At 38.6% G+C, this 52378-nt stretch overlaps 3 protein-coding genes across 3 annotated transcripts; 2 read left to right on the top strand and 1 right to left on the bottom strand.

Moving 5' to 3' along the window:
• Positions 1-7107: 7107 nt before the first annotated feature.
• Positions 7108-8451, top strand: LOC108834623 (uncharacterized). The gene has a single exon (XM_018607950.1). The coding sequence runs from the start codon at positions 7108-7110 to the stop codon at positions 8449-8451; it is 1344 nt and encodes a 447-aa protein (XP_018463452.1).
• A 1258-nt stretch (positions 8452-9709) lies between these two features.
• Positions 9710-14744, bottom strand: LOC108834624 (uncharacterized protein At3g43530-like). The gene is made up of 4 exons (XM_018607951.2): positions 12793-14744; positions 11930-12670; positions 11696-11857; positions 9710-11549 (listed from the first exon to the last, which is right to left on the bottom strand). Exons 2-4 carry the CDS (start codon positions 11960-11962, stop codon positions 11130-11132), a joined length of 615 nt encoding a protein of 204 aa, XP_018463453.1. The 5' UTR covers positions 11963-12670; positions 12793-14744; the 3' UTR covers positions 9710-11129.
• A 28785-nt stretch (positions 14745-43529) lies between these two features.
• LOC108828209 (uncharacterized) lies at positions 43530-45866 on the top strand. The gene is made up of 2 exons (XM_018601823.2): positions 43530-43775; positions 44286-45866. The coding sequence occupies exons 1-2, from the start codon at positions 43725-43727 to the stop codon at positions 44949-44951; spliced, it is 717 nt and encodes a 238-aa protein (XP_018457325.2). The 5' UTR covers positions 43530-43724; the 3' UTR covers positions 44952-45866.
• The last annotated feature ends 6512 nt before the right edge of the window (positions 45867-52378 follow it).

Raw genomic sequence — 52378 nt, forward strand, 5'->3', positions numbered from 1 at the left:
TTTAATAATTATGATTCTTATAAATTGACTTTAAAAGTCATATAGATAACTGTTTACAAATATACCAAATGAAACTTTCTAAATTTGAGAACTCAAAAATTATATAATATTACCAAGCTATCGCAAATGTTTAAGGTACTTCTATCTTGTTATATAAAGCTTGGCTCTTCAAAGTTACTAATTAACATGATTGTGACATGTGTCAATAAAAAGTTAAGATTATGACATGTGTCAATACTTTTTTTTTGTTAAGAATTTAAAAGAGATTTAGAAAAAGAAAATTATTATAAAAAAGAAATTATTTTATGGTTTCTTTTTAGGATTTTAGAAAAGAAAAATTACTATTATATAGTATAACAAGATTTTATAAATTTGTTTTTAAAAATTCGTTTTAATATCACATACTATTTTTACAATTTGCATTTGTTAATTAATACTAGATTTTACTATACAAATCTCTTTTATTAGGATTTTACAAAATTAAAATTATTATCACATAACAGCTTAAAAGTTTCTAAAAAATTAAGATTATGACAAGTGTTAATACATTTTTTAATAATTTAAAAGAGATTTAGAAAAAAAAATATTATTACAAAATAAAATTCTTTTATGGTTTCCTTTTAGGATTTTAGAAAAGGAAAATTACTATTACATAGTATAACAAGATTTTATAAAATTGTTTTATTTTTAAATTCGTTTTTAATATCACATACTATTTTTACAATTTGTATTTATTAATTAATACTAGATTTTACTTTACAAATCTCTTTTATTAGACAAAAATTAAAATTATTATCACTTGAATGTGACACTTGACAATATATACTTTAAGATTGTGACATGTTTTTAATTTTTTTATCTTATTATGAATAGTTAGGGATCTTATTCAAAAAAATTTGGTTGTAATTTTCCTTTTTTCAAAACCTAACCAAATTTTGTTTTTGTAAAAGACTCATTTTCCTATAAATAATTAACTTACCCCTATTTTAATAGACAACTATATGTTTTTTTGTCAAATTCCCTGTCAAAACATGTCACAATTAAATCGATGCCATGAATATCAATTTGATAGCAATTTTATTTTTTTAAATCCTAGAAAAAAGACAATTGTAAAAGATTAAGAATATCAATTTGCTTTTTCTAAAGAGCAAAGAAAAAAAACGTAAAAGAATATTTGATAGTAGTTTTTTTTCAAAAACAAATTCTGAACTAAAGATATTTGTACCATATTTTCTAACTCCTAACCAAAAGATAATTATTTTATTAAATTTTAAATAAAAGACAATTATAAAATATAATGTTTCCATTTTTTAGATCCTAACAAAAAATATTTTAAAAAATATTTAATAGTATTTTTAAAAATAATTTGGTGAAAATATGATTCTAAATTATTTAATCAACAAAAATCAGAAAATAAGATGTTGTCATGATTGGTCTTTATATATGTTTGGTCATACGAAAATCAACCGTATGTTTTATATATATTTTCATGTCTGGTCATAAAAATAGATTTTTATCATTATTGTCACCATATGTGATCTTTATATGTGTTAGGTGACAAATAAATCAAGCTTCATATATAGTCATATTATTATATTTTTACTATGTAGTATTTTTCTAATTCATTTTTAAATATACTGTTATTGTGGAAATATATTACTAATAAAGAATGAATTAAGATAATCATTTAAGATTAGATAATTTTAATAAAATGGTATATTGTTACTATAAATTGAGAAGCAAGTAATTTGAAAATAATAATAAAGCACTCATTGGAAAAACTACAGATCCAAAATGAAAAAAAAACAGAGAAATTGACTGAAATACTATAACTAGAATATTACTTTTTAATACTACTTTCGAGCAAAAATACCATAATATTTGAGTTAAATATTTAGTGATTATTATTTAGATTTAGGGGATGAAGTTGAGTTTATAAAGTTATATTCAGTTTTCAAATGATAAATATGATTGTGAACGTTGTTGTATATTTAAAATTAAATTAGAAGAACTTTATAATTATCTCTAAGATTGTGTCTTCTTCAAACTTTTACGATATATAATAAAATAATTTATTTATCTTAAGATTTATCACCACAAAACTATATTTTTCCACAATACTATTACTAAGAAGTTATGTTTTTTTTATAAACGGTTATTCACACAATCAAAATTCAGAAATATAGTCTTCAACATTCACATAATTTTTGTAGTTATAAGATGTATGTAGTGATGGTTTCATTATCATTAATAAAATAATAAAAAAATGATTCAAAATGATTTATATTGGTTGAACAACTAAAATTACACCAGACAAACCACTATGTAGATGGTATCAAATGCACAAAAAACAATTTCAAGAACTCTAGAATGACAATACAAAGTTCACTAAATGACTAAGAAAGCTTTAGAATATATATAAACAAGAAGAACAACAAAAAGTAAGTTAATAGAAACATTACGTCATCGAGTTTATTGGCTTTATTTGACTTTCAAGTATTTTAATTTCACTCTAATTTTTATTTCGGGTTAAGGTTCGGTTTAAATTTTTAGGTATGAATATTTTCTCTAACACTAAGTGTAAAGTTGATAATAATTCAACTATGTGCCATAATTATTAAAATACAAATATTAACCTGAATTTATATGGGAAAATGAGTTCCTAATTATAAAATAAATTTCACAAACATATGCAGACTGAATCCTAAAACTATTTTAAATTAATTTATTGTTTTTATATTCTTTATAAAATTAAAATAGCAAACAAAACCCGTGCAACGCACCGGTCCATATCTAGTCCCTAAATAAAGCAGTGCAATAAGTAATTTTTTTTTGTCAAAACATATTGTATGTCTATATTACATAGTTTCATAACCGCTACTATTAGGAAAAATTTCTTTCTTTTATTTAGAAACCAACTTTCCTTCAAGTTTTTTCCAAAAAAAAAGAAAACTTTCCTTCAAGCTGTAGTTTATAAAAAAAAAAAAAATTTCTTATAATTTTAACTAGCTAGGAAATATTTAGTTATGTATTCAAATTGAAATTCAGAATGATATGTATTAAATGATATAAAATCCAAACATGTTTTCTTTTGTAGAAATCATTTAAATTTAGCGCTGTTGAATTTTTAAGTTTAAAATAAACTTTAAATTTTACTGTAAATTTAACTATGTTAATTAGTGGCGTTTAGAAGATTTGTGGTGGTTTAAAATATCTTAAAGTATTTTGCCGGGATACATTTATTGAAAATATAAAAATATTAATCATATAGTTTTTTTTGTCAACTTTTTATTTCATTGAAATGAAGTCTAGAGACATTACATGAATCATGATTATACATTAAGGCCCAAACAAAGATACAACTAAAATTAGAAAATACAGTCCATCCAAAAAATAGGCAATTGCTCCATCTAATCTATTAATTTAGGGATTATCTACTATTTGAAGTTCTCATTTAAATTTTGGACTCTTTCATAGTTGTTGCTAGAATATATCATGCCTCCTATACAATGCAACCTACCAACTTAAATTAAACCAAATCTTAACCAACATAGATTAGTTAAACGTAACCAGTAACACTTTTATAATATTTTTGGTTAATCTCTTAATATAATTAGATCACTAGATCTTGACCCGCCCAATCGGGCGGGTATTTATTTTATGTTTTTATTTTTTATTTATAAATGATGTGGGCGGGTATTTATTTTATGTTTTTAGTTTTTTATTTATAAATGATATATTTGTAATATTTAAACATAAATTCAGATTGAAAATTAACGGTTGTAGTTATAATAAAAATTAAAAGTTTAAAAAATATTTTGATATAAATTTTAAATTCCTAATTAAAATAATATAGAAATGGGTCATAATTTTTTCCAATTCTAAAATCTTAGCATTCTTAATAACAAATAAAATAATTTATAAATACATAAAAGATATAAACATATTTGAAATTAAAATAAATTTGTTAAAAAAATATCTTACGCCATTGTTATTTATTTCTATAGTTTAACCCGTGGCCGTATAAATATTTGCTTTCACTTCAATTTTTTCTTTGTTCTAATATATATATATATATATATATATATATATATAACATTTTAAAACAAAATTGTTAGCATAACATTTTAAAACAAAAATTTTATTTATTACTTTAAATAATTATATTATGTGAATTTAATCGTCTATTATATCAGAGTGTATCATATAAAAATCTAATATTTATAACTAATTGGACTTATATTATAAAAGTGTTATACTAAAAATTTATAAATAAAATATTTTATATTTTATTTATATGATATATAAATTGATTTTGATGTGCGATTTTATTTAATTATTTTTATTAATAAAAAAATATTAAATGTTAACAAAAAATCTATAAGGAAATTTATTTTGGCTAAGATTCATTCTATTAAACAAATCTATTATTTAAATTAGGAAAAGACATTAAATACTTAAATCTATCATTTAAATAAGGAAAAGACAAAATTCTCTACTATCTTTGTTAACAAACAAATTTTTTTTTTTAAAGATTCCTATCCCTATTACCAAAAGAAGCTTAAAGTACTTCTACTTTAATAAGATAGATATAAAACTGAACCACTCTTAAATCAACGAGTTCCATATCATTCCAAACATAAGAGAAAAAATATCCGACTCATTTACAATGTAAGCATACAAAGACCGTGTATGCTTATGCTCATTGATCTTCCAAAAACCAAATAATTGTGGCATAGACCAACATAGGCTCATGTTCGTAATACTAACTTTACTTCTATATATTTACTCTTCACCTACATCATATCACAACATACACAGTTATGCAAGAACATGATTTTTTTTGTTCAAACAACCAAATAATGGTGGCATATGGTCAGTAGATTTTTAAATATGTTTTTTATATATTAAATTTTACGAGACTATGTGTATAAGTTTTTTTTTGAAAAAATGCATAACTATGTGTATAAGTTAAAAGGTAAAAGGTGTGACAAGGCAAATTATTATACTAAAAATGAAAGAAGATTAAATACAAACTAATAACAAATACAACACAAATTATAACACTATTAAATTCTATATATATTTACTAAAATATTATATATATGTCTAATATGTATATATATATATATATATATAAATGTTACACAAAATATATATAATATTATATACACATATTATATATACCATATATTATTAATTGAAATTTGACAAATCAATTTCCGCCCTTTAGGGCGGGTCCTAATCTAGTTACCCTTAAATGTGAAAGGCAAAATCCCTTATGGGCTCCGTCAATTGCCTATGCCCCTCTGGAGTTAATGAGCGATGAAAAGACAAAAACGCCCTTTGTGGGCGAAATAAAAAAAATTGCAAATCGAAGTGGTTTATTTGTGTGGACTAGTTGAGGTGGTTTGGGTTGAGGTGGGTTTGGGAGAGCTCGGTTTGGTTTGGAAATCGAATTGGATTTCAATTGAATTAATTGGATTGGAGTGGATCAATTAATAAAATTAAATGAAAAAAAAAATAGAAAGCTCCCAGCTCGACGTCGTCCCGATTTCCGATTTCCAATAGATCAAAAGCTCCTCCCGATATCCGATCCTCTTGGCTTGGAAGATGTTGGTAGATTCTCCAGGGATGCATGTTCTCTTCTCTTCTCCTCTCCCTCGATTTGCATTGGATAAAAAGTGTTTGTAGGGTTTGTAATTGGATATATATATATATATATATATATATATATGTATATGATTAATTTGAGATTTGGTATGTGGAGCAATTGCCTCATGTGAAACAATGCAAGCATATGGTTGAATGTATGGGATTGAGATATTGAGCTTATAGTATCCGAAACCTCAATTTCAATTGATTGTAGTTGAAATAGAACTAGGTAAAACTAGTATAACTGATTAAAACTAAGTAGAACAAAGAGCAACTGGTCTAACTATAACTTTATTTTGTTGTTTTTGCAGGATGCAATGTCGAAACACATGTGCTTACATTTCAAATTCAGAGATCGCATCTATTGTATAACCATCAAGACAACAGTGGAGGCTATAACTTTGGCAATGGTAGAAGAAAGGTTGTATAAAAAGCTGAGGTTGGATGAAAGGAATGTAAAATGGGCGTTGAGGTACAAGCCAATGGTGTTTGGATGTGAAGAATCAGAAGAGTGCACAATTTGTGATGATGATGATTTGTTCGGTTACCTTCTTTCCATTGATAAAGACAACCGTAGAAGTCTTTTGTTAGTGGAGGAGACGAGTAACTCGGATCAGTTAGATAAGCTGTCGAGATTTGGCGGAAGTTTGTTTGGTATGAATCACGAAGTGTTGCAGGGAAATGATGATGAAGTCGGACCTAACGCCATAACTCTGTATGTTGAAAAGGGGCAAGCAAATCAATAGAAGGAGGTGATACAGGCAGAGAATGGTGACAATACAACACATGATGATTTTATGGATACAGACAACACTGCGGAGACGGAGACTGCAGCTGAGACGGAGACTGCAGCTGAGACGGAGACTGCAACTGAGACGGAGACTGCAACTGAGATGGATAGCAGTGCTAATATAGAAACCAATATGAGAGTTACGTATATTGAGCAGCCACCTTTACTAAAACGTAGTCAAGTTATAGATGAATGGGGAGACGGTTTGGGTCTGTTCAAGCTGCAGGAATTTCCAAACAAGAGATCACTTCAAGAGGTGGTGGATAGAGCTGCATTTGGTGAAAGCTTTCGTTATGTTATTAAAAAATCTGATCATAAACGGTTGGTGTTAAAATGTTGTGATGAAAGCTGTAAATGAGGATTGCGAGCTGCGAGGATTCCAGAGACGAAAATTTTTTCTGTTAGGAGGTACGGAGGTTTGCATACATGCTCTCGGACTAATCAAAGTAATAGCTGCAACATCAAGAGGAAAGGCTCTCCAGAATTAGTTGCAACTTTTTTGAATGAGGAATATCCTGGAAAACTGAGGACACCTCTTCCGAGAGATATCATGGATTTAATAAAGTTAAAATTGGATGTATCAGTATCTTACTCCATAGCCTTGAGAAGAAAAAATATAGCTATGCGTGAGTTGCGTGGTAATTCAGAAAGACAGCTACAAGATGTTGTATAGCTACTTGTACATGTTAGAGCATGTTAATTCCGGAACAACAACAAGGCTGGAGTTGGATGAGGCAGGAAAGTTCAAGTACCTTTTCATAGCTTTAGGAGCTTGCATTGAAGGGTTTAAGGTCATGAGGAAAGTGATTCTTGTGGATGCTACGTTTTTGAAGAACGGATATGGTGGTGTACTAGTATTTGCTAAAGCTCAAGAACCTAATCGTCACCATTATCTCCTCGCGTTTGGGGTACTCGACGGTGAGAATAATGCTAGTTGGACTTGGTTTTTTGAGATGCTCAAAACTATTATACCGGACTCATCTAAAATATTATTTATGAGCGGTAGGAATCAGAGCCTCATCACCGCTGCAGCAAATGTGTATCCACAATCTCACCATGGCCATTGTATGTGGCATCTAGCTCAGAATGTGAGAAATCATGTTTGTAACACCATCAAAACTGTAGTGGCATGGAGATTTATGGAGTTGGCTAGGTATTACACAGTGCATGAGTTCGAGGCTGCTTATGCATCTTTAAAGGTGAGATATCCTTCAGCCTTCAAGTATGTGGAGGAAAACACTAACAGAGAAACATGGGCTAGGGTCTATTTTCCAGGTTGTAGATACAACTTAGACACTAGCAACAGTGTGGAGTCGATGAATAGCGCGTTTAGGGACGCAAGGAGGTATGCCTTGATACCAATGTTGGATACAATAATCAAAAAGATTTCTGACTGGTTTAATGAACATCTGAAGGACGCCGTGTCTGGATCAATTGATACCAAACTGGTTCCTCTGGTTGAGATCCATTTGCACAACTTATGGGGAAAAGCTGAGAAAACGCCAGTGCGTGAGCTGAATAGTTATGATCTTGAGTACGAGGTAACCGACACTGACGATGGGAATGTTTATTTGGTAAACTTGATAGCGAAGACATGTAGCTGCAAGATATATGATTATGAAAAGTATCCTTGTCTTCACGGACTTACTGCTTACTTATATTTCCTTGAGGTTCCTGCTGCTCATGGTCGTCGACGTGAGGTCAACATAGAGTATCATCAGTTGAGCTCACAGTATTACTGGACAGAACTTTGGGCAATGGCTTATTACAGGACCATTTATTCTGTGCCGGACAAGTCTGAATGGAATGTACCAGATCACATCAAAGAGCTACAGATCATACCTCCGAAAAAGCTAACGAGGAAGGGAAGGAAAAAGGTTAATAGGAATCCATCAGTTGGAGAACAGCGTAAAATGACACAAAATGTAAGGCGACCGAGGACAAATTTCGGGTTCAATTGGCTGTTGTTTGGAATGCGTACTAATAATCCAAGTGAACCAAACTAGAGCTTTTGGTATGTTACTTTTCAGTATGTTGCTTTTGGTATGTTGAACTTGGTATGTTGCTTTTGGTATGTTGAACTTGGAGGTTTGCTTTTGGTATGTTGAACTTGGAGTGTTGCTTTTGTTTTTTAATCGGATTGGTATAACTAAGTATATTTTTTCTGAATATACCCGAATTTCTTCTTTATAAATCTAATAAATGAAATAAATACTGCATCTTCTTCGCATATCTCTCTCTTCTCTCTCGAGAGATTCTTCTACTTCTCGAAGATGCAAGGAGATGTTTCGGGATCATCTACGAGAAGGCAAAATTCTGGAAGGAAATTGTGTTTCTGTCGCTTAGATGCTGAAATAAGACAAGCTTGGACAGACAAGAACCCGGAGCGACGATTTTATGGCTGTCCGCGTTATAAGGTATCCTAGCTGATGATAGAAATTGTGATCTGAGAATGAAAAATAAATTATTTACAATGGAATTTGTGGCAGGAGAAAAATGGATGCAAGTACTTCAAATGGTTTGATGTAGAGGATGGTACAATATGGCAAAAATGGCTTTGATTGAAGCCCTAGATGAGATCAGAGAGCAGAGTAGAGTGATCGAATAGTTAAACGAAACCATTGCAGAACTGACAAAAAATTTGGAGAGGATTCAACAAGAAGAGGAAATTGTTAGAGACTTTCAAAATCTCTATGTTTAATGTTTAAGGGTTTAAGAACCTATGTATTCTCTGCGTTTACTTATGTTTCTCTGTTTTGAAACTCTCAACTATGTATTCTCTGCGTTTACTTATTTTCTCTATTTTGAAACTCTCAACTATGTATTGGAAAACCACGGAAAACTAGTAAAACAAGGTGTTACTAAGTTAGTAAATAACAGATATTAACATGACATAATCCCGTCTAATCCAACACACATAATTGTTAATGCACAAGCACAATCACTTGACTAATTCATCAACATCACATTCATCGACAATACTAGTGCAAAATAATAAATATTAACTAACATGATTCATCGACATCACATTTTCTCTTATGCATTATATAGTTTTTCCAATATCACTTTCTTAATAAAGAGGAGCTTACAAAGTAGTACTCTATAATTCTCGTGATTTTAACAATATTCTTGCACTTATCAGTTATGCTTACATGGTAATGAGGAAAAATGACAAGTAAAACTTTATTCACAAATTTAAATTATATGTAAAACTAAAAAATGTTGAAATCACGAAAAATAGAACTATTAAGAAATTTGGTAACACCTGAAATTTCAGTAAAACTATAAGCAAATTTGTTTGGGGGGGAATAATTTTTTTTTCGCGCCAAAGCGAAAATATTTCAAAATTTTCAATTATTTCGGTCAAAGTTAGATTCCCTCTGCTCTTTTCCTTTCTCGTGACTCTCTCTCTTGTCTCGTCAACTGTGCTCTGTCTACTCACTTTTGTCACTTCCCAAGCACTCTCTCTCTCTACTCTCTTCTCTCATCTCGTCCTCCCACTCCCACACACATCTCATAATCCATTATCTTTCCTTTCTATCCTCATATTCTCTCCACATCCACGATTTTACTCTTTCCCTTCCTCTTTACTGACCATGACTCATCCGTACAAAGAGAAGAAGGAGATGAAGAAGCTGAAGAAACACTACGACATGTTAGGCTACATTTGTGATGCCCAATATGGAATTTTCTACATGTTGCCCATGTGGTGGTGAAATCGAGACGGATGTGTCTTTAAATCCGAAGTATCGCCACGATTTCGATACCTTGCCTGGAAGTAGGTACTTCAGCTGCAAGAATTATGAGTTAATTTCCTTCTTTGAAGAAACTGTATTAATCATACTGGGTGAAACTGTGTTATACTCTGATAGAAAATGTTTTAATCATACTAGGTGAAACTGTGTTATACTCCGGGTGAAACTGTGTTTAGTCATACTGGGTGAAACTATGTTATACTCTGGGTGAAACTGTGTTTAGTCATACTGGGTGAAACTGTGTTTTGTCATACTCGGTGAAACTGAGGTATACAATGGGTGAAACTGTGCAGGACGATGGGATGCACTTTCGTTAGCCATGGACTTTTGGTGTTGAGGATGAAGTGAGGCACCTAAGGATGGAGGTCAATGATATGGATGAAGAGATTGCTAAGCTTAAGAGGCTTATTACCTCCACCTCCCGTCCATGAGATGATGCTCTCAACTCTAAGTACTAAGTTCATGGATGTGCTAAAAAAGTTTGTATTTTCCTATCTATTTCCAATTTCGGTTAATACAAGTCTTTGTTTGTTAAGACTTGTATAAGTGTCTCTGTCAAAACTTATGTTATAATTCAAGCTAGTCTTGAATCTTATCTAATGTTAGAACCCTTATGTTATCTCATGTTCATTTTAAAGTTTGTATTCTGTCCAAGAATTGTAATGACGATTCAGCTAATACCTACAATTTGTAACTCTCACTCTCACTCTCATGGTCAACAATAACAACATAACAAAATAGTCATAACAACATAGTCATAACATAGTTAAAGTTCTAAATCCACATCACAAACTAGATAAACATCCAAAGACTTTGTTTGTCTACAAAATAAAAACGTTAAACATAAAACCCTCCATAAAACCATAGGTTCTTCACTCGACTTCACTTAGCTTTTTGTTTTTGCCTTTCCCCAAAGACTTCTTGCGTTTCTAGCTTTTACCTTTCCCTTGTGATTCTGCTTCATCTACCTTTGCTTTGCCTTGTGCTTCCTTGACAAACTCCTCAAGCGGGGCCAATCTCCCATCCAACTGGTCAACCTTCTTGTCAACTGTCCTCAACAGTTTCATTTTTCTTTTCACCAACTTCATAACATCTCCCAGTTGAACCGACTGCTCACATATCTGTACTTCATCCCCTGCTGCATCTTCAATCGGTTCTGGCTGTTTTGCACGCCCAGATACATCTTCGTTGAACATGTCTTTAAAAAATATCTCTTCGCCTGCATCCAGACACTTCTCCCAACTGTCCACAGCTATATCAGATACATCAATGTCGTCTTCATCTTCCAAAATCTCATCCAACAGCCTTTCTTCTTGTGGAGTTCTGGTGGGGATGATGCTGTCAATAACCTGCCACAAACATAACTAATTTTTAAACTTATACCATAGTTGTACCATAGTTCTACCATAGTTCTACCCTAGTTCTACCCTAGTTCTACCATAGTTCGGTTTCTAGTACTACCTTAGTTCTACCACAGTTTCACAGGAAGACTTACAGTTGTATTACCCAGTTCCTTCTTTATCACAGCAAGTGACACCCTTGTCGATCCATTTCGTTTGAATGAGGTCTTGCACATCCTCGGACAGTTGGGAGAAGCTCCATCAACAGGCTGTCTGAACGCAACTCCTAGCTTAGGAATTGCCTCGAATGCAAGAAGCTGTTACACACAAAAAAATTTGCATCAGTTGACAACAATAGCGACTGACTGGTTTAATGGGATTTTGCATACCCTAGTGGAACACAAAATCATGGAAGCGGCCATAATGTTTTCTCTTTCACCACCCCTCCAAAATGCTCCATTGTGTGAGAGATCTCCTTCAACATGTAATCATATGAAAATGTCCCCCACGGAAAGGACTTGCAGTAGTCAAGATCATCCACTGCTCTCTAGAACACCTCCAACACATCATTAGCCTTGTGTCCAACCTTGGTTTGCGCACAAACAACCGAAGCTAAGAAGAATAGAACCGCCATCTTCAGTCTGTCTTTGTGGGATCCCATGTTCACCAACTTCTTCTTAACATCCTCTAACATTCTAGGTTCTCCTTTCTTGAAATGACGATCAACGAACCTCGTCCCACCAAGCTCTTTGTAGCCGAGAGGATAGTTGTGGCAGAATAGCCCATATATCAAACCATGTTCCCTCAGCCCGTAACGGATGGCAACCCCAATCACAATAAACCACCTCTCTCCGCCTCTCGCTACCAGCAGTACGCAGCAACAACATCCACATTCCCTGAACCTTATGGTTATTCTCACTCTTCATGTGGAAAAGGTGTTTGAATTGGGGATGCTCCGTGAACCAGCTCCACTCCGCGTTAGACAGCTTGGGTTTCAGATTTTTTAGCGTCTTAATCGCGCTAGCTATCATACACCTTGTGCCAAGCTTTATTTTTTTGCTGTACTCACTGGGCTTGAAGAACATGCTCGTTGGTTTGATTATATCGAGTCCCACATTTCCATTCAAACCCTGAAAGTTATACCAAAGTTTTAAATTAGTTATACCGAAGTTATATCCAAGTTATACTAAACTTATATCCAATTTTGCTACAAGTTATATCCAAGTTCTCCTAGTATACCTAAGTGTCTTACCTCGGGTTCCGGTTGATTCTCATTCTCGTTTGCTTCTCTATCTCCATTTGCTAACTTTTCTCCGCCTCCATTTTCTTCTCCATAACCTTCACTATCATCATCCTTTTCTTCTCCGTCTCCATTTTCTTCTTCAGAACCATCATTCTCATCATCCTTTCTTTTTTCATCTCCATTTCCTTCTTCAGAACCTTCATTCTCATCATCTTTTTCTTCTCCGTCTTCATTTCCTTCTTCGGAACCTTAATTCTCATCATCATTTTCTTCATCTCCAGAATGAGTCCCAATCGCCAGAGTTGCCGGAGGAGCTGGAGGAGATGGGCCAGCAGGACCTTTGTTTACTGTCGTCGGAGCAGTTTCTAAAGCCACTTCACTCGGCTCCGTTCCCGCCGTAATCTACCTCGAGTCCTCACTCGTCTTATCCGCCGTAATCTCCCTCGAGTCCGAGTCACTCGTCTCCCTTGTCTGTCCCATTGATTCAACAGTCTCCGTCGTCTTTGCCGTCGAGTCAACACTCTCTGTCGTCGTCTTCTCGATATTATCAAAGGCCTCCGCCGTCGTCTCCTTTGCAAACTTCACTCTCCGAATCTCTTCCTTCGTTGGATTATCCTTCCTCTTACCCCCTCCTCTTGTTTCGACCACCATAGCACTCGATTGAATCCTCCGAACTCTTCTCTCTCTCGTTCTCACCGTTGATTTTGGGTACGAAATTGATTCAAATTAGGGTTTGAACTCGAGTGAAAGTGGAGAAATGAGAAATGAGTCGAAATCGACAAGAGGAGGTTTAACTAAATTGAGTTATTGAAAACCGACAAAACCGACAAATTTGGTTTGGTTTTCGAGGGATTGGTTCGTTTCGAGGGCTGGGTTTGGTTTCGAGGGATTGGTTTGGTTTCAAGGGATTGGTTAGACGGTTAGACGATTCAGTTCAATTGAATTGACCATAAATCCGGGTCGGGTCGGGGCGGATGAGTTATACCCTGGTAAAACTTGTAAATACTTCAACTATTCCACGGTTTCTATGTCATTTCCGCCATATCCGATTTTTTAAATAAATGTTTATCTTTATGTTTATATGGGTGTCTATGAGAGATTGCCTTTTGACATTTAGGGGCTTCAGAGGAGATGAGTTGGCAATATGATTATCATCTGCTCCACACGTCTTGTTACTGAAATGTATTAGAACACGTGTATTGACGCGTGTCCATCATGCCCGAGGGTGGAACTCCGGTGACGGTGCGGTTGTCGACGCCCAGGACTGCTCTGCATTTGCTTGCATCTTTGTCTTTCACACAGTTTCCCAATCACATCTAGCTCCAATCCTCCACCGAAATCGCCGTTTATAGCTGAAATTTCTTCATCTCTGATTGATAAGTGCTGTGGAAAACTCAAATTTGATTTAAAGAAGACTTTTTATCGGACCATCAGAGATGCCAATTTTACTAAGTTTCTGAGAAATCAGTTGAGATCAATCCAAAAAACACATATTACTTTGTATCAAGGAAACTTTACTCATATGCCATCTCATGGTGGCTCACAACAAGTGAGAGCAAAGATTGACACCCATAAACAAAGTATATGCGGATAATCAAAAGAAGAAAAAAACCCAACAAAAAACTGACGGGATTTAAATGACTTTGTGAAGGAGGAGAAGAGTTCTTAGTAAAATCAAACTATTATCGAAGATAGAATTTTGATTTTGAAAAACAGCTTCGAAATAGCTTGAAAAGCCACAACAAAATCACCTAAGTGAAGATTATTCCGCAACGGAAACTTGAAAATCGACTAACGCGAAACATGGTTCCGACAAACGGAAGAGAAAGTCGACACTAAGGTCAAAAGATATTTACAAACAAAAAGTTTACATCAACATCTTACTCCGAAAGATAAGAGATTTGGTAAGAGGAAGAAGTTGAAAGAGAGCTTCTCTCTCTAAACGAAGAGAGAAAAAGCCTTTTTTCTATTAATCATATGGTTAAAGACGAGAACTACTGTTGTTTTAATTAATTTTATAAGAACTTTATTAATTCAGTCAAAATCATCTTAACCTTCAATAGAACTAAATTCCTACCGGTTCAATCACTTAGTGTGGAGGATACGACAATTCTATTTTAAATACCAGAAAGATAATGCTTTACAGATGTTCATGGAAGGAAAATATATTTTTCATGACAAAATTGGTATAAGATTTAATTTTGAGAGATATGAGAGTTTGATGGAGGTATGAAGTATGAGAGTTAATCTTTCACCTATGCATTTATAAATAGAAGCGTTCTTTGGACAATAGAAAATATGAAAAACATAAGATGTTCCATATAACATTATAACATATTGTTTTCAATTGATAAAAATTGATTTTGAAATTTGAAAAAGAACATGTTTTTCTAACATATTTGAAAGTCATATGCATTCTGAAAGAGAACTTCAGTCATTTAGAGATCATGGTTCTTCGTATGCAAAATATAATAACTAATAATCTTGCGAAAAAATTGGCAAATTGGGCAAATCGCAAGTTTGAAATTAGGGAACTGGGCCACCTCAAGTTTAAATTAGAGAATTGGGCAAATCGCCTTTTCCAGACTTGTGAATTGTCGGTAGAGGGTGCGCGTGATTCTTGATATTACGACCCTGCCATTAAGCATTTTTCCTTTTATAAATGGGATAAAGAGATGATAAAATAATTTAAAAGAAAGAATTAGGAAAAATTCACGAAATTAAAGAATTTCAAAATTAAATTGCGAGAAGATTTTGAAATTTTTAAAAATTGCCACTTTTGGTCGTCTTGTGCTTTGACCAGAATTACCTCTAAACAGCTGCAATTGAAAAGCAGACATCAAGAACCAGCCTCGACTGAACCCAGATTTGAGACACAATTGAAAACCAAATTTCGGAGACACGAATTGGAGACTGCGAGCAGATACGAGACAGGACGACCACTTTCGCCAGCAGACTCCAGTAGAGATGGTATCCCCCTCCAGCGTAACGCCGTCGAGGAGGGTGACTCGTAGTCAATCCGCCAGTGATAGAGAACCAAATCCCAAGAAAACTCGCCGAGTAGGCAAAACTGCGCCTCGTTACACAGGTATCTCTTTTAGCTAAGCTTCTCTCTTAAATTATTAGGGAAAAGTTCTAAAAATTAAAGCGTTGGGCATTCTGCTTGATTTGGTTATTGTATTTCAGAGATGAGCACGGAGTCCGAACAAGAGGAACCTGCATCCACCGAACAAGATGAAGTTGCATCAACCGAACAAGATCCAGCTTCATCAGACGCGCCTGAATTTATTGGGACTACGCATGCTTTCCCGGAAAGACTGTTTGCACGTAATTGCTATCCTGGCAAACCTCGACTGAACATCTATTCAAAGGCGAGTATCATAGGATCGTTAGTGAAGTTGCTGAGAGGCTCCCCTGAATTGAAACTATTGTTAGATAGTCAGTTTGGAGCTCTGTTCCACTTACCTGTATCCCGGTGTTCAAACTCTGCGAAACTGGTACATTCTCTCCTCAGCCGTCAGCTGGTGACGTACCGGTTATATGAGCTCTGGTTCTTGTTTGCAGACAAGCCACTGCGTTTTTCTCTACGTGAGTTCGGAGACATCACGGGTCTTAAATGCGAGCCTGAAAGGGAAAAAGTAGGAAACGTTTCAGAATCCAGCGATGCCACACCTGGCCGTATGTGGAAAGAGTTGTTTGGAACTGACGATGAAGACGTGACTGTGGCAGATGTTCTTCGGATGCTTGGCAGGCGAGTCTTCATGAGTGGAAGCGTTTGCCACTAGCTCTCATTGCGCTTGTAGATGGCCTTCTGGTTTGTGGTCACAAACTACTTTGTTTGACGCCTGCTTACGTCGAGATGCTGGAAGACACGCAATCATTTCTTCAATATCCATGGGGGAGAGAGGCATTTCTCAGCACTCTGTCTAGATTGACACCACCTCAACCTTCTGATCCTTCTAAAATGGATAAATCCCTGTTGGTCATGCGCCTTCGTTTGAAACAGCAGTCAACAGCTTGTTATGGGTTCCCTCTGGCGCTGCAACTTTTTGCTTTTAAAGTTATCCCTTCATTGCTTGAGAAAATTCCTGAACCTAATAAAACGACTACTTTCTTGGAAGAACCTGAAGGATGCGACTCAACAAATCCACTTCTGAATTTTGAAGACATACTTCTGGTGGAAACCCAAACTGAGGTACAATTCTGTTGTCTATCGTATTTGTTGGGGTCAAAAACGGTTATCTCGAAATCAACGGCTAAGTCTATTTGTCATACGAAAAACCTTCCGAAAAACGAACACGAACACCCGTAAACCGAAGGAACCGAGCAGCCGACCCCGCCCTTGGCCGTAGCCGCCGGGCGGCTAGCCCCGCGCTGGCTGTTGCCGCCGGCGGCTAGCGCCCGTGCTGGCCGTGGCCGCCGGGAGGCTAGCCCCGTGCTGGCCGTGGCCGGCGGCGGCTAGCGCCCGTGCTGGCCGTGGCCGCCGGGCGGCTTGCCCCGTGCCGGCCGTGGCCGCCGGCAGCTAGCGCCCGTGCTGGCCGTGGCCGCCGGGCGGCTAGCCCCGTGCTGGCCGTGGCCGCCGGCGGCTAGCGCCCGTGCTGGCCGTGGCCGCCGTGCGGCTAGCCCCGTGCTGGCCGTGGCCGCCGGTGGCTAGCGCCCGTGCTGGCCGTGGCCGCCGGGCGGCTAGCCCCGTGCTGGCCGTGGCCGCCGGCGGCTAGCGCCCGTGCTGGCCGTGGCAGCCGGGCGGCTAGCCCCGTGCTGGCCGTGGCCGCCGGCGGCTAGCGCCCGTGCTGGCCGTGGCCGCCGTGCGGCTAGCCCCGTGCTGGCCGTGGCCGCCGGCGGCTAGCGCCCGTGCTGGCCGTGGCCGCCGGCGGCTAGCGCCCGTGCTGGCCGTGGCCGCCGTGCGGCTAGCCCCGTGCTGGCCGTGGCCGCCGGCGGCTAGCGCCCGTGCCGGCCGTGGCCGCCGGGCGGCTAGCCCCGTGCTGGCCGTGGCCGCCGGCGGCTAGCGCCCGTGCTGGCTCGGGTCTTCGGATAACAATCTTCGGTATACGAATCCTAGTTCCCGGCAATCCGAAGTCTGTACTTCGAGTCTTTCCCAAGTCCTCGAAGGACGAATCATCGAGATTCCGCGTACGAAACTCCGGTCCTTACTCCAATCTAAGACCGTCAGAAACATTTCGGAAACTCGTAAGATATCGACGGGAAGGAAGATCTTAGATTCTTCGTACGAAACAGCGATGGTCATCTTAAGACACCACTCGTCTCAACACTACGAACAAACGAGGAACTTCGAAAGAGATCGTAGAAAACAACGGAAGTCCTAGAAATGGCCCGAAAGGGGCCAAACGCGATCGGACAGTCTGTCTACGATTATCACGTTTAGATACGACAATTTCCGTTTATCTTTACGTAACAAGATAAATGCTAAATTTCCGGAAGGATAAATGTCAAGTTTCCGGAAGATAAATGTCAAGTTTCCCGATGGAGGCCGACGAAAATGGAAAGAAGCCCGCCTTGCGGCCCAGAAGGAGAATATACCGTCATAAGAAGGAGTATATAAAGGAGCTTTGGGAGAGCAAGAAAGGCAGAGCAAAAAATCCTAGAGAGAGAGCAAATCCGAAACTTAGGGACTTAGAGAATTCCTGCTAGCTTAGGACTTAGGAGTTTAGACTAGCGGAGCAAAGCTTAGAACGTTTTGTCTCCTTTATTTCTGTCGTTTTTCGCTTCAGCGTTTCTCTACTTCCCTTTTTCGGAAGAACATTGTACCATCTATTTAATAAAACGCCTTAGTGCGATTTTTCCGCTACGTTGCTTTATTCTATCAATTTCGTTTGGTTGTCACAGAGAATCCGAGCCTTCAGGGAAAACTAGGTTTACTTAGTTTTCCTTCGATTAACTTAACTAAAATCGACAGTGCGAATTTCGGTTCCCACAGTTTGGCGCTAGAAGGAGGGGGGTCGGATTCTCTTACTAAAAACCTACGATTGATAACAACAGCATGGCCACATCACCTGTCCGCAACATCGTGTCGTTCGGGGATAGAGCAACGGCTGGTCAAGCCAAACCTCACGACGAACTCCTCGTTATCAGACTAACGATCCAGGACATCGACGTAGCGAGAATATTGGTCGACACCGGATGCTCGACAAATATTATATATAAAAACACCCTCGAGAGGATGGGAATCGACCTAAACGCTATCACGGACGATCCCAATCCGATAATCGGACTCTCAGGAAACATCACTATGACCCTCGGCTCGGTCGATCTTTCGGTCAGAGCCGGGTGCGTCACAAAGACGGCAGAATTTTTGGTAGTCGACGGTCCAGCAGCATATAATGCGATCGTCGGGACTCCGTGGTTAAATTCCATGCGAGCGATCCCCTCGACTTTCCATCTGTGCCTCAAATTTCCGACCCTCTCCGGAGTGGAAACGATACAAGGAGATCGTAAAGCGCCGCAAGTCTGCTTGGCCGCTGGGTTAAAACGGAAAAACTCTGAGCCCGAAACTAAACCAAAAAAGCAAGCAACCCACGAACCAGGATCGCAGGACCCTCCAGAAATCTTCTGGCAATCGCAAAGAGCTGAGGTCCTGGAAGGGAAACGTGAGCCCACTTGCGAACCTGTAATTTCGGTATGCCTCGACGAGACTAACCCAGAGCGGTGCGTAGAGATTGGAGCCAATCTTCGCGATCCGTTGAAAGCAGAGCTCATCGCATGTCTCAAGAAGAACCTTAACACGTTCGCTTGGGCTGCGGAAGATATGCCGGGAATCGACATTAACATAACATGTCACGAACTCAACATTGATCCAACTCACAAACCCGTAAAACAAAAGAGGCGAAAGCTAGGCCCCGAACGGGCGACTGCGGTTAATGAGGAAGTCGAAAGACTCCTCAAAGTTGGATCAATAACAGAAGTAAGATATCCCGACTGGCTCGCCAATCCCGTCGTCGTCAAGAAAAAGAACGGGAAATGGCGAGTGTGCGTCGACTTTACCGATCTCAACAAAGCGTGCCCGAAGGATTGTTTTCCGCTTCCGCACATCGACCGTCTGGTCGAGGCAACCGCATGAAACAAACTCCTATCGTTCATGGACGCGTTCTCCGGTTACAATCAAAACATGATGAATCCCGAAGACCGCGAGAAAACAGCATTCATTACCGACCGAGGAACCTATTGCTACAAAGTAATGCCTTTCGGTCTTAAGAACGCCGGCGTCACGTATCAGCGACTCGTCAATCGGATGTTTGCCGAGCAACTCGGAAAAACCATGGAGGTGTATATCGACGATATGTTGGTAAAATCTCTTGACGAGCGCGGTCACGTAGTCCACCTAGAGGAATGCTTTGAGAGATTGAACCAGCACAACATGAAACTCAATCCAGCAAAATGCAGATTCGCCGTGGCGTCGGGAGAATTTCTCGGTTACCTCGTAACATTCCGTGGAATAGAGGCCAATCCGAAACAAATCAACGCACTGATAGAAATGGCCTCCCCGAGAACCAAGCGGGAAGTCCAGAGGCTGACCGGACGAGTCGCGGCCTTAAACCGATTCATCTCGCGCTCCACGGATAAGTGTCTCCCTTTCTACGAAACCTTAAAGGGGAACAAAAAGATCGAGTGGTCAGAGGATTGCGAGAAAGCTTTCCAACAGCTGAAGCAGTATCTGGCCACCTCTCCTATCCTCGCAAAACCCGTAGTCGGAGAGCCCTTGTTCCTCTACATCGCAGTATCCGCATCAGCAGTCAGTGGCGTCCTGATTCAAGAAGAATTCGGAGAACAGAAACCGGTCTTCTACATTAGTAAAACATTACTAGATACCGAAACTCGGTATCCGCTGATGGAAAAATTGGCACTCGCTGTCATAACTTCGGCAAGAAAACTTAGACCGTATTTCCAATCTCATACCATCGTGGTGCTTACCACTTTTCCGTTACGGACGATTCTACACAGTCCAAGCCAGTCTGGTAGACTCGCGAAGTGGGCAATTGAACTAAGCGAGTACGATATCGAATATCGTCCAAAAACCTGCACGAAATCGCAGGTACTCGCGGACTTCTTGGTAGAATTACCCACGACGGATTTAACTAACGAGGATCCTGGGTCAACATGGGATCTCCAAGTCGATGGATCTTTGACCAAGCAAGGATCTGAAATCGGGATCCGGCTCACTTCGCCGACAGGAGAAATCCTCGAGCAATCATTCCGCTTGGATTTTCATGCATCGAACAACGAAGCGGAATATGAGGCGCTAATTGCGGGCCTACGACTGGCCCAGGGGCTGAAGATTCGAAACATTCACGCTTACTGCGACTCTCAGTTAGTCGCAAACCAGTTCAGCGGAGAATACGAAGCAAGGGATGAAAGGATGAACGCATATCTGAAGGTCGTCCAAGACTTGGCCCACGATTTTCAGCAATTTGCGCTAACCAGGATTCCCCACTCGGAAAACGTCCAAGCTGACGCTTTAGCCGCTCTTGCCTCAAGCTCGGATCCAGGGCTTAAGAGAATAATTCCCGTCGAATTCATAGAGCATCCAAGCATCGGACCGCCGGTAATCGCCAACATGATCAGAACACAGATCGAAGGCGCGGAAGAAAACGAAGATCAACCGGAAGACGACGCAGACCAAACAGACTATGGCTGCGACACTCCCTGGTTAGAACCTATCAAAGCCTACATCGTAGATGGTACCCTACCCACGGAGAAATGGGCAGCCCGGAAAATAAAAATCCAGGCAGCACGATACGTAACCGTGGAAGGCAAATCTACAAATGGCGATTCTCCGGACCTCTCATGACTTGCGCGGAAGGAGAAAAGGCGAGAAAAATCATGGAAGAGGTTCATTCCGGATCGTGCGGAAACCACTCCGGCGGAAGGTCTCTCGCAACAAAATAAAACGCCACGGATTCTACTGGCCAACTATGGTAAAGGATTGCGAGAATTTCGCTCGGAAATGCGAGAAGTGTCAGCGGCACGCCCCGACAATTCATCAGCCCGCCGAAATCCTCTCTTCTATCTCGTCTCCGTACCCTTTCATGCGATGGTCGATGGACATCGTCGGACCATGCACAAATCAAAACAAAAACGTTTCCTGCTGGTCCTCACAGATTTCTTTTCAAAATGGGTGGAAGCAGAATCCTACGCAAGTATCAAAGACGTGCAAGTCGAGAACTTCGTTTGGAAAAACATCATAACCAGACACGGTGTCCCATACGAAATCGTAACGGACAACGGGTCCCAGTTTATTTCCACTCGATTCGAGGCATTCTGCGAAAAATGGAAAATACGACTTAACAAGTCTACTCCCAGATACCCGCAGTGCAACGGACAGGCTGAAACCATAAACAAAACCGTCCTAGACGGATTGAAAAAACGCTTGGAAGCCAAAAAGGGACGATGGGCAGAAGAACTCGAAGGGGTCCTTTGGTCTCATCGAACCACTCCAAGACGAGCAACGGGGGAAACTCCATTCGCTCTCGTTTACGGAGCAGAATGCATGATTCCGGCGGAAGTAGAATTCCCCGGCGTACGGGGGAGATTTCTTCCCGAACGGGAAGACCTGAACAATGCCATGCTGCTGGATAATCTTGACCTCGTCAATGAACGTCGCGACCAAGCCCTCATTCGAATTCAAAATTACCAGCAGGCCGCCGCAAAATACTACAACGCGAACGTGCGTCATCGAAGATTCAAAGAGGGTGATCTGGTCTTGCGAAAAGTCTTCCAAAACACTGCCGAACGAAACGCAGGAAAACTGGGAGCAAACTGGGAAGGACCATACAAAATCATAAAAGTCGTCCGACCAGGTTCGTATCAAATCGCGAACATGCAAGACGTAAAAATCCCGAGAACTTGGAATGCGATGCATCTCAAGAAATACTACCACTAGATCGTAAACGTGGACAACAGAACTACGAGATGGCTTGATCCTCGAAAGAGGTACGTAGGCAACTCGCCAACCGGTGGGTTCAGCTATCCCCCCGATTTAAAAGGGGGAGTGGGGTGCGTACACCCGCACGCTCCCACAATTTTCGAAAAAACTGAACTTTCGAAATCTTTCCGCAAATCAATTCGCCTGACGGCCTTAACAATGGATCCAGTATCCATCAAACAAACCATAAAACTATCGCCCGGAAACATTCCGCGATTTCTAAAAGCCCATAGTCCTCTATGGCATAAGAAAAACAAACTTCAAAGCACTGCGAGACGTCGCTTCGTGCCCGAACATCCGTTTTTCGATTAAAACTTCATACGCCTTCTAAACGGCATCATATCGTTGTTGCTGATCACAACAAACGAACTCTAACGTCCTAAACAGACAAGCCACCTAAGGGTAGGCTCTTTTACATCCGACAAGGATCCCATAGCGCGCTATACAAAAAATCCAAATTTGGTTCAGCACTTCGTAAAGGAAGTAGCTCGATTCGTGCCCATACAAATCATATAAGCCGATACCACTTCGCGGATTTTAAAACGGTACGAATCAGGTTAAAATCACGAACAGGCAAAACGAAAGCCGATTTGTCATCGCACAGCCTCAGTCTGAGAGTAAACCTAGGTCTTGCCCTAAACCCAGCCTTGCTGGTATCTTAAACATCTCATAGGCAAAGCGTCAACGACGCGAGATCCCAAAACTTGTCTCTTCACTCAAGTCTGTACGTTTCCACGAATTTTCGCGTAAATCGTAAACCGCAGGAAAATCTCGCTTTGTACAAACTACGGATACGGTGATCGTCAGGGAGGCAGGAATGAGACGACAACTCACACCCTGCCCCTCTAACTTCGACAAACAGAAGTTCTAAACGCAAAATATTTTATAAACGCGTACCGCGAATTCAATACAACGCCCTAAAAAGGGCAGGGATTCAAAGCCACCAACGGCCAGTCCCGAAATCATACATGATGGCCAACCAACGGCCGAAATACAATCAAAATAAAAATCCCCTCAGGGATTGATCAACCTAGGCGTCCTCCGGGACACCGCCTTCATCCTCCGACTCACCCAAAGCAGGAACAGCCTCGCCATCGCCCTCGCCGACTTCCTCACCACCCTTGTCCGCAACAATTCCAGCATCCTGGACCTCTGGAATTTCCGAGCCCGGGACCAGGGTACCCGAGGATGACGGGCCGGCAAGCTCCGCCGCAGTGCAAGTTCCCATCTCCTCAAAGCGCTGAATCCGCCTCTTAAGACGTCGAACTTCCGAGGACTTGCTCTTCTTCTCCTCCTTCGCCTTGAGCAGCGAGCTCACAGTCTTTCCCAGATCACGCTCGAGATCGCTGATCCTAGCTTCGAGCGTCGACGTCTGGGCAGCATGAGTGCTCTCAATCGATTGAAGCACAGCCTCGGTACGCTTCAGAGTTTCCCGCGACGAATCCAGCTCCTTGGACAAACGTGTAACCTCCAGTCCGCAATCACCAAGCATCCCGTCGATCAACGACACAAACTGATCACACGAGAGAATGTGAGAATCAAGAGGATAGCAAAAGGAAGAAGGTTTTCACGAAATACCTTGGAGCGATGCTGCGATAGTCTCGCCGAAACCTCGCCTTCCTCACTCCTAGTACACCTTTTCCTCTTCGCTGATCCGGCAGCCCCAGCTCTTGAACGTCCCCTCGATGGTGGAACAGCGTTGGATGCGGGAAGTCCCAAGACGATCTCCCTCTTCTTTTCTGGAGGAGGAGGCATGACTTCCACCGCATCCTCCGAAACCACTATCGGCGCGAAAGGGGAGCCCTCCGGACGAGCCTGGACATCGGGTGCTTGCTCCGAAACGACAATTTCTCCAGCAGGCAAAGAGACATCGGGTCCAGAGGCTGGAAGTGTGGAGATCGGGACTGGAGTAACGTCGGGTCCAAGAACCAGGACCGCGGGATCCGGAGTTAAAGTGACATCGGATCCGAGGGTCGGAGCACGGAAGTCAGAACGGAAGTAGCACTAGGACCTGCCACGCTAGACTCCATCTCAGCACGGCGTCGCTCCATCTTGTCCTGAAAAGAACTGAACCCCTCGACGAATGTCTGCGTAAGAGCAGGAGCATCCTGCGCCGGCGAGGCTTGGTTAGCTTCACTCATTTCGACATCGGAATCTTTCTTTTCGTTTGGAGAGAAAGCCATATTTTCTGAAATTTGAGAAAAGGAGAGTGAGTGAAAAATGAGAGGGAGATGGGGTGCTACTTATAAGAAATCAAAGGTGGTAGAGTTTTTCGGAATAAAATATTCCTAGCCGAAAATTTCGATTTTCAAATCTTTCGCACACAAAATCGCTCCCGCATCTTGCATGCTGGGGGGCTAACTGTTGGGGTCAAAAACGGTTATCTCGAAATCAACGGCTAAGTCTATTTGTCATACGAAAAACCTTCCAAAAAACGAACACAAACACCCGTAAACCGAAGGAACCGAGCAGCCGACCCCGGCTTGGCCGTAGCCGCCGGGCGGCTAGCCCCGCGCTGGCCGTGGCCGCCGGCGGCTAGCGCCCGTGCTGGCCGTGGCCGCCGGGCGGCTAGCCCCGTGCTGGCCGTGGCCGGCGGCGGCTAGCGCCCGTGCTGGCCGTGGCCGCCGGGCGGCTAGCCCCGTGCAGGCCGTGGCCCCGGCGGCTAGCGCCCGTGCTGGCCGTGGCCGCCGGGCGGCTAGCCCCGTGCTGGCCGTGGCCGCCGGTGGCTAGCGCCCGTGCTGGCCGTGGTCGCCGGGCGGCTAGCCCCGCGCTGGCTCGGGTCTTCGGATAACAATCTTCGGTACACGAATCCCAGTTCCCGGCAATCCGAAGTCTGTACTTCGAGTCTTTCCCAAGTCCTCGAAGGACGAATCATCGAGATTCCGCGTACGAAACTCCGGTCCTTACTCCAATCTAAGTCCGTCGGAAACATTTCGGAAACTCGTAAGATATCGACGGGAAGGAAGATCTTAGATTCTTCGTACGAAACAGCGATGGTCATCTTAAGACACCACTCGTCTCAACTCTACGAACGAACGAGGAACTTCCAAAGAGATCGTAGAAAACAACGGAAGTCCTAGAAACGGCCCGAAAGGGACCAAACGCGATCGGACAGTCTGTCTACGATTATCACGTTTAGATACGACGATTTCTGTTTATCTTTACGTAACAAGATAAATGCTAAATTTCCGGAAGGATAAATGTCAAGTTTCCCGAAGATAAATGTCAAGTTTCCCGATGGAGGCCGACGAAATGGAAAGAAGCCCGCCTTGCGGCCCAGAAGGAGAATAGACCGTCATAAGAAGGAGTATATAAAGGAGCTTTGGAGAGGAAGAAAGGCAGAGCAAAAAATCCTAGAGAGAGAGCAAATCCGAAACTTAGGGACTTAGAGAATTCCTGCTAGCTTAGGACTTAGGAGTTTAGACTAGCGGAGCAAAGCTTAGAAGGTTTTGTCTCCTTTATTTCCGTCGTTTTTCGCTTCAGCGTTTCTCTACTTCCCTTTTTCGGAAGAACATTGTACCATCTATTTAATAAAACGCCTTAGTGCGATTTTTCCGCTACGTTGCTTTATTCTATCAATTTCGTTTGGTTGTCGCAGAGAATCCGAGCCTTCAGGGAAAACTAGGTTTACTTAGTTTTCCTTCGATTAACTTAACTAAAATCGACAGTGCGAATTTTGGTTCCCACAGTATTTGCATAACATGAGTGATGACGCTCAAACTTTGTGTACTTATGAATGTTTGTGTTCTTTGTTTGAGGTTGTTGTTACGTATTCAATCCCAGATGAAGGTGGGGATCCTAAGTGGAAGAAACAAGTAATCGATCCCCGAATAGATAACTTAGTTCGTAAGATGCGGGAAGGGCACGAGTTCAAAGCAACAGACTTTAAGGGAGGTGATTCATCCCTTACACCTCTGAAGCAAGCCGGAAAGTGTGAAGGTGTTAGTGTCCCAAAAAAGTCTTCCAAACCGTCTAGGCGGTTTGGGAAAGACTCTAATGAAGCTGGATGTTCGACTCAGGGGTCTCAGCGTCCTAATCGACCTCGTCGTGGTATTCATAAACAGGCTGAACCGGGGAACTTATCTGATAAGGAGCAAGAAATGAAAGAGTGGATTCGAGTTGAACTGAAAACCCAGTTGGGTGAATTGCGGAACGAGATTTTTGACTGGTTGCATCATGTTAGGGGAGGCTCGTTCACTGTTCCGCAAACCACAGGAGACAATAGAGACAACAGTAATGCTGACCCTGCCGGGATGAAAGTTCCAAAGAAGCGACGTTCGTACAGTGGTGATGGTAATGTTGAAGCTGAAATATGTGGGTCTTATAGTAAGAAACACAAGAAGAACAACGGCGATTGGTTTAGCGACAATGAGACGATGAGAATGCATGATGATAATCATGCAGGTGGTCGTACGCCAAATGATCGCTTTTGGGAAAAGGTAATCAATCTGCTCGTACAACTTGTAATGATAAACAATGTAAGGAACCCGGTCAAACTCTTTTGCCTTTAAAATCAACGTGTAGGTGGATTCAATGGCGGGCGAAGGCCCTCTTTCTCGAAGCCGGCAAACATTCCAGAAGTCGATGTGTCAACGCCGTTTGGTCAGGTATTCAGTTTACTAGTTCAGGTATTCAGGTTATTTTATGTGGTGTACAGGTATACAGATTTATTGGTCAGGTATTCAGGTTAGTTAAGGTAATCAAGTTAATTTATGAGGTGTTCAGCTTCAGTAATCAGGTATACAGATCTGTTTGGTCAGGTATTCAGGTTGAATTGATGAGGTGTTTAGGTTAAGTAGTCAGGTATACAGATTTTCTTGGTCAAGTTTTATGTGAGGCATTCATGTGAGTTTCTGAGGTTCAGGTGTACATATTAGTTTGATTAGGTGTTCAGCTTATTTTGGCAGGTGTACATATTAGTTTGATTAGGTGTTCAGGTTCAGGTGTTCAGTCTAGTTTGGCAGATATACACCCAAGTTGTTAGGTGTACAGATTTACATTTAAACTACATCAGAATTGAATTTGCTATATCTGAACGTTGTCAGGGCGAGGGGGAAGATGAGTGTCCAATTTCAGGGCTAATTTTTTTAGCAGAAGAGGTGGAAAAGGGGACACGGTGTGAATATGAGTATAAAGATCCTCAGGAGAACACTTGTAGAATTATGTCCGTTTGGGCTCATCCTAGATCTTACGTCTTTCCGCCGGAGGTGCGATTGTAATGTTCTTTATAGCATATGTCCATCAGTGATTTTGAATTGGTTTAAATCATGACATTGCAGGATGTTACCGAGGAACAAGCTGGTAAAGCGTCACCGACAAATTCTGAAGATTACAAGACACCACCAGAGGATGAACCGATGACTGAATCTCGCACACCAGACGTTCGGATGACGAAGCGGAGTCGATATCTTACTAGGTCATCCAAAAAAACAGAGGTAGAAGGGAAATGTATTCGAATTAGCTCAACCAAAAAAGATGAACTCCAGACCAAGCGTATTCCGAGACGTTCTATAAAGATTGGAGGAGTGTATACCCCAGACAAGAGATTGAAGACCCTTTTCCAAAGTTGCAAGAAACCCAAATATACTCCCTTAGCAGAGTTGGAGAAAGCGAAGTTTCAAGAGTTTCAAAATATTCTCCGCAAAAAACCGGAACAGTAAGTTGTTTGGATAAACTGTCTAAATTTCTTGGACGGACTGCGGCTGTTTAATATTGACTTTTTGTTTGTTTTCAAATCGCAGGGAATTCGAAATTGTTATTGGGATCCATGTCTCAAATCAGTTCTTCCTGTCGTTGGCGAGGCCAACAAATTGGGTCACTACGGAGGTAATACATCTGAACTTAGTCCCTTTTATTGAAGTTACTACTCGGATTTCCACCGATTTAATGTTGGGAGTTCTAATGGTTTGTAAATATTGTTCAGCATATTTCTGTGCTAATTAGTATGCTAGTAAGGCGACATGGAAGCAATTATCTGATTCGGAGGTGCCGATTTGTAGACTACTTCAGTATTGCGGGCATCATATCAAAGTTCGCAGAGTTCGAGAAGGCCTCAGATAAATTGGGATTCAAGTGGGGAGGGCTTGTGAGTTTCTGTTTCACCAGAAAAACGCCGCGTCGGAATGAGAAGAAGGTGTTGTTGGTTGATGTGGACAGGGTGTACGCCCCAATGATGTGGGGAAAAGATCATTGGGTTGGTCTTGTGATCAACTTGACATCCAGACAAGTTGAGATTTTGGACTGCAACATTCCCCATAATCCGTCCGATAATGAGGTGAACAACCACATGGCTTATCTCCTACGCGCATTGCCTCATGTCTTAGCTGCGTTTTCGCCTCCTACCGATAGTAGTCATCCTGAAGAATACCAAGCATTTTCATGGGTGCGTTTAGACAATATTTACTTCAACGAAAGGTCTGGCGACTGTGGACCATGCGCGGTTAAATTTCTGGAAATGCATGCAGCGGGATACTCGTATGAGGATATGGGGCAGATCGATGACAATAAGGTGGACAAATTCCGTCAGAAATACGCTTTGGACACCTATGAAGAATTTATTGGAAACCCAAAAGTTCAAAACGATGGTTAAACATTGTTTATCTTCTATCTTTTGTTCAAACCTGTTTCTTATATAACTTGTGCCTGACCTGTTACACTTGTTTCTTAGCTTGCAACTTGAAGATTTCAGACTTGGAAATGCACTTGTTTCTCTGATAATTATTATTTTTTCCATGGGTTTAGGGTTCAGGGTTTAGGGTTTAGGGTTTAGGGTTTACGGTTTACGGTTTACGGTTTAGGCAAGATATATTGGAGTATAATAACAATGCAAGATCGGACCATAGTGTGTTAGTTATTTGTTTCCAATGAAAACAATTTCAGAAGTAGTTGGTATTTTTACTGTGTCATTTAATAAGTATTAGTGTAAAATTTCAAAATTGGTTGCAATAACTATTTCTGAGTGTGTTAGGTACAAAATGTGGGAGGGACAATAACGTTCCTATTAACTCATAAGCCTCCTCCCCTCGTTGATTTCTTTATATATAGTGGTATACGCGGTCTTAGACCTATTCAATGCTTCTTATTGGGAAACATATCCAACAAAAATAAAAATAGTATGGCATCTCTAAACATCCCTAATCTTCCAGAGGAAATTCTGTGCAAAATAATCGAGATGGTCGGAGAGGATTCATTTTACTATCTTGGTGGGTTTTTGCGGGCTGGGAAACGCGGTTATGCACTTGTCCACGAACCCTCTGTCTTAAGGATGTGTGATGTTACGCCAATGGTGACCTTTGTAACATGTCAAATCTGCACTGGTGGTCAGTTCCGGGAGTTTTTCATCAAGTGCGTAAGAGCTGGCAACACAAACGCCATCTACTATGAAGGGCTTTATGCAGCACTGATCTTAGGAGTTGAGGAGGGTATTAGAATATTGCAACCAAATGTCCCAAATCATGGTTTATCAACCTTAGCAGTCGGCATTTTCAACGTATGTATTGGCAATGACAAGGAAGCCAGTAAACTTTTTCAGCTGTTCACAGCTAATCACTATGAGCTTCGGTCGGATGCGATAGTTGAAATGGGAGCTGATCTAGAGTGGCGTTTGATATCATTTGGAGCGCCATACATGAACAGATATGGTCCAACTTTCAAATTTCCGGATGATAAGGTAATCAAGTCACCAAGGTGCCTTTATGGCCATGATTACACAGTCGATTTTGAAGGTGATTGTAAAAACTGCAGGCTGTTTTGGATATGCTGCAACATTTCTCACATTCTGTAGGAGGCTATTATGTTATCCTCAATGTTATAAATTTCTATTATTCAATGTTATCAATTTCTATCTTTTACTAGTTGAACCGGATTGTGTTAGACCGGATCATGTTTAACCGGATAACGTCAATCTGGTTTGTTTTCTATGTCAATGTGGTTTGTTATCTATTTCTATGTCAATGTTGTTTGTTTTCTATATTTCAGTAGTATTCGTACACCGTTATTTTTCGTATACCTCAAGTGTTCGTATACTTCAAGTATTCGTATACCTCAAGTATTCGTATACCCTAAGTATTCGTATACCTTAAGTATTCGTATACCGTAAGTATACCACGAATATGCTTATACCGCAAGTATTCGTATACCGCAAGTATTCGTATACCTCAAGTGTTCGTATAGCCTCAAGTATTCGTATACCGTAAGTATTCGTGCACCGTAAGTATTGGTACAACGTATACCTCAAGTATTCGTATAGGGTAAGTATACCACGAATATTTGTATACCGCAAGTATTCGTACACCGTAAGTATTGGTACAACGTATACATTAAGAATTTGTATATTGATGACTGATGGTATTCGTATTTAGTTCGTATACATTAAGAATTCGTATATTGGTCGTATAACTTCAGTATACTGATGGTATTCGTATACTGATGAATGATGGTATTCGTATTTAGTTCGTATACCTTAAGTATTATCCGTATACCTTGTATGTATTCGTATATCTTCACATTCGTATTTAATGTTTTTGAGTTTAAAATTAGGAATTTACCGGAAGAAATTTTAAATAAACCGTAAGCAATAATATTTAACATTAATTATAATTTAAAAGTCTTATAATATTTACATAAATAAAAGAAAAAAAGAAAAATAACAGAAAAAAAAGAAAACATGCATACTAAAAAGAAAAATAACAGAAATAAAAAGAAAACAAGCGGTGGTTCCTAGTCGGAGGCGGAGGAGCGGGAGCCGGAGGTGGTGGAGTCGGAGCCGTCTAGGTAATCGTCCATACGGAACTGCCCTGAACCGATTGTATCGTCGCTCTGGTCCGAAGCTTCCGCACCGACGTCCTCATCCTCATCGAGGTTGTCTTCGCGGGCAGGTCCTTGCCCCTCCTCCGCCGCGAACTCCTCGCGGTCATAGCCATAACCCTCATCCTCCGGGTCATGGTTTGCCGCCTTGCGAGCACGTTTGCTCGCGCGTTGAGCGTCGCTCCTGCGGTGGCGTTTGCGAGTGCTGGGAGGAGGAGTTTCCTCTTCCTTCAAGGCCTCCTCGACTTCCTCTGCCTCATCGAAGAGGGCTTCGAGAGTGGGGAACACCTCCGTTTCGAGACCATTTCTGATCTCCTCCTTCAAGCCATCCTTGGCTATCTGGATCAACTGCTCTTCGGTCCGTTGATGGATGATAGGAAGAGTGTAGAAGAACCGCTTGTATTTTTTTACGGACAAATTTCCTTGAGTTGTATCTTGAACCATTTTTGGAAACGGAAAAGCAAAAGGAATGAAAAAATGTTTGCAGAGAAATGAAGAAGAGAGATACTAAATGTAACAGAGGTGAAGAGTAGTATATATATTACCAAAAAAATTATAATTATTGGGTAACAGACGCGGCGTTCCATGGCGACTCTTCGGTTGAAACAAGGTTACACGCCTAATAAAATTTATTAATTAAATTTAAGTAAATCTCTTGAGAGTCTTTATAATCTGACTGATTAGACCAGAGTCTAGAGAGTCTTAATTAAAGTAGGAAACTTTCTTGTCGTAGGCAGAGTTTATTTAAATTTATTTTCTTATTAAATCCATAAGTGTACACGTGCTCGTACACCAACGAAGAGAGAGAGATAAGAATACTTTAAGTTCATTCATTAATTAGTATAAATATGGATAAAGATGATGTCTTCTCGTGTCAAAAGGTAGTAATTTCAAACTACAACATTATGAAGCCTACGTAACCGAGGGGTATAATAATGACTTTCGTACACCTCAAAAGAGGGATGAGTAAATACATTACATTTTCACTAATATAGTTGTTTGGGCATTTAATATAATTTAGTAGTGTAATTCATATTGCTATTTTAGAAAATTCAAAGATATTTTATTGAAAATAAAATATCATTATTAATTCAATGGTATCTTAATTGAAAGATAAACAGATCAAATTTGATAGGTCCATTATTGGAAATAGATAGGCCCATTATGACGACCAAACAGCTCAAATTTGAAAGATAAGTACATCAAAGATACCACATCACAATAACATAATAGATAAGTACATCAAAGATACTTCAAACAAATCCATAAAATTACATAATTAACTGCTTAAGCTCTTTGATCTCCTCACGCATTTGCTGAAGTTCAAATTGCAGCTCACGGCGGAGCGACACCTCCTGAGCATACTGACTTTTCAAGCAATCCAGCTCTTCCTCGATGGCGGTAAGGCAGTTATGTCGGATGTGCAAACCTTAAAATCCAGCTCTACAAGGAATATATAAAGAAATAAAGAAATAAATTTTTTCGGAATATATAAAGAAATAAATTGACTTTTCAAGCAATCCAGCTCTACAAGGAATATATAAAGAAATAATTTTTTCGGAAAAGAAAGCATCGTTGTAGAAGGGAACTCCAAAATTACCTTAAAATCTTTGCATACGTAGAAGTTTCGTCCTTCCTCATCAGTTTCCACTGTGATAGCTCCACGGCAGAAACACTTCTTTGGAATTTTGAACGTGGCATCCACTGAATTGAAAAGATAATCATACTCCCTTTTTTTATGCTTCATATCTTCATAGTAAGGATCCGTCATTTTTTGTGGTACGGGTGAGTTTTGTGAAGAGAGATTGATGAGTGTTGTGAAGATAGATTGTTGAGTGTTTTCAATTGTACTTAAATAGGGTGACATAGTAACGGCTATATTTTATTCCAACGGCTATATTTATGCTACAACGGCTATATTAATTGAACAACGGTCATTTTGAGTTTTATTACAAAACCATAACAAAAAAACATTGCAAATAACCACATCAAAGAGTTGATTACACATTACACATCAAACATAACTCATCCGATTTATTACATTATAAAATAAAGATCTACTTGAATATGATCACCAAACCAAGTAAAACTAATATAATAAACATTCCACCAACAAAGTATTCAAAGCCATTGGTAAACCTTGATCTCCGTTCAGCTAACTCACACACTAACTTTTCTACCCTAACCAGCTTCTGCTCAGTCTCATTCTGGCTCTCCTTAAACTAGTTAAGTTGTGGGTCATAGTCATTCAAGAATGTTAGATAATCTACCTTTTCAGCCAATTGAAGTGTGTGAGTATCCCTAGTTCTCATTTCCTCCATTACCGCCTCATCCCACCATTTATGAACATGACAGTCTCCATCGTTAACGTTATCACACGTATAGTATCTTCTACCAGGATCATTTACAGTGCGAGATGTTGCTAGCTTAGGCCGACCACCACAGTAGCATGTCTGCGGGAATCCATATTCAACCTCAGGTTGCGGAGGGTACTGAATCGTCGCAGCATAATTGTAATCTAGCTCAGCCTGGTCCCGACGAATAAGATCTTCAACCTCACGATCATCTGTGTCGCTGGAGTAATTCCCACCAAAGTCTGATTCGGAAGGCTGTGTATAGCTATATTGTCCCATCTTTAGTGTAAAAATGAGAGAAAAGAGAGAACAAATAACTAGTGAAATATAGACGAGTGGATGGAGAACAAGCAGTCATACTTAAATAGACTTAGGTTGTAACGGCTATATTATTATTGAACCACATTACAACGGCTACAACGGCTACATTGTATTTAAATGTCTTTCTAACGGCTAGATTTGCTTCACAGAATTCGTACACCTCAACGTATAAACAATTAACATCAAATCATGTTAGGTATACGATGTAGAAGAGTTGTACACCGCAAGTTATAAACATGAACACCATATTAAGGAGGAAACATCAAATCAAGATCTCATAAGGAAACACATAAACACCAAAAAATTCTAGATGTGTTATGAGGAAACACCTTGTATTTCCAAAAAACAAGAACTCCCTTGTCAACAATATATAAAATTTCCTCAAGATATAACCCATCATGGTAGCGGTTCTTTACAAGACTTTTTGTTGTGACCTGAGGTATGACATCGGCTACATGTTTTTTGTTTCTTCTTCTTCGGCCCCTCCTGTAAAAAACATAACAGACTTTATTCAGAAAATATCCAATATCCATTACTACACTCAGAGGATATTAGAACGCACCGGTATTTCTCCTGCACCTCGTTTACGCTTGGTCGGTGGACGTCCTGGTGGTCTCTTCGTCTTTGGTGGTAACATGATTAGTTCACTAACCTCCGGAGGAATGAAAATATCGTTCGGATCTGGTACCGGGAGTGTAACACCCTTTGTTGTTTCATTCCATGTCTTTTTTTAGATAGGCGTCTGCAACAAACTCTGAGTGCTGCAAGTCCCGAAACATAGCCGCAGCAATGGCATGTCGACATGGTATTCCAACTTTCTGAAATTCAAGACATGTGCAAGACCTGGTTTCCAAATTAACAGAACTCCCGAAGCCGGTTGTTTTTAGAGTTACCTCAAATTCAAATGCAGACAGAGGCATCACAGCGTACGCTCGTGCGTCTTCTAGATTGTTCTCCATCCACTCGTCAACAGCCGGTGGGATCTCACCACTCATTTTTGATATCTTTCGTTGTCTACTCACAAACCAACGACTAATCATGCGTCTGATGAACTCAAAAAGCGCCATTATCGGGGAATCGCGCGCAGGAACTAGTGCTTTGTTGAGAGACTCAGCTATATTCGAGCTCATTAGATTGTACCGCTCGCCCTCAAAGTGTGACCTTGTCCAATGTCTTGGATCGATCTTCTCAAGATAATCCCAACAACGCTTATCGGTAAGTTTGATCTCCTCGTAAAGTCTCTTAAAGTGGGATACCTTGAATACCTCAGCCGCCCTGCCAACCATTTGCTTTTGATTCCTTTTCTTGAATTTTGCGTCAACGTTTCTCTGAAGGTGTACGAGGCAGCACCCATGGTGTTAAAGAGGATACCACCGATCTTTAGCAACACATATTTGAGATGCTCTATCAGACACAATAGATAAATCGGAGTCATCTTCTACGATCTGTGTCAACTTCTCAAAAAATAAACTCTAAGACTCATTTGTTTCATTGTCTACAACAGCAAACGCTATAGGAAATACCTGAAAATTGGCATCTTGGCCACTTGCAGTTAGTAAACACCCTTTGTACTTCCCAAACATATGAGTACCATCCACCACAACCACCTTCCGTAGATGCTTCCACCCGTCAATGCAAGCTTTCAGCGCCATGAACACGTACTTAAACCTTGTCTTTCCCTTATCATCTATTTCAGTGTCGATATGAGTAATGGACCTAGGATTTGCATACTTTTACAACATAGAAATATTTCGGCAGGAGCTTGTAAGAGGTCTCTTCTGTTCCTTGTGCAGCAACAGTAGCTAACTCTTTGGCTTTCCAACATTTCCAATATGTGGCCGTAAACAAGAACTCTGTCCGGAGCATCTCTGGTAATTCAGATGCGCGCGGTCCGGCTTGGAGCCTTTCATACTTCGATCTCATAAGTGCAACTATTACTTTCGACGTCGCATGTTTCTTATACTGCGCTTTAACATCAGATGTGCAGACATGCTTCAGTTGCGCCTTCCTCACCTGATATGTCGAAGATTCCCCCAATTGCTTAGCCATAACATAAAATCTGCAGTATTTATCAATGCATTTCGCTGCGACGTAGTTAAAGGCATGTTTGTGGAACTTGAACCTGAACACCTGCTTTAAGGCATAAATGTGCAAACTGATCTTGAATTCTTGCTTGGATCTGAACAGCTTCTCAACGTCCATATCAGCATCTGCTAGAGTGAAGTCAATATCATCGACCGTATAATCGCTAACTGCTTCGTTGTTAGACGAAGGTTCTACATCCTCAAAACCATATAGCTCAACGGCTCTAACGGATTTCATGAGCGATTCGTCATCAGCTTTATCCTTTTCACGACGTCTTCTTGCGTCTTCCTCACGGCTTCGATACTGACGTACCGGTTCGATAAAGTCGTCAGCCTCGTCTTCTCCAATCAGGGTTACATGTGTCTGTCCACCCGAAACAAACTGAGGTCCCGGTTCGACAAAGTCGTCATCCTCAACTTCACCATCCGGAGTTTCATGTCTCTGACCAACCGAAACACACTTAGATACATGTTCGACAAAGTCGTCATCCTCGTCTTCTCCATCAGATGTATCATGTTTCTGCCTTGACGCAAAAGAATGCGGGACCTGCTCAACGAAATCATCACTGTCGTCAACTTCCCGAGTATGCATGTTGGACGGCTTTGGAGGAGTCACGATAACCAAAATTTGGGAGCTGTTGTCCACACTTGGGTCCTCTTCTTGATTTACCATCGAATTCCTAGATGAGACTATGTAATCTCTACCCTCATCTGCGTAATCTTCAAAACTTGATGGTTGGGTTGCGGTACGCTGTTTGTTTGTGGATGAACCACTGCCTTTGTTTGAAGAAGGATTAGTTCGTCCACTCTTCGCTTTAGTCGCCACCTCACCACGTACACCTCCATACGTTACGTTCGTTCGAGCACCACCACCTACACCTCCATCCTCAGCGTCATCATCGTCCCATTTGCAATTTCGTCCAACAAAATCATGCCATAAATTGTAATCATAATCCTCATCGTCGTCATCTTCGCCTTCCCCTAACGCAGGATCTTCAGTCGTGTACACTTTATTCTGAACTTCACAGGCAGTTCCATCCACCTCACACATTCTATTTGAGGCATAAACTGCTTCAATTTCCGCAACCCGCATCAGAATTATTTCATCTTCGGTCAAATCAGTCTCACCGTCATTAACTTCATTCCGGCTGTGCACATCAACAGACGTACTCCCAACTCCCACATAGCTGCTGATGGCAACTTCTTTGGACTTCAAAAGATTTCCCATTGGCCTCAGAAAATCCATTTTCCCATCTATTTGCTCTTTGAATGTGACAAATACGTTGATGTACTTGTCCACCTTACGTGCTGAAGTAAACAACTCAAAATCTTTGTCGTTGGAAATTTGAACAGGAGCTTCTCTTTCACCAATAGCACCAGTTCCGTTTTGCCCAATCCAATATGACATCTCAACGACAAAAGACTTTCCAACTAGACCGTATGACTCCATAATGATCCGCTTCAGGTCTTCCACAGAACTTATCAACTTCGCATAGATAACCCTCCCCATACGTTCGCTATCAAGTTTAAAATCCCAGTCACCAGTGTCGTACATAATCCACCGTCCAGAGATTACAACGATGTATGAATCGTGAACACCTACAAAATTAGAAGTTTTTAATTCTTATTAATCAAGGAAGTGCTAAACAGAAGCAATAAAGTTTCGTACAAACAAACACATGAATTCCGAACACGGATCTGTAATTAATGATTTCAGCCATAACTATGGTGCCATAAATGCATGGGTGTACGGTTTAGCAATGATATACCTTCAATGCTAGATACAGCAGACCCACCATCCGCCATACTCTTTCCTCTCTCATCATAGCGGATGCAGCTCATGCCTCTGTGTGTTAAATTTATCGGGGTAGTTCTCCCAAATCGTAAACTCAAGTTCCCTTGTTCGGCAGCCAATTTCAGTTTCAGCAAGGAGACATGCAAAGAGATAGGGTTCGTACGTTTGTGTATTAAATTATTAAATTTAGCCCTATTTTTAATTAAAAAATTAAAGTTAACACACATCTTTTCCAAAGTTACAAGTCATTAATGTCCATTCGTCCACCTTAGAACCGTTAATTCCCGCGGAAAAACATAACATATAAGGCCTTCAAATTTTGTGGTCAAATAGCCCAAAAACGAACCCAAAAACATGTTTTCTTCAATAAAAAAATAATAAAAAATGGTTGCGTATATTACACGCCCTTCTGACGCGCGTGTGTCCGCCTTCCTGAGGCAAGTTTTGTTGGGCAAAAGCAAGTATGGTCCTACGATTTTCAGCTCAAGATTGTTGGGTAAAAAGGTTAAAATTGTCCAGGTTTTCTTCTCTCTCCTACTAGGTTGCCCAATTGCCTAATATAAACTTGAGGTGACCCATTTTCCTAATTCAAACTTAAAAGTTCTCCATTCCCCTAATTGACCCTAATCTTGCACGTAACTTTAGAAATCAATTGTACTACATAATTCATATAAACATTGAATTATCAGTTTGATTAACATAACGTTTATGTTATTGACAAAAAAACTAAATTCTTAAAAATTATTTTTGGATACACATAATTACAAATTTTTTCTAAATATGTTTTGAATATATCACCTTAGAGCATGAATAACTCTGGTTTTTTAGTCGAGATTCTTAACTCATGATTTAACATTTTTTTTTATACTTTTTGACTATAAAACGGTTATTATATCTCTTATTTAAAAGACGGTTTTTAGTTTTTTTTAACCGAAGTTAAAAAACTCAACTAAGAGATCGGAGGTTAATCATGGTCTTATACTACACGCGCAGATGTTAGGGTGCGATTCGATTAATCTGACAATTTCAATGTGTATGATTAATGGTGAATAGAGACTAATGCCCATAAATTATTTAGATGAAAAGAAAATATATATTAAGTCATACTTTATTCGTTTATTAAAACGTAATGAACACAATAATCGTTATATATTTTCGGTGGGGTTTGACCTTTTGGTAGAATATGTTGGAGTTATTTTCACCCTCAGACAGTTTACGTCTTTCTATTACAAGGAAAGGCAGTTACCGGGGGTGAGGTAGTTTTATGGTGAAAGGACTTAAAATGCCCCTGACTAATTCCCAACCGGTTTTGTTCCCTCTTTTTCTCTAGTTAGTTTCGACAACTAGTTTAGATATTTTCAAATTTTGAAAAATGGTGGGGCCTGGTTATTAATTAAAATGAGTAAACCAACATATGTCTCTTCAACATACCTATTTTTTCTCCTACCACCTCCATTATTTCTCTTTTTTTACCGAAGCCCAAGGATTTCAGAGGGAAAACTAGGGAGGCGATTTTAGGGTTTGTGAGATTTGGTGGCGATTTTCCGACGATCTTACATACCGTTGCTAGTTCCAGAATTTAACGATGGTGAGAACGCGTAGCAGTCGCGGCAAGGAGAGGGAGGAAGGTTTGTTTTTTTATTTATCTCTTGTGGTTTTTTATTTTTAATCCGGTTGCTGAGTTTAAGGCTTAATTACCGTTCCAGATGCGGGGGATTCCGCAGTCGAGAATGTCAAGCAATTACTACCGGAGCGGCTGTTTGCTACCGACCGTTTTCCAAGCAAGAGGACAAACATCTACTCGACGTCGGATTTCCTTTTTGAGGGTTAGAGATGCTCTGAAGGGGTCACCGGAGATGCTAGTGCTTCTGTCCTCTTGTTTCTGAGGGCTCTTCAATATCCCAGCCTGTAATCTGTACGCTGGACGGGTTGTACACAGCATGATGACACGCCAGGTGGTCACCAAGAAGAAATATGAGATGTGGTCTGTCTTTGCCGGCAAACCGTTTCGTTTTTCTTTGATCGAGTTCGGGGAGGTCACTGGTTTGCCTTGTGGTGAGTTTGAAGATGGCTACACAATTGAGTACCAGTTACCGGAGACCGATGAGAACTATAGGTACTGGGAAGAGCTAATCGGAAACAACAGGGATGTTCTGGTGGAGGACCTCCTCGAACGGGTGGAAACAGAGAAGGACATGCCTGGTTGGAAAAAACTGAAGCTCTGCTTGATAGTGATTGTGGATGGGGTTTTGATCGCAACTCTACAGAAGCCGAAACCATCACTTAAGCATGTGCAGAGGCTTGAAGATGTGGATGCTTTTCTGGCTTTCCCGTGGGGGAGGGAGTCATTCCTTTGGACTATCAGCAACTTGAAGCCAGGCCCTAGGATAATGGGCAAATGCGAGGACCCCGTGGGAGATCTAGTTAAAAAGTTGAGGCAGAAGTCAGTTAAGCTGGTTGGGTTCCCGCAAGCTTTGCAATTAACTGCCTTCAAGTTGATACCGCAGTTGCAGGAACTTGTCCGTGGCAACATCACGCTGACCTTACTGGATTACCCTGGGAGTTCATTGCCCCAACATGCCGGTCTTACCGTAGCGGATGTACAGAAAGTAGAGCATCAAACTTTGGTAAGTTTTGTTTAAAACCTTTTTTTGGTTTATTTGCTTTGCTTTTGTGTTTGCTTCTGTGTACACAAAGTCTAGTATAGATTTTTTTGGTAAGAGGTCTAGTGCATCACGCGTATTTATGCATCTTGTTGTTTTATTAATTTGTTGTACACATGGACATCCTATGTGTTTCAATAACGTGTACACATGGACGCCTATGCGGGTGTTGTTGTTACGTGCATGCTCAGTGGAGGTCTTGGACATAGGATGGTGGTGTGTTTGCTTTCATGTACACCTATGAATGAACACATGTCCAGTTATAGTATCTCCAATTTGTGTAGTTCTCGGTTTTGTACTCCGGTAGCGTGTAGATTTTTTAAATTTGCTGTACACATGGACGCTGTATGAAGTTATGTTTTGTTGTTCACATGGACACTATCACGTATTGAATGGGCAACCCAATGTACGTTCACTATGTGTAGATGGATTCTTTACTTTAGTGTACGAATGGACGTCTAGGAATGTACACTTTGGGACTAAAGAGGATTTCGAGTTTGTAAATGTTGACTGTTGCTTTTTGATGTTTCGCAGCTGGAGGTCCAGCCTATGTTGGAAGTGACGGGCGACCACGAAGATAGGTGGGGTGTTTGGGATGAGGAAAGGTTCGACAAGAAGGTGGAATATTTGCTTAGGCTTTTGGAGGAAGGACATGGGTTTTCAAAGAGTGACTGGGGCGGGGTGATGCTAGGGGGACGCTGTTTGTTTATAAAGAGAAAGATAAGAAGCATAAGCGGAAAGCGGAGGATGCGGAGCTAAGTGACAGCGAACCTGAGAAGAAAGAGCAAAGGTTAAGCGAAGATTTAGAGCCTGAAACACAGAAGTTCGCGGAGAGGTAGGAGGAGTTTGTCGCTGGGATGGAAGAAATGAGACAAGAGATAACGAGGCTGAAAGCGTTATCTGAAAAGCAAGGTCGGCAGTTGGAAAAACTGATGTTGGTTGCTAGTTTTGGTTCTCGTTGGTATATACGCGTTTTATGTTTTGTTATGTATGCGTTTTATGATTTGTTAACGGATAAGTTGGATTAAATATGGACTGGATAAATGTCTAAAATGCTTCAATTATGTGTACATGTTTTGTTAATGGACAAGCATAATAAAGGATGTACATGTGGACAACTTGTAAATGTTGGGTGTTTTTGTTTGCTAACTTTGTAGTGGGCTTAATAGACATTAAGTGACTGTCTTAAACACTGCAATATGTGTTCATATTTTTGGATGTACATGTGTATAAGGTGATAGAATGGACAGCTTAAGAAGACATGTTTAGGTATTGCTATGTGCATGGTAAACACACAACAATTTGTGTACATGTTGTTGGGTGTACATGTATACGTAGGTGCAAGCATTTAAAAGATCACTTTATATGCATGATAGAGAATGTACATGTGTACGTTATGAGGCATGTATAGGTTTTTCCATGTGCATGATAGATAATGTACATGTGTACAACCGGTAAAGAATGTACATGTGGACAACTTGTAGATGTATATATGGACAACTTGTAAATGTACATGATAGAGAATGTACATGTATACAACCGGTAAAAAATATACATGTGGACAACTTGTAAATGTCGTGTGTTTTTGTTTGCTAATTTTGTAGTGGGCTTAATAGACACTAGGTGATTGTCTTAAACACTGCAATATGTGTTCATATTTTTGGATGTACATGTGTATAAAGTGATAGCATGGACAACTTAAGAAGACGTGTTTAGGTATTGCTATGTGCATGGTAAACACAGAACAATTTATGTACATGTTGTTGGGTGTACATGTATACGTAGGTGCAAGCATTTAAAAGACCACTCTATATGCATGATAGAGAATGTACATGTGTATGTTAGGAGGCATGTAGAGAATGTACATGTGTACAACCGGTAAATATGTCATGTGTTTTTGTCTATTAAAGAATAATTGGTCTTAATAGACAGTTGGTGAACGTCTAAAAATAGTGCATATGTAATTGAGGGATGTTTGTCTGTTGAAGGTGAAAACGTGTTCGCGTAACAAGCCAAGTGTAGTTATATGTTTGATGGAGGATGTACATGTGGACACAAATCAAACTCAGCAAAAATAGTACAGTCCATTTGGTGAGTGTACAACGTAACAAGCAACGAGTTGGTCTCGTTGTGTATAGAACCACCACAGCGGCCGCATCTATTAGTTTTTTTTTTTTTGGTACCTGAAATAACGTACATAAAATAGTCTCTTACAAACTCCCATAGAGAGCTGATGGTGGTCCATTCTCCGAGGATAATCATGCAATGGTCGACCATGGAAATATGTGGGTGATAAAAGAGCACGTTAAATTATGGTAAAACGATTAAGTTAATTAGGTATAAGTGAACAAATTTTTTTTTTAGCAGTAGTAATCCAAAAAGATGATTTTTTCCAGAAGAACTTTAAAAAAAAACAAAAAGAAATAATAGAGATATGCTTAATCAAACAAAAGAAATCTGAATCGTTGATGAATAAAATACAACAGAAAATCCAATGGTTGAAAAAAGAAACAGATATATGTCTTGTCACAAATGCATAATTAATCTGGGCCATTGATGTAGGATAAAGATGTGTGGATGAGGTTAATTCCCGCCAATACACTATCATTAGTTAGTCATATAATTGGTTAGAAGTTAACTAGCTCGTTTGGAAAAAGGCAATTGGTTAGAAAAAACTGTCTCAGTAGAAGAAACTGCCCCATTTTGTAATAAATAACTTGAAAATGTCCTATAGTGTAATTGTTTCAATATGTTGTTGGCTATACTGAAGATAAAAGGAGTTGAAAGCTCTGCATATTACCGGCATATACTTCCTCAAAGCAGTCCATGAAGTTTCACTACTTTTTAACTCTCTCCCTCTCTCTCTATTTTCTCTTCCATAGAACAACCCTTCACTAAACCCATTATCTTCCTCTCTATCTTCACACTTGTTTAGATACTCTAAAGATCTCTTACTTGATATTAATTTTTGTAAGAAAGATTATGGACCAAAACAATGCTCTTCTTACCTGGGCTTACTACTCTCATGGAAAGGTAGACATTTTCTTTCAACATCTTGATTTCCTCTGTTTATATGAAACACTAGAGATGCTTTCTTCACTTAACTTTGTTCTGAATTTCCTCTGTCACTTTTCTGCTTAGATCTATGCATAATGTAGGTCCAAGACCGTAACTTTGTTCTGAATTTCTCTGTCTTCTTATTTTTCTATGTGAAAAAAACCTAAAATTTAATTCGTAACTTTGTTCTGAGTTTTAAAAGTCTTACTCTTTTATGGGTGTTCTTAATCCTGTAATTGCAAGACTTCGCTTCACGGGTTTACAAAAATTTAGTTTAATTGCGTTTTTATATGAAAATAGCTGGAAAAGACAACACCTTTGAGGATAATTGTTGTGTTTGCACGATTAATTTGTGACCTAAAACCTAATCTTTTTTTTTTTTGCTTAAATTTGATAAAACCTAATCTGCAAATGAACTTCTCAAATTAAGGGGTTTCTCTGTTAATTTCTGATTTTTTTTTGTTTTCTGCTGAATTAATTGTTCAGACAATGGAAGAGCTAAGACAGACTCTTATGTACACGACACTGGAGTTAGAAAAAACGAAGCTCATGGCTCAAGAGGAACTAAGGAAGAGAGATGAACAACTGATCCACCTCGAAGATGTTTTAGCCAAAACCCTCAAAGAAAGAGACGAAGCTCTCGAGAAATATCATAATATCATCTACGACAATCTCCTCCTTCAGCCGCAACATAACCAGGATCATATCACTCCTCCTTTATCAGGAGCTTCAAGTATCCAAGACGAGCAACTTCAACCGCATCAGCAGAATCCTAACTCAAACAAAAGCTTTTCGTCTTCGGACACCGAAGAAAGCATCATGTCCCCATCAGTGATCAATCCGAACCAAGCATCTCAGGTAGATATAATGGCAACATTGTTGCTGGAAAAGCCATTTCCTGAAAAGGGAAGTCTTTTACAAGCTGTTCTCAAGGCAGGTCCATTGCTTCAGACACTACTCTTGGCTGGTCCTTTGCCTCAGTGGCGCCACCCCCCACCGTCACTTGATACCTCTGAGATCCCTCCAGTCGCCGTTCCACCACTTCTGTTTCAGAGCTCAGTTATCAACAATGGCTGTGGGAATCCAAACAAGAAAAGAGCTTTTTCAATCTCAGATGGGTCTTATTCAGAAACTAAGTACGAGAGTGTTTAACCAGAAATTGCCCACTGATCTTTTATCCTTACTCGACAACAATAGTAATAGTCTTCTAATATACCATATACATTTCACTTTATAGAATTAATCTCAGTTGGGGTTATAATGAGAGTGGTCTTTTTAGTCAGTTTTTAAGTAGATAGAGCTTGATTTTGGTTTTCTACATTTGTGGAGAGTGAACCTGATCCATTTAGGGTTTTAGATCTAGAGTGATGATGGGAACGAAACTCCCCTGGTTTAAACTCAAGCTCAAACTAGAGTTTTTTTTTACCAAGTGAGAGAGTTTTGTTTTTGTTTTTATTTTTGTTTTTGTTGCTTATTGATTGGTGTTTCCTAAACCCAATTTCACATCCATGTTTTTCCTCCATGGGTGTAAAATTATTGGGGTTTTTTTATTTATTATGTTTTCGTGCTTACTTCTATTTGTAAAATACAAATTTTCTAAAGCCATAATGCTGCATGTGATGTGTGTTGGGTGTTTAATTAAAAGATAATTCTAAGAGGTCTTTGTTTTGGGGGTGTTTAAATGTGTTGGAAACTTCAAGGATTTATTCTTTATAAAAGTTTGCTCAAGGTGTTTAATGTTATATTTCGTTGAAAGGGAGATGGGTGGGAAATGGGTACCGGAAAGTCGATGCGTAAGCCAACAACTAGTAAAGAATGGATTTGATGTTTTATCATTTTTTGGGGATGTCGGTGGGTCCTGAAGATCCACAACCGGATCTTTTGTCTAATGTGCTAAAAAGCTAGGTGTGCACACATTATCATATGGACCTTCTTCAAAGGAAAAAAAAAGAAGTCGAGATGCAAGATTCTATTTGGAATCCTCAGTCTTTTTTATCAAGCATCAATTTGTAATCTCTTAGAGTGCAGATATTTAGAAGGGTTATTGAGATTTAGATTTCTGAATGATTGCTGAACTCTTTACTACTATAAAATTAAAAGTGAAAAAAAATTATAAAACTAAAAGTGAAACATCCGTACTTTTTTCAAATCAATAAATTCAATATATAAATTTTTCATTTAATTAATACTCAAAAATCATCTCCAATATCAAAAATCCAATACATAAAATAAAAACCAAACAAAATATATAGATAAAATCATAAAAAATGGAAGTAAGAAACCAAGAAAACATTCCTCAAAGCACCGGTCCCTGTAAGTTATCCATGATTGTAAAATGTAATTATAGTCAAATTGTTTTGATAAATTTTGTGATATATAAAACTATAGGCAAATCTAACAAAAATTATTTACATATATAAAATCTCTTAAGTCTTAAAATCAAACAACCTAATATTGTTAATTTAAACTGTTGAAATCCAAAATCATATTTAAATCTGAAATTTAATCAAGGTCTAATAAATTTATTGAACATATTTATGCGTTGTGGAAATTTGGTTCATAATAGGTATGGACATTCGGGTCCTCGGATCAGGTTTTTTTTGGATCCGGGTTTAGATCCATATATAAGTACCTATAATTTTTCGGGTCGATTCCGGATCAGATCTTGTTGGATCCGGGTCAGTCCGGGTTTTTAATTCTGATGTCTATAAAATATCCAAAATATTTTGGATTCATATCGGGTCCGAATCAGATTCGGGTATTTAGGATCTGAAAAGACATGACATTCTATATTTAGTTAATATTTATCATATATATCTCAAATTTTACAAAATAAATTAAATTAAATTATTAATAGCTAAAATAAAAAAATTTAAACTCATAAATTTTAAAACTTCATCTTACTTAAAAATGATACAAAATAATAAAAAATATTGTCAACAAAAGATATTTCAACTAAATAAAAAATAATATATGAATATATATAATAAACACATAAAAAATCATAGTTTTGGATATACATGTTTTAAATCAGGTACAAATCGGTTCTTATCGGATCGGTTCTATTCGGGTCGATTTTTTACAAGTCCGGGACAATTCGGGTCAGTTTTTTTTGGACCCAATTCTTTCGAGTAAAAGAAATTTAAAACCCAAAAGATACTTGTAAATTTATGGTTCGATTCCAGCTCGGATATTTTCGGGTCGGTTCCAGGTCGGTCCTCGGATCAGGAAAAATATCCAAGCCTAGTTCATAATCTTCTGAAAGAATATTCTTGCAATAGTAACTGAATTGTAATAAATTTAGAACATGTCGTGGTGTTTTCATGAAGATTGTGAGATTTAGTTAGAAAATTAGAAACAACTGAAAACAATGAGTAAAATAGAGTTTGAGCACCAACGATTGTTGGTTTTGAGTTCTTATGACACTCTAACGAAACTCTGGGAGTTCGTATGACACTCTAATGAAACTCCGGATTTAGTGCAAAGAGACACTGAGGAAAGGAAACCAAATGATTTATCCACAAAATTTCATATATTATGCCATAAATTATGTGGAAATATCATTTAGAACAAATATCACTTCTTTTAATGATCAAATCAGTGGTTTCGGCAATGCCAAATTATGTCATTTCTTATTATAGACTATCAAAAGCAGTTATAAAAAAAATTACAGAGGCTATTGCTTATTTCTGGTGGAGTAGTGGTGGCAATAAAAAGTATATATTAGTTATCCTGGGACAAAGTCTGTAAATCCAAGGAAGATGGAGGTCTTAGATTTCGAGATTTTCAAAATTTTAATACGACTTTGTTGGTTAAACAATTATGGCGTTTGATAGATAAACCTGATTGTTTGTTCTCAAAAGTATTTAAAGGCCGATATTTTTGGAGGATTCTCACAGATCTTATTCATCATCCTATGGATGGAGAAGTATCTATTAAGCTATATCTCTGGTTAACAAAAGGCTAATCAAAAGAGTGAGAACAGGACAGACAATCTCTGTATGGAATGACCCGTGGATTTCTGCTTCTCACCCGAGGTCAGCTAAACCAAAAACGCTACCCCAATTTTTAAATCCTTCTTTGAAGGTTGATCATCTCATCGATCGATCTGTTAACTAAATCTTGAAATATGGATTTTCTTAATGCATATGTACATCTGGATGATGTCAAAGTTATTAGAGGACTGGCTAAAAGTCGTAATGGTATGAAGGATTCTTATGGGTGGTCTTTTATAGAGTCAAGAAAATATACTGTTAAAACATGATGTAAAGTTGAATCATTATTTCCAGAAAAGGCACACAAATGCTCCCTTTTGGTCCAGATATTAAATTTCTATTGGCCTTCTCTTAGAAACTTACATGTTCTTCGAAACTGAGATATTTTGTTTGGCAAGTTATTTGAGGTACTATACCGATTGCAAAAAAATTGATGGCACGAGGTATCATTTGTGATACTCGGTGCAGTATTTGTGGTGCAGAAGAAGAATCAATTAACCATGTTTTCTTTGAATGCCAACGAGCATTACAAAATTGGGCTTTGTCAAAAATTCTTTCTCCTCCTGGTATTTTTCCCACCTCTTTGGTGTTTACTAATATGGATTATTTCTTCTGGAGATTGCCAAAAGAGTATGATTTTAGTAACTTTCTATGGACATTGTGGTATATTTGGAAAAATAGAAATAATAAGATTTTCAATAATAGGAATAGAAATCCACAGAAAATTCTCAGAATCGCTGAAGTGGAGGGTGAAGTATGGGCAGATGTGCAACTTACAATTCCATAAAGGCAATTTATGGTTCGACAGGCATTTGACTGGCAATCAATCAAGACATTCAAGAGTCTTATAGATGGTGCATAGAAAGAGAATGATAAATTTTCGGGGCATGGATGGTTTTGTAGAGCCTTGGGATCAGAAGAGAAGATGATGGGGACAAATGAATCTCCGGAGAAGCTTATCAGCTTTACCTGCAGAATGTGAAATTTTGATATGAGTTATGGAGTGCATGAGGACCTTTGATTATTCATACGTAATTTTTTCAACAAAATATTCTCAGCTCGTGAAAATGGTGTCCTCACCTAATGAATGGACAACTTTTTCTACACACTTGGAGGAGTTTCGACGCAGTAAGACTTTCTTTCCTACTTTCAAGATTTGACATCTACCCAGAACAATTAATTTATGGCGGACAAAATTACACGAGATGCTCGGAGTTAACTTATGAGTTATTTTCATCCCAGAGCAGTATTAAGTTTTTCATTACAATATAGGGCAGTTATTGCTCTTAGGGTAGTTTTTTGAAACTATAAATTGACTACATTTACTCTTGCAACTAAACGGGTCCCACAACACTTAATTTTCTTTTTCCCTTCTCGCTGTCTTCTCTCTCTTTTCTCTCTTTAATCTCACTTTATTTTATTTTTTCCACTTTTAACTTTATTTCATATCTGATCCCTCAACTTTTAAATATATTAATTTATGCTCTCATGATTTTCAATTTGCAAATATATCTCTTTCAAATCGAGTCTTCACTTTTTAATAGTAAAGATCATACCTTCCATGATTACACGAACATGTTTTTGAACTTCTGAAAATTTGCTATTCGAGTTTTAACTTTCCAAATTGCAAAAATAGCCTCTTAATATATACATATGTACATGTGTAGATGTTTACATGTGTACATGTGTACATATTTATATGTGTACATGTTTATATGTATATATGTGCACATCTTAATTTGTGTACATTGTATATCACTAAAGCAATCTGGTGTAAAATCATATTTTCCACAAAATCGGAAAATGAAGTAATTTAAACTCTTATAATTCAAATTCGCCAAAATTTTCAATTATAAACGGTTATAGATTAGTTTAATAAAAAATCATTATATGGACATTATAGTAAAGACTTATAATTATTACACGTGTACATATATACATGTTAATATGTGTATATGTGTACATATTTATATGCTTATATGTTTATATGTGCACATTTTCATTTGTGTATATTGTATATCATTAAAAATTCTAAGATATAACTTCTAAGGTATAGTTTCCTGACTAAACTTTCACTAAATTTTCACTGATTAACTTCTAATGTACACATGAAACTCTTATTTGTTACCTAAATGCAAAATTTACACCCAAAATGATTAAAATAAATAGCTAAAACCTATAAAAATAGAACACCTCACTATGTACACTAAAATTATAATTGATATAACTATACACGTTAAAAAATTGCAAACATAGATATTAATGACATTATTTTATTGGGTTGTGTAATGCTCTGATTATAAACCTCATTCCTTGATGTTGGTTTTTTAAAAGGTTTTTTTGGTGTATTTGTAAAGCATGCTAGGTGTACAAAAACAAGCGTGTACATAGCGAATAATTTAAACTCTTATAATTCAAATTCGCCAAAATTTTCAATGATAAATTTTTATAGATTAATTTAATTAAAAATCATTATATAGACATTATAGTAAAGAATTATAACTGGTCTTACACGTGTACATATGTACATATTAATATGTGTATATGTTTATATGCGTATATGTGAAAATTTTCACTTGTGTACATTGTATATCATTAAAACTTCCAAGATATAACTTCTAAGATATAGCTTTCCGACTAAATTTTCACTGATTAACTTCTAATGTACACATGAAACTCCTATTTGTACTTAAATGCAACATTTACACACAAAAATGACTAAAATAAATAGCTAAAAATCTATAAAAAATAGAACACATCACTATGTACACTAAAATTATAATTGATATAACTATACACGTTAAAACTTGCAAACATATATATTAGTGATATTATTTATTGAGTTGGGTAATGTTCTGATTATAAACCTCATTCTTTGATGTTTGTTTTTTAAAGGTTTTTAGGTGTATTTGGAAAAGTTTTGCTAGGGTGTACACAGAACAAGTGTGTACATGTGTACAACACGAGCGAGCTTTGATGTTCCTCAGCGACAGCTCTCAAAACTATAGATTGACAGATCTCAAAAGATAGATTAAATAACAAAGATGCTGATTATAACATATTTTCCGGAAAAAAAATTCTGGAAAAACGACATTCATTTTACAAAAGAAAGAACAAAGAACTCAAGTAGAGAAAATGAAGAAAAAGATACATGGGATCCACTATCTTTAGTTAGCCAAAAAATTAGTTGCAAACTGATTTATCTCGTTTGGGAAAAGAAAGAAAAAGGGAAATAGTTAGAAAAAACTACTTTATTAGCATAAACTACCTTATTGTGTAATAAAAAACATAAAACTGTCATATGGTGTAATTATTTCTTAACTTAAACTGTGTTTTATGTTGATTTCATTCTAACAGTTTGGGTTTTCCGAACCGGTAAAACAATTATCTTAGTTTGGTTTTCCGAACCGGTAAAACAATTATCTTAGTTTATTTTTTGTTTGTAAAAAAAATCACTTCTTTTAATATTATTTTCAAGAATTTTGACGCCCGAGAAGAATATATACATGTATTCTTATGACTTGCATTCAGGAATTGGAGGCCTTTTTATGGCTATACACACATATTATCTTGGTCTTTTAAAGATGGTCTTGTCACCAACTAATAGCGGGACTTTTGGTTTTTAAAGTTGAAAAAAAAAATTGTTTCCTTCCAAATCATTTTTGATTTTCCGCTTGCTCAATTGTAGAGTTTGCATGTTGGTTTCCAAAGCAAAGGCGAGGCATTACTCTCGTGTAGGTTACATTCTTTTAAAGTGACTCAAATATTGAAAGTTCTAAGATTCATATCGATAAAATAGATCTTTTAAAATAGAATAATAATTACTAAATGTATATACTTTGTCTTTGAAATCTAAAAGATTAAGAAATTAACAATTTTTAAATGAAAAATTATTTATAATTTAACAAAACATATATTGAATAATTATATGACAGAAAATACATAATGTATTTCATCATATATTAAACACTTCTAAAATTTGCATAAGAAGTGAAAACATTATTTTTTTTGTCGACAAAAAAATGTTTTCACTTCTTATGCAAATTTTAGAAGTGTTTAATATATGATGAAATACATTCTGTATTTTCTGAAAACATTATATGTTTTAGTAAAGTAGAAGGAATTTGATTTTTGATTTAATTACTGTGGAACTGCGCATCTTAATGTATCTTCTTCTTACAAGCCATACAAGTTGGATGAGGTGCTTTGTGGATTTTTGATATTGAGACTTTATCTTAATATATTTATTATTGAAGTAATTTTTTAATTATTTCGACGGGGGCTGTAGCTGTGCTATAATTGTAGTACTATATTACTCTAAACACAAAAACAAGTTTTGTATCCATTTTATTAATGTATATCCATGTACTATTTATATTTATTAATGCTTAGGGAAAAGTTAAAACTTGAGAGTGATTATATAGAGATTCCATATACTCTATTAATTGGTCTCTTTCCTTAAAGCAAAAGTCCAAAACTTGATACTGCTTAAAAAATGATTTCAACACTAGTATAGTGCTTTTCTTTTACGACAGAAGAAATTCCGATTGTACGAGGAAAAATCTTGTTTTTCTTCTCTTTTTA

This window comes from Raphanus sativus, chromosome 2 (genome assembly GCF_000801105.2).
Source record: "Raphanus sativus cultivar WK10039 chromosome 2, ASM80110v3, whole genome shotgun sequence".
NCBI classification, from domain to species: Eukaryota; Viridiplantae; Streptophyta; class Magnoliopsida; order Brassicales; family Brassicaceae; genus Raphanus; species Raphanus sativus.

Coding starts and splice junctions, on each gene's coding strand:
- LOC108828209 (XM_018601823.2), top strand. CDS start 43,725: ATGGACCAAAACAATGCTCTTCTTACCTGGGCTTACTACTCTCATGGA. Junction 43,776..44,285: donor CTTACTACTCTCATGGAAAG/GTAGACATTTTC, acceptor TTAATTGTTCAG/ACAATGGAAGAGCTAAGACA.
- LOC108834624 (XM_018607951.2), bottom strand. CDS start 11,962: ATGGCCGCTTCCATGATTTTGTGTTCCACTAGG. Junction 11,858..11,929: donor TGATTTTGTGTTCCACTAGG/GTATGCAAAATC, acceptor TGTGTGTAACAG/CTTCTTGCATTCGAGGCAAT. Junction 11,550..11,695: donor AGGAACTGGGTAATACAACT/GTAAGTCTTCCT, acceptor TGTTTGTGGCAG/GTTATTGACAGCATCATCCC.
- LOC108834623 (XM_018607950.1), top strand. CDS start 7,108: ATGTTGTATAGCTACTTGTACATGTTAGAGCATGTTAATTCCGGAACA.